This window comes from Microtus pennsylvanicus, chromosome 8 (assembly GCF_037038515.1).
Source record: "Microtus pennsylvanicus isolate mMicPen1 chromosome 8, mMicPen1.hap1, whole genome shotgun sequence".
NCBI lineage: Eukaryota > Metazoa > Chordata > Mammalia > Rodentia > Cricetidae > Microtus > Microtus pennsylvanicus.
This window is the reverse complement of record NC_134586.1, coordinates 74,832,025-74,904,113: the sequence shown is the minus strand read 5'-3', so window position 1 is coordinate 74,904,113 and position 72,089 is coordinate 74,832,025. Positions and strand designations below refer to the sequence as shown.

General features: G+C 46.1%; 1 pseudogene; it reads right to left on the bottom strand.

Annotated features, from left to right (window-relative positions):
* Positions 1 to 42,121: 42,121 nt before the first annotated feature.
* On the bottom strand, positions 42,122 to 42,264 carry LOC142856631 (U1 spliceosomal RNA; annotated as a pseudogene).
* Positions 42,265 to 72,089: the final 29,825 nt, after the last annotated feature.

Genomic DNA, 72,089 nt, shown 5'->3' with positions numbered 1-72,089 from the left:
TCAAGCTTGCTACGTAGCTGAAGCTGGCTTTGCACTTCTGATTTTCTTGCCTCTACTCCTTTTTTTTTTTTCAAGACAAGGTTTCTCTGTAGCTTTGGTACCTGTCCTAGAACTAGCTCTTGTAGACCAGGCTGGCCTCAAAGTCACAGAGATCTGCTTGTCTCTGCCTTCCGAGTGCTGGGATTAAAGGCATGCGCCACCACTGTCTAGCTAAGAAAATGTATTTCTAAAAGACTTTCATTTCCATTGAACTGACTGGTCACTTTGGTTGCAAATCAATTGACCACATATTGGTATAGGAGTTTTTTTTTTTTGTTTGTGTGTTGTTTTTATTGGTTGAATAAAGAGACTGCCTTGGCCTTTTGATAGGGCAGCCCTTAGGTGGGCAGAGTAGACAGAAAAGAATGCTGGGAAGAAGGGAAGTGTGGCAGATGCTATGATTATCCTGCCCGAGATGGACACTGATTAGATTCATGCCGGTAAGCCACAGTCAAGTGGTGATACTCATTAATGGAGATGGGTTAAACTAATACATGAGAGTTAGCCAATAAGAGGCTAGAGATAATGGGTCAGGCAGGGTTTAAATGAATACAATTTCTCTATGGTTATTTCGGGTGTAAGCTAGCGGGGCTGGCAGAACGCAGCCCGTTCCTCCTACAACAACATCAATTTCTGGGCTCTCCACTGTTTTGTTTGGAAAATAGCCACATTAACACCACTGAGGCTTCTTCTCATCTATGGATGTGATATAACAAAGGTTTTTAAGTTTTAATTACTTTTTCCTCTCTCAGATAGGGCTAGAGAGATGTCTCAACAGCTGAGAACACTTGCTGCTCTTGTTTGGTTTCCAGCACCCACACAGAAAACACAGTCACCTGTAATTCCATTTTCAGGGCTGAAATCTTGACCCTCAAAGGCACCACATCCCTGAGGTGCACATACAGACGTGCAGGCACACACACATAGACATAGAAACACATACACAGAAAAATGATTTAGAACATTTTTCTCTCAGACTTTATTTATTGTTTTTTTCCTTAAGACAAGGTTTTGCTCTGTGGCCTTGGATCATCTGCTGGAACTAGTGTAGCCCAGGCTGGCCTGGACTCATCCTTCTGCTTCTCCCTCCCAAGTGCTGTGACTTCAGGTGAGGTCACAATGTCTCCTGTTTATTCTTGGTTTCATTTTCATACTTAAGTCCCCCCCATCCCCCAAGACAGGATCTCTCTGTGTAACTTTGGAGCCTGTCCTGGAACTAGCTCTGTAGACCAGGCTGGCCTCGGAACTCACAGAGATCCACCTGCCTCTACCTCTCAAGTGCTAGGATTAAAGGTATGGGCCACTACCACTTGGCCCACTTCAGTTTTAAATAAAACTAAAACCAAATCACTCTGCCTTGTTCCCGGACTTAGTGGAAAGCCCTTCATACATTAGCCTTCTGCCTTTTTTTTTTTCTTTTTTGTTTTATTTGAAACAGGGTTTCTCTGTAGCTCTGTAGCTTTGGAGCCTATCCTGGAATTTGCTCTTGTAGATCAGGCTGGCCTTAAACTCAAAGAGATCCACCTGCCTCTGCCTCCTGAGTGCTGGGATTAAAGACGTGTGCTGCCAGGCTTGCCTTCTGCCTTTGTCACAGTCTTCAATCAGGCTAAGAAACTTCCCTCGTGAGAGCATGGGTGAGGAACGGGGGTTACATTTTGCCCAGTGCTTTGTTTCTTTTCCTGCCCTGAGTGTGCTGGGGACATCAGAGCCTTGTATGTAGGCAAGTGCTCTGTCTACATCTCCAGCTACCCAAGGTATTTCATACATTTATTGAGATTTTTAGCATCAGAGTTACATTAGACTTTAAAATAATAAAAGCCGGGTGGTGGTGGTGCACGCCTTTAATCCCAGCACTTGGGAGGCAGAGGCAGGAGGATTTCTGTGAGTTCGAGGCCAACCTGATCTACATAGAGCTAGTTCCAGGACAGGCTCCAAAGCTACAGAGAAACACTGTCTCGAAAAAATAAAAAAAAAATAATAATAAAAAGTTGCAAAGTGTTACTTTGTATCTGAGCTACCCTCCCTGGGCTCCTGTGCTAAAGGTTGGGTTCCCAGCTGTGGTTAGGTTCTTAGCAGCCTAAGCGAAAACTTAAGGAAGTACTAGAGCCTAGTGAGAATAATAAGAAAAAGGTCATGGTAGCCTTTGAAGGTGATATGGGAGGAACCCTCCCCAGCTGTGAGGTTAGCAGGTCCTCCCCACAGAGAAGTGCTGCCTTTCTATAGGTCCAGAGGCAGTAGGTGAGGTGGGGAGCGGACTCGTACCTGTAGCCCTACTTGGGAGGTAGAAGCAGGTGGAGTAAGCTCAGTTAAAGGCTAGTCTTAACTGAGTAGTGAGTGCTAGCCCTGTCTAGGCAAGAATGAGAACCTGTCACAGACACCAAAAGTACCTCAGTATTCTTGTCATGGGTAACAGAAAGTGCTGTCTTCTCGTTTGTTTTTCTGAAAGCGTTTGAAAAGTATGCCTCCACCTTCTCTTTCTGGATTTCATATGAAAACACGAATTCATATGAAAACATAAATGCTTTTTTTTTAATGTTTTTTTTTTTTTTCTAGACAAAGTTTCCCTATGTAGCTCTGGCTGTTCTAAAACTCACTCTATAGACCAGACTGGCCTTGAATTCACAGAGACCCACCTGCCTCTGCCTCCCCGAGTGCTGGGATTAAAGGCGTGCCCACTACCACCTGGCATTTAAAACGCTTTTAATTATAGCTTTAACATGTTTGATGATTTAGGGTTATTTAGATTTTTCTATTTTTCCTAGTATCAGTTTTATGCTACATTCTTTTTTTTTTTTTTAAACAAACTGTCTTTTTTAAATTTTACATACCAATCCCAGTTCCCACTCCCTCCCCTGGTCCCATTCCTCCATGTCCCCCCCACACTACCCCATCCACTCCTCAGAGAAGGTAAGGCACATTGCTTTGGGGAAGGTTCAAGGCCCTCACTACTATATCTAGGCTGAGCAAGGTATCCATCCAAAGAGAATAGGTTCTCAAAAAAGTCAGTACAAGTTGTAGGGATAAATCCTGGTGCCACTGCCAGTGGCCCCACAGTCTTCCCCGGCCACACAACTATCGCACACATTCAGAGGGACTAGTTTAGACCTATGCCATTTCCATCCCTGTCCAACTGGAGTTGGTGTATGCCTCATTCTTGAAGGAATAAATCTATTTATCTACCTTGTTGGATACATATAAAATTGCTCATAAGATATTTGTCAAAATATATAGGATCTGTAAATAAAAAACAACCCTTTTGCATTGCATGTAAATTGGTATAAAAAAATCTCTCAGAACTTTCTATTTGGAAATTTTATAGTGTACTGGCTAGTTTTATGTCAAGTTAACACTTGCCAGAGTCACTGGAGAGGAGGGAACCTCACGTATGAAAATGCCCCCGTAAGATCAGGCTGAAGAACTGGGCAGGGGTGGTGCAGGCCTTTAATCCCCACAGGTGGATCTCTGATTCTACTGAGCCAGCCTGATCTACAGAGCAAGTTCCAGGACAGCCAGAGCTACACAGAGAAACCCTGTCTCAAAAAACAAAACAAAGCAAAAATTAAATTAAAAGAAATTGCTGCTATGTTTGCTGACTCTCTGGCCATCCAAACATAATAACAGGAACCACTCAGGATCAGGAAGGTTTCTATGCTGCTGCGCTGCTACTATGTGGTGTGGGCACTCAGGATCAGATGCTCCCCTCAGCACTTCCCATTCCTACTCCTGATCCCCCTCCCCGCCCCCACACCGTGTTCTGCTCTGTTTCTTCTCCAAATTATCAGATTATCCAGTGGGCAAAAGGTATTTGGTCCCATCCAGTCCCTCTCAGTTTGTGGTAGGACTAATTTGTTAATGCTCCAGAGGAAAGGACGTCATGTTTCTTCTAATTGGATGTGACCGTGTGTTTCAGAAGGATTGCCGGCCAGCGCTCACTATCCTGAGGCTGGATAATAAGCTTCTGCCCCAACCCCTGGGTCTCCACCAGGACCATCTGCAGTAATGAACTTGGAAGGCTCATTGTAGACGAAGGTGGGGGAACCAGCAAGGAGAGAAAGCACAGCTCAGCCCTTGCTAGTGAGTTTAGGTATGGCCTCTCTCAGCCAGACAAAAGAACTAGAAAAGCTGGACACAGTGGTTGGGACTCAGGAGGCAAAGCCATGCTAATGTTCCTCCAGGACTAACTTTTCTAGGAGGGGCTCAGCCACCACAGTGATGGGCTGAGCTCTCAATGCCATGTGAAGCCCGCAGCTGGGGTCACCCTGACTGTGGAGTCATGGTTTGTCTCTGATCTGAGGGTATAAGCTTTTAAGGACAGGTTTTGTTTGATTTGGTAGGGTTTTGCTATATAGTCCAGGCTGGCCTTGCAATCACAGCAATCCTCCTGCCTCAGCCTCCCAAGTGTTGGGAAAGCAAGCATGAGGTTCTAGGTGTCTTATTCTTGATTCCAATCCTCATCACTTACCCTGGTAGATGAGCAGGGACCACTGTGCACTTAATAACCTCATTGCCACCATCGCTGAGTATTTGTTTTCTATAGTGAGATGTTAGGGTTCTAAATCTACTGCTAAAAGCCCTCCCAAAAATGTACTGTAAAAACCCTTTAAGGAATGCTGAAGAGATGGCTCAGTGGTTAAGAATGCTTGCTACACGTACATGGTACATAGATATGCAGACAAAACATCTCTACATATTGCCGGGCGGTGGTGGTGCACGCCTTTAATCCCAGCACTCGGGAGGCAGAGGCAGGTGGATCTCTGTGAGTTCGAGACCAGCCTGGTCTACAAGAACTAGTTCCAGGACAGGCTCGAAAAACCACAAAAAAAAAAAAAAGAATGCTTGCTACATGGGTTCGATTTTTAGTACCCACATGGTGCTTCACAACCTAGCTCCAGGGGGTCGGAAGCCCTTTTCTGACATCTGTGGGCACCAGGCAGGTACCGGTGCATGTATATACACGAAGGCAAAGAATCCATACATATAAAAACAAACAGACCTTTTTAGGGGCTGGGGAGATGGCTCAGGGGACCTGAGTTCAATCCCCAGCACAGGCAACTGTACTTCCAGTGCTGGGAGATGGAGAGGGTTGGGCCTCAGGGCTCAATGACCAGCCAGTCTAACTGAAAAGGAAAGCTTCAGGTTCAATGAAGAGATCCTTTCACAAAAGCTAAGGTAAAACCATATATGTACAGCACACATACACACATTCCAACCCTTCTTAAAATGGAGACTAAACCAGGGATGGTGCTACTTTAATTCCAGAACCTGGGAGACAGAGATAGGCAGATCTCTGAGAGCCAGGCCAGCCAGGGCTTTATAAAGAGACCTCATCCAAAACAAAACAAACAAACAAACTATGCATATCTGGGTGTAGTGGTATAGTAATATCACCCAACACTTAGAAGTCTGAGGCTAGATCATCTTGTGTTTGAAATTGCCTGGGCTTCATGAAGCAAGACCCTATAGAGCATAGTGAGACAGACCCCTGCTTTTGCCTATTTGAGCTTTGTATCATTGGGAATTAATACCAGATACACTGGCCTGGTTTCTTTTCTTATGTGATAATGCATGCAGACATGCAGCTAATTACATATGCCACAACTGAGCTACATGACATGTCTGATTGGTGGTTTTTTTAAGACAATCTTTTGTAGACTACAGACTATGCTGGCCTTGTGCTGGGACTAAGGGCTGGGACTACATGTGTGCACACCATGCCTGGCTCACCCGGTTTCTTTTTCAACATTGTGAGATGCACCAAAGTTGTTACACATGGCTGTAGTTGGTTTCTTCTTTGCCATAAAGTACTCTGTCATACAGAGACAGTGTGCACTTTCCATTCAACTGCTGACTTGTGTTGGTTTTCATATATTACTATTGTTGTTGTTACTGTTGATCTTAGTCAGTGTTTCTGTTGTTGTGATGAGACGCCATGACCATGGCAGCTCTTACAAAGGAAAAAATTTAATTGGGACTTGCTTACAGTTCAGAGGTTTAGTCCATTATCATGGTGAGGAGAAACAATGCTGGAGAAGTAGCTGAGAGTTCTACATCTTGATCCGCAGGCAGTAAGAAGAAAGAGAGACACTGGGATTGGCTTGGCTTTTGAAACCTCAAAGCCCACCCCCAGTGACACACTTCCTCCAACAAGGCCACACCTACTCCAACAAGGCCATATCTCCTAATTCTTCTCAAGTAGTGCTAAGAATTAAAATATATGAGCCTATGGGGGCCATTCTTATTCAAACCACCATGTTGTTATTGCTTTAAAATGAATGTTTTTTGAGTGTGTGGAGGAAGAAGCTGGGAGACACGTGCCACAGCATGTGTCTTAGGTTAGAGACTAAGTCTATGAAACTGATTCTCTCCTTCCAGCTTTTTCTGGAAATTGTACAAGGGATATTGGATATTTCTAGGAATCGTTCTTCTCAACAGAACATGTATCTCCAGGAAATTTGAGAGAAATTCACACTGATAAACATCTGTGCTGAGTAGTTTTCTGTCTATTTGACAATCAGCTAGAGTCATCTGAGAGGAGGGAGCCTCACTGAGAAAATGCCTCCGTAAGACTGGGCTGTAGGCAAGCCTATAGAGCACTTTCTTAATTAGTGATTGATGGGGGAGGGTTGCCCATTGTGGGCTGGTGTCCTGAGTTCTATAAAGAAGTAGGCTGAAGCCAGGCCTAGTGACACATGCTTTTGATCCCAGCACTCGGGAGGCAGAGGCAGGTAGATCTCTGTGGGTTTAAGGCCAGCCTGGTCTACAAAACGAGTTACATAACAGACACAGAGAAATCCTATCTCACAAAACCAAAAATAAATAAATAAATAAAAGAAGGCTGAGCAAGCCACAAGGAACAGCCCAATAAGCAGCACTCCTATGTGACCTCGGCATCAGTTCCTGCCCTGACTTCCCCCAGTGATGGCGTGTGAACCAAAAGCTATTAGACGAAATAAAGCTTTTCCCCCTTAAGGTGCTTTTTGTCATGATGTTTTATCACAGCAATAGAAACCCTAAGACAGACACTCTATGTGGCCAATGGAATACGATAAAACTGGTGACTGTGACTCCTGAAGTTGGAGTATAAAGAGCACTGTGGTTTCTACCCTGGACTCTCTTGCCACTCTTTGGGGGAAGTAAGCAGCCAGGACATGACAACGCCCAAGAAATCCTGTGGAGATGCCAAGGGTGTGGTCTCTAGCCAGTGATAATGAGCCATCTTAAAAGGATATAACCAGGGTAAGCCTGCAGGCGATTGTGGCCCTGGATGGCCTTATAGACAATAGCCTCACGACAGACTTTCATCCAGAATCGCCTAACCAAGCAGCCCCTGGGTTCGCAGCCCCTGGATTCATGGATTCACCAAACCTACCTGAGATGATAAATGGTCCATGTAAGCAGCCATGTTTGGGGATAACTTCATATGCAGCAAAGACATTTTGAGTTTTCTTGAATGGCTGAGGGAAGAGTGCAAAGCATTCTGAACATTGCATGCTTAGTAATAAGTCGTAGTGTATATTTATCCTCTCTTCTTAGGTGACTCCAAAATTAAAATAGTACTTATATCACCAGGTTGACTGTTCATTCTGGGTGTCTTCCTTACTCTCTATCTCTCAAATGCCTAAAATTCCAGAGGTAAAACCCTGAGGCTGCCCTGTGATTAGTAGATCTCTTGGCCTCATCAGAGAAGTTTCTCTTCAGTGAGCAGGGGGTTAATACAGAGACCCACCACTAGTCACAGCGCAAAGAGTAGGGGATTACGGAGTGTGCAGCCTTACATGAAGCATTTATATCGAGATTTTCCCCTCAAAGCTCACCATGGGATATCAAGGATCATCACAGAAAATGGGGCAGAAAGATTGTGAGAGCCAGGGAGGACTGCTGAGGAGTAGTGTCTTCTGGATATGACAGGGCGGTGGCTCTCAGGAACTCAGAATAGCTGTGGTTGCCTGTGTGAGATCAAGCTAGTCAGCACTCCATCAGGGACCAGGGAGGGACTCAATAGGTCCCACTTCTAGCTGAGTGTCGGTTCATGGCTGCTGGGAGAGAAGCAGTTGGTGCTCTTCAGGGGTCTGGCCTCTGGTGAGTTGCCCGTGCTCGGAAGACAGTCCTACACCCATGGGCACACAGGCTGTAGATTCAGCAGGTATCTTATCTTCCTATTGCTGTGAAGAAAGCACCATGACCAAGGCAACTTACAGAGGGAAGAGTTTATTTTAGAGACTTATATTTCCAAAATGTTAGGGTCTGCCTGATAATCAAATGGAGGCACGGTCGCAGGAACAGCTGAACGCTTGCATCTGGAACCATAAACAGGGAGCAAACAGAAGGCATTTGAAATGCTACAGACATTTCAACCCTCAAAGCCCACCTCCTAGTCTCCCCCACTCCCCTCTCGCAGTTCCTTCATCTTTCCTCTTCTCTCTTACTCATTCTCCCAATCCGTTTGTTCTCCCGTTTCTTCTTCCAACTCCCCTTATTTCTGTCTTATCTCCTCTCCTTAGCAAAACCGAGCATGGGCCCCTTTGCTGGAGTGAGCCTGAGAGAAGAATGAGTTACGTAAGTGACATGGTGGTGCACATCTAGAATCCAAGCACTTGGGAAGCAGAGGCAAGGGAACCAAGAGTTCAAGACAGGGTGGGTTCAAGGCCAGCATAGACCACTTGAGATGCTTTCTAAAAAAAAAAAAACAAAAAACAACGACAACCAAAACAGAGGAAAGTATGTATGCTGTTTTGTACTATTCTGAGCTAACCCAAACATGCCAAGGTTCAGTATGTTTTTGGTAAATGACCCAGAAGACACCACAAGGCACAAATCCTGTGGGGTATGTCTCCTAGTAGCTCAGACTTCTAAGCAGGCTGAGGGGTTTGGTAGCTTAGGTAGTCTTGAAGGGATTTGGGGAAGGGAGTGAGTATCAAAGCTGTGGAAGAGCCAGGAAAGAACACAGAAAGGTAAGAGAACTTAACAGTTGGTGGAATTTGATGAGAATGGCAACTCATACCCAGGATCATGGCGTTCAAAAAATCTGGGGCAGGAGGACCATTGTGAGTTCAAAACCAACCTAGGCTATAGAGTAAGATATAGAAGAAGAAGGAGGAGGAGGAAGAGAAAGAGGAGGAGAAGGAGAGGAAGATGAAAATAAAGAGGAAGAGGATGAGGAGGAGGAAAAAGAGGAAAAGAAGGAGAGGAAGAAGAAGAGGAAGAAGAAGAAGCCTCAGCCTCTTTAATCTTCTAAATCTTTTATAGTTTGAGACAAGGTCTTACTAAACTGCCCAACCTGATGTTGAACTCACTCCATAGGTCAGGAGGACACTGAGCTTGCTACTTCTTGAATCTGTTGAATCTGTCTCCTTTGGAAGTTTGCATGGCATCTTCTGGTACCATGAAAGCTAGTGATCAGGGAGGAGGCTTTCAGATCAGATCTATCTCAGGTCCTCTGGGCCTGTGTCAAAAGTGCATGGTCTTTAGTAATAGGGACTTACCTTCTACGTCTGAGTGTCAACAAAGGGCAATAGCAATGACCTAAAATGTTTGGGCAGTCTCTTGGGTAAGCCTATAACAAAAACGCAAAAGAGGGCTTCTCATGCTTGGTGTTGGGGTTTTTGTTAGCTAGTCTGTCACCCCTGGAGAGAGCATGACCAGGATTACAAGTCTTTACACCACTTAGCCTGTCTGTTTTGTTTTTGATTTTAATATTTTTATTTTAGCCAGGTGGTGGTAGCACATCTCAGCACTCGGAAGGCAGAGGTAGGTGGATGTCTGTGAGTTTGAAGCCAGCCTGGTCTACAAAAGCTAGTTCCAGGACAGGCTCCAAAGTTACAGAAAAATCCTGCCTCAAAAAACCAAACAAACAAGACAGAAAAAATAGTTTATCTGCCTATTTTTTTTTATATGTGTGTATACCTCAGTAGTACTATAATAGCTTTCAGGAGTCAGTTCTCTGCTTCTCCCACCTAGGTCCCAGGGAAAGAAACAAGATCATCAGACTTGGCAGTAAGCTCCTTTACTTGTTGAGCCATATCATTTCCCTGCTCAGATTGTCTTATTATATTATTCTGTAGTTAGACTTTTTTGTTAGGACTGATGGCTCCCCAGTAATGACACAGAGACTTATTATTAACTATAAAAGCTCAGCCAATAGCTTAGGCTTATTACTAACTAGCTCTTACAACTTAAATTAACCCATTTCTATTAATCTATATATTGCCGTGTAGCTCATGGCTTGACGTGTCCTTCAGCATGTCTTGTTCCTTCTGCATCTGCTGGCAACCCTACCTGTTTTCTTTCCAGCATCTGCTGTGTCTGGCTGCCCTGTCTATATCTCCTGCCTAGCTATGGCTGCTTAGCTTTTTATTAAAACTAATAAGAAGGCACTTTGACACAGACATATCTTCACATTGTACAAAAGATTATTCCACAACATTATTCTTTTGTATTCTGAATATCCTTACAATTTTCTAAAATAAAACAGTGTGTGTGTGTGTGTGTGTGTGTGTGTGAGAGAGAGAGAGAGAGAGAGAGAGAGAGAGAGAGAGAGAGAGAGAGAGGCAGGGAGAGAGAGAGAGAGAGAGAGAGAGAGAGAGAGAGAGAGAGAGAGCGCCACTAACACCGTAACACCATATAACACCATTCCACAATTTTGGGGGCCTCACCTTTATGATTTCCTCTAATCTTAATGGCCTCCTATAGAATACTGCTTCTTAATTCCATTAACACACAAATCTAGAGGTTGAGTCTCTAATCTGTGGGGCTTCAAATCATTACAAAGAACATAGCTCTTTCTTCATCCCAAGTGGGGAGGGAACAAGATAAGTATCTCTCTTTACCAGACCCTATCCTTAGAAACTTAAAGCCAGTGCAAAGCGAGTGTGGTAGCTGCTAGAGAATACCCATAGGCCTGGCTACCCAAGGGGCTGAGGCAGGACGATCCAGTAAGCTGGGAGTAGAGCTGGGGTTTGAGGCCAGCAAGGACAATACAGGGAGACCTGGTCTCCAAGAGGAGACTAACGGAGGGGAGACAAAGGGTGGGGAAAGGAAGGAAAGAGAAAAGGAGAAATGTGGGTAGAGTTTAGCTATGGGCTTTCTAAAAAGGCTCCCTGAGAGCAGGGCTGCCTGAGATGGGTCTTCAGGTAAAGGCGCCTGAGTTAGAGTCCTGGAACCTATGGTGGAAGGAGTGTAGCTCACTCCTGTCCTCTGGCTTTCGCGTGCGCACCATGGCACATGAGTATGTGAGGGAGTGCATGTGTGCGTATGCACACATACCAAACGCACACACAATACACAACACACACACAGAAAGGGAGAGAGAGAGAGAGAGAGAGAGAGAGAGAGAGAGAGAGAGAGAGAGAGAGAGAGGCAGGCTGAGGGGGGAGAACTCCCTGCTCCCCAGAGCCAAGGCCCAAATCATCTCTTCCCCATGGACCTCCTCCTTCTCCTTGCGTGGGATTTCTTCCAGTTCTCTCTTTCTTTAAGGTGTGGCCCTTGGCAGAGATCCAGCTTTGAGAAGGGGTCTCTAATCTTCCTCTTGGCTTTGAACTAAAGTCTTTGGATTCCAGGCTCAGGGTCTGTCCTCTAGCACCTGAGGCAAAGGATGTGAGCCTCAGCTGCAGCTTGGTCTCATCCAGTTTCACTCTTCCCTCACACTGCTCCCCCTCCCGGTTTTTTTTTTTTTTTTTTGGTTGTTTATGTTTTTTGTTTTTCTGGTCTTTGTCGCTCCTTTTGCCAGCTAACCCAGGCAGCTCCAGGTCAGGAGTTGGGAGGAGGCGGTATTTATAAATTGGGAAGAAGATTCCAGATAGATGAGTCTCTTGTGGCAAGACTGAAACTTCTGGATGAAGCAGCTTGGAGAGGCCTGCTCCAACCAGCTGAGAGAGGAGGCAGGGTTGGAACAAAGACCATCCTGCTGAATTTGAATCCTTGATCTTCCTGTTCATATATTCCCTCCCCTTACAGACAGGGCCTCCTCTATCCCAGGCTGGCCTAGAACTCCGAGGATAGCCGAGGATAACTCTGTCTTTGTGTTCTCCTGCTTCCACCGCCCAGTGTGGGCATGTACCTCTCCACCTTCCCCACCATGTCTTCCCCGCACCCTCGGCAAGATTACAGAGACACAAAGAGGGGCCAGTGCGATGGCTCACTGGGATAAGGCATTTGACCACCAAGCCTGACCGCCTGATTTCAATCTCCAGGACCAGTGCGATGGCTCAGTGGGATAAGGCATTTGACCACCAAGCCTGACTGCCTGATTTCAATCTCCAGGACCAGTGCGATGGCTCACTGGGATAAGGCATTTGACCACCAAGCCTGACTGCCTGATTTCAATCTCCAGGGCCAGTGCGATGGCTCACTGGGATAAGGCATTTGACCACCAAGCCTGACTGCCTGATTTCAATCTCCAGGGCCAGTGCGATGGCTCACTGGGATAAGGCATTTGACCACCAAGCCTGACTGCCTGATTTCAATCTCCAGGACCAGTGCGATGGCTCACTGGGATAAGGCATTTGACCACCAAGCCTGACTGCCTGATTTCAATCTCCAGGACCAGTGCGATGGCTCAGTGGGATAAGGCATTTGACCACCAAGCCTGACTGCCTGATTTCAATCTCCAGGACCAGTGTGATGGCTCACTGGGATAAGGCATTTGACCACCAAGCCTGACTGCCTGATTTCAATCTCCAGGGCCAGTGCGATGGCTCAGTGGGATAAGGCATTTGACCACCAAGCCTGACTGCCTGATTTCAATCTCCAGGGCCAGTGCGATGGCTCAGTGGGATAAGGCATTTGACCACCAAGCCTGACTGCCTGATTTCAATCTCCAGGGCCAGTGCGATGGCTCACTGGGATAAGGCATTTGACCACCAAGCCTGACTGCCTGATTTCAATCTCCAGGACCCAGGTGGGAGGAGGGAAACACCCCCAAGAGCTATTTATGTTTCCTCTGTCCTCCATCCTCCCTTGCTCCACCATGTTTGGCCCTTCCTCTAAGACACAGAATAGAATAAGCAAACACAAAGGCCCTTCTCCCTCAGCTGCCCATCCTTCTCTGCAAACTTGGATTCAAACCTTGTAAATGCAGTAAGAGTGAGCAAGCTGGCCAGTTGCTAACCCTTCCCCAAACCCTCTGTGCAGTCCCACCTTTTTTTTCTGGGGCTGTAGGGAAGGGGGGCATTTTCCTCTACAGTTAACTCCAGCTCCGAAGTAACAAGCAAGCTTGGGTGGCTTTCCCTTGGGGGGCAGCTGCCTGGGAAGCCAGCCAAGCTGCCTTTTGGTCTTCCGAGGGGGAAACCAGGGTACAAGTTGGGATGAGGGGCTGAAGAGGGAGGGCTCAGCGGTCCTCCAATGTCTGCCAATAGACTCGCTCACCTCTACTACCAAATGTCTTTTCATTAAAAAATACAACTTGGGAGCTGAGGATGTAGCTCAGTTGGTAGAGTGCTTGGCTAGTACTTGTGATGCCTTGGGTTCTGTCCCCAGCACCAATGAGCTGGGTAAGGATGTACACACCTGTTATCTCGGTGCTGCAGAGGATGGAGGCGGGAGGGGCAGACATGCAGAGTTATCTTCAGCTACACAGTGAATCTGAGGCCAGTCCTAGATACATGAGGCCCTGTCTAAAAACAAAACAACAAAATCGGGTTGAATAGCTAAGTGGGCAGTGTCTGACTGCAGCCCTATTACTTCTGAGGAAGCTAAGGCAGGTGGAACACTGAGGCCAGCCTTGGCAACAAAGTGTGACTGTCTCAAAATAAATAAGTAACTAAACACCTGATTTAAATGATTTCTTTAAATATCATATCCTTGGAGACTGGACAGATGGTCCAGTCATTAAGAGCACTTGTTGCTCTTTCAGAGGACTGGGGTTCAGTTCCCAACATCCACAGGGAGGTTCATAACCAACTATTACTTCAGTTCCAGGGGACCTGATGCCCTCTTCTGGCCTCTTCAACTACTACACGCACGACACACAGACATGCATGCAGACAAAACAGCTATACACATAAAATAATGCTAAATATAATGATAATGGGGCTGGAGACATGGTTCAGTGATTAAGAGCACTTAGTGCTCTTACAGAGGACCCTGATTTGATTCCCAGCACTCACAGGGCAGCTTACAGTGCCAATTCCAGGGGGTCCGACCTCCAACATTCCTGTTTGCATATGGTACACACACACACACATATTTATATATATATACACACATACATACATACACACACATACAATAAATATTCCTTTTTAAAGAAGGATTTATTTGTTTTATGGATATGAGTGCTCTATCTGCATGTGCACCTTTATGGCAGAAGAGGACCTCAGATCCCACTATAGATGGCTGTGAGTGACCATGTGGCTGCTGGGAATCAAATTCAGGACCTCTGGAAGAGCAGCCAGTGCTCTTAACCACTGAGCCATCTCTCCAGCCCTAAAACAAATATTCTTAAGAATCATATCCATGTTGGTTAGAAAACTTAGGAAGACTACTCAAATGATGCCTGACCAGGATTTCTCCCTCTGTAGAGTTTCCTACTGATCCCTGAACAAAGACCGCAAACTTAAGTGGCTAAAGAAGGGAAATTTTAGCAAGGTGGTGGCAGCACACACCTTGAATCCCAGCACTTGGGAGGCAGAGGCAGGTGGAACTCTGTGAGTTCAAGGTCAGTCTGTCTGTCTACGTAGGAAGTTTTGGGCTAGCCAGGGCTACGTAGTGAGAACTTGTCTCAGTAACTCCCAACCCTTCAACAAAACAAAACGAAAACAAAAAACACTGGAAATTTCCTCAAGGTATTCTGAAGATTAGAAATCCAGAAATGAAGATGCTAGCAGAGGGTATTGCCCTGACTTCAGGATTTGTCCTTAGCTTCTGGTGTCACCAGAAATCCTTAGGCTCCTGGCCTTCTAGCTACACTACCCTGCCACTGTTCACATGAATATAAGCAGTGTGTGTGTGTGTGTGTGTGTGAGTGTGTGAGTGTGTGTGTGTGAGGGTGTGTGTGTGTGTGTGAGTGTGTGAGTGTGTGTGTGTGAGGGTGTGTGTGTGTGTGTGTGAGCGCTCACGAGGGTCTCTTCTTTTGTTTCTTTGTTTTTCAAGACAGGGTTTCTCCTCCCAACAGTCCTGGCTGTCCTGGAACTTGCTGTGTAGACCAGGCTGGCCTTGAACTCACAGAAATCCTTCAGCCTCTGCCTCCCAAGTGCTGGGACCAAAGGTGTGTACCACCAACACCTGGTGAAAGAATTTTTAAGTAAATTATTCATTTTAAAAATTACAGTTAAGCCAGGAGGTGGTGGTACACGCCTTTAATCCCAGCACTTGAGAGACAGAGACAGGCGGATTTCTTTGAGTTCAAAGTCAACCTGAGTTCCAGGACACTCAGGACTGTCATATAGAGAAACCCTATCTCTAAAAGCCAAAATAAATCAATAAATAAATAAAAATAAAAATTACAATTGTAAGTCAGGCAGTGGTGTCTCAAAAAACAAACCAACTAAACAAAAAATTACAGCTACAAGGGAGACTAAAGGAAAAATGAAATTTTTTTGTAATTTGGAGTATTTGACATGATAGCAACATTATTTTGTAATTATCCCAGTCATTCTGTTTTCTCTTGACTGTTCTGTTCTATATTACATGTGGTGCATTTACATAGTAAAGTTGATGTATATTTGTGTCTTTCTAGAATGTTCTTTTGATATTTTTTCTTGTTTTTCAGAAAGTGCTTAAATTTTCTTCATCTGTATCCTACACATTTACTATTATCCTTATTTCTTGCTTTTTATTTTTATTTATTTTTACCTTTTATCACACAGACACACAGGATGTTGTTTCATTTATTCAGGAGGTTTCAGCATTCATACACTTAAATCTTGCATGATTTCATGGAGTCAAAGTTGCAAAATGTATGTTAGATGAATTGCAACTTTAAAAAACTTTCTTTTGAGATTTAATTTGTTTTATTTTCTGCTGTTTGCTTTTGAGACAGGGTTTCTACGTAAAACGGTCCTGGAACTTACTTTGTAGACCATGCTGGCCTTGAACTCCCAAGTGCCGGGGGATTAAAGGAACGGCGAGATTATAATACATTTGCATTTTTCCCTTCCCTTTCTTCCCTCCAAACCCTTCCATGGTCTCTTTCAAATTCATGATCTCTTTTTTTTTCATTAACTGTTGTTACATGCATATAAGCACACACACACACACACACACACACACACACACACACACACACACACCTAAATACACCTGCTTAGTCTGCAGGTTACTTATGTGTATGCTTTCAGGGCTGGCCATTTGGTATTGCACAACCAATTAGTATACTCTTTCCTCAAAAAGACTATTTTCTCCTGCTCTCAGCATTCCTCAGGTGCCTACATTCCTTGAACGCCCAATCCTTCTGCCTCCACCTCCTGAGTTCAGGCTTGAACCCCATGCACCACCGCTTGAGATTTCTGCAGCCCAGGGGATTGAACTCAGGGTTTTGTGCATGTTCAGTAAGCACACCACCCAAGGAGGGACATCATCAGCCCTCTCGGGTATATTTTGCAATCTGTTCTAATTAGCTCTAATGTTGTGATGTTTCAGGTGAGTCCTGATGTCAGTGTGGACACTCACACTCCTGGAAACAGTGATATTCTGCAAATAAAGTCTATGCTTTCCAGCCTGGAGGTCTACATTTCCCCTGTTGATAATTTATTAGCATGTTTCAAAAGCCTGCTCCTTCATTGGGACCCAATATCTTCGTTAAACTTTACTGAACTTTCCTGGAAGATTTATTTTCCTCTCTCTGAGCGTTAGCAAAACTTAGTACTGGGGCCGGGCGATGGTGGCGCATGCCTTTAATCCCAGCACTCGGGAGGCAGAGGCAGGCAGATCTCTGTGAGTTCGAGACCAGCCTGGTCTATAGAGCTAGTTCCAGGACAGGCTCCAAAGCCACAGAGAAACCCTGTCTCGAAAAACCAAAAACCAAAAAAAAAAAAAACCAAAAACAAAAACCCAAAAAAACCCAAAAAACAAAAAAACCTTAGTACTGGGGTTGTAACCACAGAACACTTATGTTTTCATTCTTTGGTTATAAAGTTTCTTTCCCAGACCGGCGGTGGTGACATGTGCCTTTAATTCCAGCACCTGGGAGACAGAGGCAAGCGGATCTCCTAGTTTGAGGCAGTCCCAGTTCCACTGAGCGAGTTCCAGGACTCAGTATATATATATAATAATAATAATAACAAAAAATAAAATAAATTCTTCCCTAGGCTGAAGTCAAGTTAGAGAAGTGTATTTGGAGGAGGGAAGGATGACGCTTTCCTATGCATCTACGAATTTCCCTATTCTGCCGTTTTATAGAAGACCGAGGAAGGAAGGGAAAAGAGAAGGGACGGAGGGAAAGTGAAGAAGAGAGCGCCCTAAGAATTTAATGACCAGAAAGAGTGCCTGCTAGCATTAGCAAAAACCGGAACCCTGATTTGGGACCATGGCTTTCCCGCCCCATTGCGATGCCTTCCGTAGATGTTAAGCCCGAAACTCATGTGAGAACTTGATCAATTTGGAAATGAACTAAAATATTTTGCGTCTTCCAGTCTTTTTTTTTTTTTTTCGGATCATTCTCAATACTGGTTTATTTTTATGATAATGTTGAAAACAAAACCCCAAACCAGTATTACTTTTGATACTGGAAGGAATTTTCTTCATGGGAAGAGGCTATGAAAAAACATTATTTCTGAAGCATTGTTGAGAATAGTAGTTGTAATTTTATTTTATTTTATTTATTTTTAGTTGTCGCAAAAAAAAAATTCCTATTTCCCTCCCCCTCCTCGCACATCGCCGGGTCTTCGCGAAGAATCCTGTCACCTAGAGGCTGGGTGGGGAACTCCTCTTCCTAAGGATGGTCCAAGCCTGAGACTTCGCTGGCTGAGGGTGCCCGCGTTTTGAGCAGACTTAGTGTTGGGATCTGCCCTGATCTGGGGAAAGAGGCTGAGGTCTCTCCCTCGCTGCCTCTTACAGGTTTATCCCTGCTCAGCCGAAGCAACGGGATGCGATAGGCTTGGAGCCACAGAGACCTGGCCAGCTTGAGCTCCGGAGGAAAGCGGGCAAGGAGCCCGGGTTGGCAACTGCGCAAAACAAGGCTGCTTTCTTTAGCAGAACGCCTTCGGACAAACGGCCGGGAGAGGTGGAGGGGAGGCGGCTGTCAGGCCCGGAATGCACACACCTGTACCCGACAAGGCTCCTTTGAATTCTTTCTGCTCAGTAGTCTCCCGGGGGCTTGGCCCGAGGCACGGGGAGGAGAGTCTGGCAGCCAGTGCCCTGGGGAGGAGCACTCCACCCAGACCTCCAGGAGGAGCGGCCACCGGGGGAGATTCGGCGCCAGCACGTAGATGAAGTTCCCCTAAAGCTTCCTCCTGTCTCCCCGACTCCACCACCCCCACCCCCGCACCTGCAGCTCCCGCCTCTGCCCCGCCCCTGAGCCCACGGCAAACAAAGCTTTCTAGAAACAGGAGTTTCGGAAGGGATTCCAGACGGTGGGTGGACCACGGCGCGGGCGAGGCAAACCTCTTTTGCCCTCGCTGTCTGATCCTTGCTCACATCCCGTTTTCCTGCTTCCTAGTTCGTCGTATTTTGGATGAAGAAAGTGAAGTTCACAAAATGAACGATATTTGCATTTTTTTCTATTTATTGGGTTGCAGAGCAGTGTAGTATATATCTTTGATTTTGTTTTCTGAGACAGTGTCTTCAGTAACCCAGGCTGGTCTCAAACTCACTCTGTAGCTGAGGAATAGCCCCGAACAACACCTTCAGTTTTGACTTGTGTGTGTGCACGCGTGGGTACGTGTTCCTGCATGTGTGGAGGCAAGAGACAGGTATCACACAGGCATCTTCCTCACTCATTCGCTCTTTGATTTTTTGAGACAGGAGCTTTTCTGAACATGGAGCTCGCTGATTTGGTGAGACTGGCTCCTCTTTGAGCTCCAAGGATCTGCCTGTTTGGATCAGGAAGCACTGAGATTCTAGAAGCAAATCACCACACCTCGCTTTTTATAAGGATGCTGGGGAAACTCACTGATGGTAGCGAGCACAAGGCTCACTTTACCTCATCAACTATTTCCCTAGTCCCTAACCTTCCTCCTACCCCCAACCCCACACACCTCCCTAGATCTGGCCTAGGTTTATGGTGCTGGAGATGGAACTCAGGGCTTGGTAATCTGTTTTTTTTTTAAATATTTATTTATTTATTATGTATACAATATTCTGTCCGTGTGTATGTCTGCAGGCCAGAAGAGGGCACCAGACCTCATTACAGATGGTTGTGAGCCACCATGTGGTTGCTGGGAATTGAACTCAAGACCTTTGGAAGAGCAGGCAATGCTCTTAGCCACTGAGCCATCTCTCCAGCCCAGGGCTTGGTAATCTGATACAAACACTCTACTGAGTGACATCCCCAGTCTTATTTAAGTTCTTTCCCACCTTAGAGTCTCACTTTGTAGCCATGATTAGCCTGGAACTTGCTATGTAGACTAAGATGCCCTCAGATTCACAGAAATCCACCTGCCTTTGCCTCCGAGTGCTGGGATTAAAGACATGAACCACCACACATCCAACCAATTATATATATATAATCAAAAGAGGAGGCTGACCAGTGGTGGCGCACACCTTTAATCCCAGCACTCGGGAGGCAGAGGCAGGCGGATATCTGTGAGTTCGAGGCCAGCCTGGTCTACAAGAGCTAGTCCCAGGACAGGCTCCAAAGCTACAGTAGAGAAACCCTGAATTAAAAAAAAAAATCAAAAGAGGAAAGACAGAAAGAGGAGAAAAAGAAAGAGGAAATAGAGATAGAAGAACAGGAACAGGGCTGATGATATCAGCCAGACTTAAGTCGATTGTAATCACAGCTGCCCCTGATAAGCATGGGTCACTTGTGTAGTTATTCCTAGTTAATTCCCAGTATTTTTTTTTAGATTGATTTGTTTATTATGTATTCATGGTTCTGCCTGTAAGTCTGTTGCAGGCCAGAAGAGGTCACCAGATTTCATTACAGTTGGTTGTGAGCCACCATGTGGTTGCCGGGAATTGAACTCAGGAACTCTGGAAGACCTCTTAGCATCTGAGCCATTTCTCCAACCCATTATTCCTAATTAAAAGAGTAGTTCCCTGGTAATGGATAGACATTCTTAATAACTCTTAAACCACCAAAGTGGACTACTGCCTGACCCATAGAATAAAGACCAGCATGATAAGGAGGACCCAATGGAAGGCAATGAATTTACCCTCTCTGCCAGCATACCACACCCCTGGAGAATGAGCACTGAGGGCCACTTCAATAGCCATACACACCTCTAATCCCAACACCCAGGAGCCAGAGGCAGGAGTTTGAAGACAAACTGCAAGAAACCCCACTTCATTTTGCATTTGCCCACGAAGAAGACAGACAAATATAGGGAAACGACTGTACACTTCCATAACATTTATCAAGTTTTGACTCCAGTTGCATTGCGGTTCTGCAGTTAATACAGTGGGCCTCTTGTAACAGCTTCTCCATTTGTGGATTCCACCAACCACAGATCAAAAATGTAGTTACTGGCCATCAAAGTGTCTCGGGGAGAAAGACACAAGCCCAAGGGCCTGAGTTCAATGCCCAGGATCCATATAATGGAAGGAGAGAACCAGCTTCTTCAGGATGTTCTCTGACTTCCTGACTTCTACGCAATGCCATGGCATGTGCCTGTGCCCTCCTTACATGTAAATAAAAAAATCATATAGGTAGGTCTAGACTGTTTGCACTGTTCTGAACATGCATAGCCTTTTTCGTCTCATTTTCACCCCATAATCAACACAGCATAAAAACTATCTATACAGCACTTACTAGAAGTAACATAAAGATGACCTAAAGTAGAGGGGAGGTGGTGTGTACGTTATGTGCACAAGGAACTTGAGTATCCATGATCTTGATATCCACGTGGGGTCCTGGAACCAATCCCTGTGAGTACAAAGGCGTGATTGTGGAGTTCCTAACATCCAGTATGTAGCTACTGACGCAGCAAACATTTCCTCCTCCACTTACAAGAACCAGAAGCAGCAGTTTGCCTGCACCTGACAAGGTTAACAGCACACCTTCATGACCCTGCCTCGGTGATCCAGCAGGTCTAATGTCTGCCGTAATAGACAGAAGGGATCGGAGTCCCCTTGATTTCCTGACACTGGCCTGCGATAGTTACGATATGCTGATCATCACTCGTTTAGATGCACTAGTAATATCCAAATCGGGAGACTAGGAAACAAAGCTCACGAAAGTCAAGGACTGGCACCAAATTCAGCGGCACACACGGGTGCTATTCCAAGTTCTGCTCCCCAAAAGACGCCAGTGCTCTGTGGGCCTTTTCTTACTTTACAGATAATATCGACTACATTTGAATATGCTATTTGGACTTGCTAGCCAAGTAGTAGATAAATATTTTTTTTTTTTGAGACAGTCTTTCAACTTGTAGTCTAGGTTGGCCTCAAACTCAAGAGCTTCTTGCTTCTCCTTTCCAAATACTGGGATTCCAGGCAGGCTCCACCATACCCAGATGAGGCTAAAAATTTAAAGACTAATGAAAGAAAAAGCTTATATGGGAAAGTCAGTCTTCTATGCAAATTGTTTTTTAAAAAAGATTTATCTTTTTTATGTTTATGTATATGAGTGTTTTGCCTGCATGTATGCCTGTGTACCACATTCATGTAGTACCCTTAGAGGCCAGAAGAGGGCGTGGACTGTTGGGAACTGGAGTTGCAGACAACTGTCTCGTTTACTATGAGGCAAATAGGTCTTATGTGTGTGTGCTGAGAATCAAGCCTTGGTCCTCTGGAAAAGTAGGCAGTGCTTTTAACTCGTGAGCTACCACTGAAAACTGCCTTTGAGGCAATTTCCAGCATCAAATTCTGTCACATTGCTTCGTTTTTAAATTTTTTATAAATTTATTTGCTTATGGTGGTTTTGTGGTAGCAGAAAAGGAGGGAACTTGCGGGAGTCAGTTCTCACCTACTAAGTGAGTCCTGGGAATGGAATTCAGGGGGTTCCACTTGATGGCTAAGCCATTTGGCCAGCTGCCTATTCTTCGCTTTTTGAGGAATATAATACAGGAGGAGACAGGTCTCAGAAACAGTCTCAGCCTGAGGATTCGTGGAGGCTGGATTGCCCATTTCAGTGGCTGGCCATTTTGCTTTTCTGATCTTCAGCTTGAACCCCAATATCTGTTTCTAGGTTTTTATTATTCATGCTACATATATATGTATCAGATGTGGCGGTACTCACCTTTCATCTCAACACACAGGAGGCAGGGGCATGGGCAGAGGCAGAGACAGGTAGAGTTCAAGGCCAGCCTAGTCTGCAAAGCAATTTCAAACCTAGCCAGGGTGAGGCTCTATCTAAAAGAAAAAAAGAAACAAAAAAACAACCCAACCAACCAACCAACCAACCAACCAACCAAGCTATCAACCAACCAAACAGAAACCCACTTCTGCCGTGGCAGATAAACTAAATTCTCTGTGTTCGAATGCAGACTGTCTTTGGCACTGGCTGTGGCAACTTGAAACCTCCCCCGCGTTCCAGGAGCAGATCATGTTTAGAAGGGCAGCCCCTGGGTTTCTTTCTGCTGTCAGAGTTTATCCTCTAAGGTGATTGCGGTTGTTCGGGTGAACTTAATAATGAGATAATAACTAGATCCATCCATTTTGCTTTGTATTGGCAATACAAGCCGGGAGATCTATGTCAGTGAGGCTGCCAATCAATCAAGAATCATCAGGGGCGTTAAATGAAAATAAGATACAAATAGCTAAGCTCTGTCTCAAAAATTATAAGATCAGATTTTTTTAGACTAGAAAGATATTTATGTGAAATTAAAATTTTAAATTTATTTTGGTAATTGCACTGTGCGTCCTGGGTAACAATGTATGCTTTAGGCCGGCATGAAGGGGTGGGTAAAAGAGCTTCTTGTTAAGCCTGACGGCTTGAGCTCGATCCTCCAAACTCAGAGTGGATGGAGAAAACTAACCCCAAAAGTAACCCTCTGGAAGCTACATGTGCACGTGCAAGTGCAAATATGCTCACACACACACATACACACACATACACACACATACACATACATACACACATACACACACATACACACACATACACACACACATACACACACATACACACAAATACACACACATACACACACATACACACATACACACACATACACACACATACACACACATACACACATACACACACATACACACACATACACACACACTCACACACACATACACACACACTCACACACACACATACACACACATACATACACACACATACACACACATACATACATACACACATACACACACATACACACACATACACACATGCATACACACACATACACACATACATACACATACATACATACACACATACACATACACACATACACATACACACATGCACACACATACACACATACACACACATACACATACATACACACACATACACACATGCATACACACACATACACACACATACACACGCACATACACACACATACACACACATAAAAACACACACACACACATACACATACACACACATACACACACATACATACACACACATACACACACATACATACACACACATACACACACATACATACACACACATGCACACATACACACATACATACACACATACACACACATACACACACATACACACACATACAAACACACATACACACACACATACACACACACACATATACACTTTTTCTCAACAGTAATAATAGTAAATAAATAAAATACTTTTTAAGAAGGATGGATGCTTTAAATCAATGTACTTGTCTTTAAAGGAACGGCAATCAGACTTACCATCAACTCCCTCCATAACTTTTCATTAGAAAACTTTTCTTCCCAATCCTACAAAGAAGAATTACATAGCTAACCTTGAACTTCCCATTCCTCTGCCTCTACCCCTTTAGTGCTAGGATTACAGGTCTGTGCCCTCAGACTGGGTTTGTGTGGCACTGGGGTTTAAACCCAGGGTCCATGACCTGCTAGGCAAGCAGTCTACCCACCGAGCAACATCCCAGCCTTGCATGTCTGCTCTTCCTTTCCCTCACTTCCCTAGTGCCTGGTTTATAGGCATTTGCCTCTGTGACTAGGTTTATGTCAGGCTAGGGACTGAACTTCAGGTCTCAAGCATGCAAAGTAAGTGCTCTACCAACTGAGCCATACCCCTACACTCTGTATAGTTTTTAAAGATGAGGGAATGCAGACAGGTACTCCCCCGCCCCCGCCCCCAGACACACAAACAAGACTTGCCACCTCTACCCCTATGGTGGATTCCCCCACAGAGCGAATGTACCTGGCAGGTTTGCAAGAAGAACGGTAGCATAGCATCTGGAAAAGGATAAACATGGAAGGCATTATTGGACTTTCTGAGGCTGCTCACTTGAAAGGAAAGCATAAATCATTCTTTTGCCCAAAGCCCTTATCGGTTCTTATCCCTTTGACTGTGGGTGTGAAGCAGCTGGGGGGACGGAGAAGGGGTTGGCAAGGGCATTTCTCCTGACTGGAAATCCCCTCCTGGTCCTGCATTCACTGGGGGGTGCTGGAGATAGTCTTTGTAAGAGGAAGTGTCTCCAGATGATAAGCTGATACACGAACAAGGCGGGAGGACAGTCAAAGGGATGCAGGCTGCTGCAATGAGATACAGTCAAAGGGATGCAGGCTCAGCAGTGACAGAAGAAATGACAAAACCAGAGGGGAAAGGGAACAAGAAATAATTATTATGTACCCTAGTAAGGTCTTGAATGAGTTACTGCAATTGTCTTTTTGTTTCAGTATATAGCCACAATTCCCTCCAGGACTAGGGACTGGGTATAGGGTCTCACCAGGCCTCTTCCCCTCCAGGACTAGGGACTGGATGTAGGGTCTCACCAGGCCTCTTCCCCTCCAGGACTAGGGACTGGGTGTAGGGTCTCACCAGGCCTCTTCCCCTCCAGGACTAGGGACTGGGTGTAGGGTCTCACCAGGCCTCTTCCCCTCCAGGACTAGGGACTGGATGTAGGGTCTCACCAGGCCTCTTCCCCTCCAGGACTAGGGACTGGATGTAGGGTCTCACCAGCCCTCTTCCCCTCCAGGACTAGGGACTGGATGTAGTGTCTCACCCATGACCAGCCACATCAGCAGCCCTCTTCTTAGGTTTTGTTTTGACACAGTGTCTCAGTTGCCTATGTAGGCCTTGAACTCACTTAGTAGCTCAGGCAGACCTTGAGCGCTCAATCCCCCTGCCTCAGCCTCCTTTGTTGTTGTGATACAAACCTTTGCCTCCAGACCTGGCCTGGAATCACTCTGATCCCTCAGTGTCTGGCAGGTGTTGGCACCACTTCCCAATCTGGGCACAATCATTCTGATGTTTTCAGAGAATTTTCTCCCAGGCTTTGGGTCAACAATGTGTAGGGGTATCAGGGAGACGGCACACTGGGCAAAGGCACCTACTGCCCCAAACTGCTGCTGGCCTGAGATCAACCGCTAGCACTCGCAAAAAGGTAGAAGGAGAGAACTGACCGACTCCACAAAGCTACCGGCACGGCGGCATTTAAAGCTGTTTTCTCTAGCACATGCGCACATTAACAACACATAGAATAACAGAAAGGCTTTGTAAGGAGATGGACCAGAAGAGCCGGGAGGCCAGCAGTCAGCCTTCCGACCGGTCTGTACCTGGCAAAGGCCTCCCTCTGCCCTACCCTTCTCACAGGCCTGGAACCCGGCATTCCTGCTAAGCTTTACCTTCCAGTCCCTCCCCCAGAGCCTTCTGGGCTGTGGAGATTTTCTTTTAAACGTGCTGCTCCTCTTAGTCAGCACAAAGGCCTCCATTCTGTTCAACTGACACCCTCTCCTCTCCCTACAGTCAACATTTCTTTAGCCTTAATCCTTTAAAACCCCCTTAAACAACCCAAAAGCAATAAAGAGATAGTTCTTGGTTACATTGCTCCTCTTCGCTTTGTTCTTCCTAAACCCGTTCTCAGATTGCAGGCCAGAAGGTCTTTGTGGGCCTGTTGACTCATCCCCTTCACCTAATGAGATCACCGACACCGTCCACAGGGCGGTTGGCTGCTCTGGGCCGGGTATTGGGTAACAGAGCTGTCTCACTGAGGGCTGAGTTTCCTGGGGAGAAGGGGAGGGGAAGAGAGGGAGAAGGGCCTCCTGGGCCTGGGACTTTGCAACGTCAGTGACCCCCAGGGGCTCAAAAGCAGGATCTTTGGATGCTTCAGGAAGGCTTATCCCAAGTGACCCGATCTCTTCCGTTCTTCCCCGACATCCTCCCCACAAACACCGACACCTGTGATGGGGTCTCCCATCCCACTCCCTGGGGGTTCGCATTACAGCCCCCTGAGAAAAAAGCATACTCATTAAATTGTTAACTTTGATTCTATCTCTTAGCACAAAGGTGTTTGGCCAATATTAACCAGAACAGATACATTTTGGTGAGAAAATAAAGTTTTGGACTATAGCTGAGGGGGGCCGAGGCTTAGTTGGAAGCAGGAATAGAAAAACGCAGATGCAGCTAGTTGGAACCTGGGACAAGGCACCCGCAATGAGTAAAGGATTTGGTTAACGTCCCCAGACTCTCTGAATCTTGGAGTCTCTGCTCTAAAGTGAAGAGGGTAGAATATCATTAGACTGGGTGTCCCTGCTAAGAACAGACAACTATCACAAAAATGACGCTGTTGGATGCATTGGCTGTGAGGTCAGTTAACGAGGCAGTCTGTGATGTAACCACGCATGCATGCGTGCTGTGTAGTTACCTAACCGGAAGTGCAGAGATCAGCAGCCTGGGTCCACTTTCTGTCTACTTGCTTCCTGACTGTTGCTGCACTGTGACTTGCTGCTCCTTGCTGCTGCCGCCACCAAGCCTTCCCCTCCCTTTTAAACGGTGAGCCACAATAAACCCTTCCTTTTAAAAATTACATTTTTATTTGTTTGTTTTGTGTGAGCCCTTGTTCTGTGCCTGCACAGAGGTCAGAGGGTAAGTCTAGGGACTAGGTCTTCCTTCCACTGTGTAGGAACCCAGGAAGACTCAGTCATCTGAGTTACCAACAGGACGTCTCAGTTATCTGCTGAACCATCTCGTTGGTCCTATTCCTCCCTTCATTTTTTAAAATTCCTTTCATTTTACATGTATGTATGAATGCTTGCATTTACCACGTACATACCCGCTGCTTTCAGAGGCCAGAAGAAGGTGTCAGATTCCCTGGAAGTGAAGTTACAGTTGGGAGTTGTCATGTGAGTACCGAGAACCAAACCTAGGTCCTCTGCAAGAACAGCAAGTGCTTTTAACCACTGAGCCATTTCTCCAGTCCACTGAAATTAGACTGTCTGAGAGTCAGCCCTTCCTGGCTCCTTTCTTGACTGACTTCACTGTCTCAATGACACCTGTCGCTGCCCTCTCCAACAAAGTACACAGTGGGTCTTGGATCTTGTTCTTAGGGTACACTTCTAGGGGTACATAGACTAAGACAGAAGCAAAGAACACTGCCTGTAATCCTTGGTACGGAAAGTGTAGTGTACAGCCCAGCAGGATCACACAGCACCTGGGAGATCAATCAGTAAGCTGAGTCCCAGGCTCCATCACAAACCCACTGATCTATAATTCCCATTTTACAGCATCTCTGAGTTACTGGGGCCCCTTAGGTGAAGAAGCAGCTGTCTGCAATATGCCCACTCCTCTGCATTTGCTGGACTTGCTGCATGGCCACCTATAGGTAGATGTTATGTTTATGATGAAAAAGAATGTATATTCTCTAATAGTTAATATAGATTTCTGTATACTGCTTTTAGTTCAAACTTGTTACTTACATAGTTCACAACCTTTGGATTTTTGTTTTTTTGACCTACTATTACCAAGAGTTATCTGCTGAAACTTTTCAAAATGACAGTGAAACCTTTATGTCTTCCTAGAATTCTATCAGTTTTCATTATATTTATAGGTAACAAATGTATATGCTCGCACACACACACACACACACACACACACACAGAGAGAGAGAGAGAGAGAGAGAGAGAGAGAGAGAGCACGCTGGAGAGATGGCTCAGCAGTTAAGAGCACTTGCTGCTCTTCTCTGGATCCAAGTCCAGTTCTCAGCCTTCACCAGGGTAGTTCATAACCACCTGTAATTCCAGCTCCTGGGGATACAACACCCCCTTCAGGCTTCCTCAAGCATCTAAACGGAAGTGGCACATATATACACATGAATAAAAATAAATCTTTAAACATTTATACACACATATAATTTAGATTTCTTTCTTTTTTTTTATTTTTCAATACTGGGAATGGAACCAAGGCTTTGGATATGCTTGACAATTTTCTATTACTGAGCAACAGTCTTAGCTCCTACTCTCTCTCTCTCTCTCTCTCTCTATATATATATATATATATATATATATATATATATATATATATGCTATATTATTAAGTGATTAAGTGTTCATTATTATACTATATGCTAGGGTTTGCCTGCCTCTTTTCCCTTTTACTTTCAATTTGGGTTGGTTTGTTTTAATGTTTTTTTAAGATTTATTCTTGTTTTATGTGCATTGGTGTCTCACGTGCATGTGTGTCTGTGTGAGGGTGTTGAATCCCCTGTGACTGGAGTTACAAACATTTGGGAACTGCCATGTGGGTGCTAGGAATTGATTCAAGGTCCTCTGGAAGAGCAGCCAGTGCTCTTAATTGCTGAGCCATCTCTCCAGTCCTGTTCATTTGTTTTTGAAACAGGGTCTCACTACGTAGCTCTGGCTATCCTAGAACTCACTGTGTAGAGCAGGCTAACCACAAGACCTGTCTGTCCTTGCCTCCCAAGTGTTGGGACTGAAGGTATGCTCCTCCTCATCCAGGCTCACTTGCTAAAGCTGGATATTGAACCACAGTGTGTCACTCTTTGTTGCTATGACAGAAGCTGAAACTCCGCCTGCTCTACACCCCAGCTGGTCGGCTTATTCATTCCTTTTCTTCCTCTTCCCTTTCTCAACCTTCTTATCTAACCAGAATACATTCTTTACACTCTTTTCCACCTCCTCAAAGGTAAGAAAGATGGGGGAAATTCCCATGATTGTCTCTGGTTTTATACACGTGAAACCTGCCTGAGATTTCCCAATCACAATCCTTGATAAATTAGATTTTCAGGAAAAAAGAGGCCAGCTAAGCTGTGTGTTTGCCATTGTCAGAGTTCATGAAAACTGAATTTTATATTAATAACTATATATTTATTTTAATTATGTGTGTGATATAAATGGGAGGTGCCCAGAAGAGGGCATCAGATCCTCTGAAGGCTGGAGTTACAGGAAGTTTCGAGCTGCCCAGTGTGGGTGCCAGGAATTCAACTCAAATCCTCTGCAAGAGCAGCAGGCTATCATAACCACTGAATCATCTCTCCGGTCCAATAGCCATACATTTTTTCTTTCCTTTTTTTTTTTATTTAATCAAATAACTACAAATTTTATAAGCTAACCTTTCTGTTAAAGACTACAGCTTTATAGCTAGAATTTAAACTGGGAGAAAAGAAATGTGCTCCCAAAAGAAAGAGAGAGAGAGAAAGAGAGAGAAAGAGAGAGAGAGAGAGAGAGAGAGAGAGAGAGAGAGAGAGAAACCCAAACCACAGAAGTATTGCAGAAAGACTTCAAGAGAGAAATATGGAAGTCTGTTAAAAGTCTCAGGCTACAACAAATGACTTACAACAGGTCACGGGGACTTCATGGCTGTGAAGGTGATCTTGATGGGATTAAGAATCACCATGGGGGGGGGGGTTGGAGAGATGGCTCAGAGGTTAAGAGCACTGACTGCTCTTCCAGAGGTCCTGAGTTCAATTCCCTGCAACCACATGGTGGCTCACAACCATCTATAATGAGATCTGGTGCCCTCTTCTGGTATGCAGGCATATATGCCGGAAGAACACTGTATACATAATAAATCAATCTTAAAAAATAATAATCATCATGGAGCTGAGCTGGGTAGTCGGGATGCAGAGGCAGGAGGATCTCTGAGTTCAAGGCTAATCTGGACTACAAAGCGAGTTTCAGGACTGCTGGGGCTACACAGAGAAACCCTGTATCAAGATATCAACAACAAATCACCATGGAAACACAACTCTGGTTGTGTCTATGAGGGATATTCCAGAGACGTTTAGCAGAGTAGAGAAGGCCCATCCCGACTGCGGTGATGCCATCCTGTGAGCTGAGGTTTGGATAAGAAGACAGGCAGCCGAGTAGAACATTTGTGTCCCCCCCCCCTCCGCTCCCTGACTGTGGATGCACCTGCTCCCTGACTGTGGATGCACCCGCTCCCTGACTGACTGTGGATGCAATGTGGCAGGCCACCTTGAGTTCTTGCAGGCGCTGCTTTCCTTCCACGACTGACTGTACCCTGGAACTGTGAGCCAAAGGAAACCCTTCTTTCCCTACATTTCTTGTCGGCATCCTATCACAGCGATGGGGAAACTAACTCTTCAGTGGCCTGAGGCCTGATTTCCCTTATGGATCCCCTTGAAAGGCAAGGGATCCATGTAGCTCTTCCATGTGGCACCAGACATTTATTTTTAGACAACTTCCACTGGAATCTTCAGTGTTATTATCAGTTATATTATCTTAATGGTCAAGAAAGACTCCTTCCTTTTCTTGGTCTGGGGAAAGAACCTGTGTGTGCACCTGGAGAAAGCAGGAGAGACTACGGTCTCACTCACGTGAGAGAGGGAGGGGAAGCCGCAGCCTGTCACAAGCATCTTCTCCTCTTACTGTAAAGTAAGAAAAACAAATAGCATCCTACCAGCTCGGCCTGGAAGTGGGGCTGCTGTTTACAGCTAAACAGAGACCTGCTGCCTCTTAGATCTGAGTAGCTGGATTCAGTCAGAAGACTGCAAACACAATTGTGTTTACAGAAATGCCAATGTCGTGTTGGCTGCTGAAGGCCAAGGTCATGTTTACAGCAAGCAGGGATGCCTGGAGCTGCCACACGAACTGCTGGGGAGGGATTACCAAAGCATGATGGCTCGGGTACCACTGTGCGCTATGTGAAGGGCTTTACAGCACCGTGGGGCTGAGATGGGACACTTGGTCCTGTGACATGTTTTTTTTTTGTTGTTGTTGTTTTATTTTTTTCTTTCTTTCTATTTTTGAGACAGAGTTTCTCTGTGTAGCCCTGGCTGTCCTGGAACTCACTGTGTTGACCAGGCTAGCCTCAAACTCAGAGATCCACCTGCCTCTGCCTCCCAAGTGCTGGGATTAAAGGCCTGCACCACCATCATTGGCTCTGATTTTTGAACCCCAAAAGTTTTGCCTTGGGCCAAAGAGGAAGATGCTCCTCTAAAAATGAGAAGATAATAGCAGAAGGTTGCAGAATTCCGAAGTGTCTGCCTTATAGTGTGCATTCCTGCAACTACTGGAAGATATTCACAGGTCTGGCACCGCCCACCTGGCAGTCCAGTCTCCCTAGGAAGCAGCATGGTGTGGCGGTTACAAGTGCCCACTATGGCTAGAGGCCTGAGACATCCTGACTCACCCACAGCAATCAGTGAAGCTCATCTAGCTCGAGTTTCATCATTTACAAAATAAGAGTAAAATCGCTCTTTTCGGGGTGGGGAGATGGCTCGGTTTGTAAAGTGCTTGCCACACAGGCGCCAGGATCTGGTTTGGATCGCCGGGCCCCAGGTGAAAGCCCTGTCTCCAGTGCTAGGGAGTCAGGACAGAGGATCCCCTGGGCTTGCTGGCCAGGCAGCCTAGCAACCTCAGTGAGCTCTGGGTTCATTAAGAGACCCTATCTCAAACAATAAGGTGGAGTGCAGGCTGGTGAGCTGGCTCAGAGGGGAAGGTGCTTGTCACCAAGCCTGATGACCAAGTTAGAGCCCCAGGACCTCCCTGTTAGGAAGGGGCCCACTCCCATAAGTTGCCCTGCAGTCTCTACACACACCATAGCATGTGTGTGTCCACACTAAACTAATTAATTAATTAAAAATTAGTCGTTAAAAAAATAATAAGGCGGGAGGTGATTGAGAAAGATACTAATGCCTGCTTCTGGCTTCTGCATACACACTCATGTGTATCTCATACATACAAGCATATGCACACACAGAAATATCTACATATCCAAATAAAACACTAAATTCATTTAAAAAATTCTTCAGAGCCGGGCGGTGGTGGCGCACGCCTTTAATCCCAGCACTGGGAGAGGCAGGCGGATCTCTGTGAGTTCGAGACCAGCCTGGTCTACAAGAGCTAGTTCCAGGACAGACTCCAAAGCTACAGAGAAACCCTGTCTCGAAAAACCAAAAAAAAAAAAAAAATTCTTCAGTTCTTAGAATTAGCAGAAAAATTCATAGGAGGAGGAAGGAGAAGGAAAAAAGGAAGAAGAAACATTTTCCACAGTTCCTGGTGGACATGTGTTAGACACTCCGTATGTGGTAGCTGTTGTTATTACAGAGAGGTTTTGGGGGAAGGGCTGGCTTTCAGGAAAATTAGTAGCCTCGTGTGATGGCACGCATCTTTAATTCTAGTACTCGGGAGGCAGAGACAGATGGATCCCCAAATTCAGAGCTAGCATGATCTATATACAGTGGGAGTTCTGGGACAGTCGGGGCGATACAGAGAAACCTTGTCTTAAAACCCCACCCACACCCTAATAAAGAACATAGTGACTTATTGGACATTAGACCGTCTCAGGAAAGCAGGCAATGGAGGGCCACCCAATCCTGCTGCATGGAGAAGGTAGGGAAGTAGGGTGTTCTCTATTCCTGACTCACTAAGGATCCTTCCAATTTTAACACTGGTCCCATACCCTGGGGAACCCCTCATTCCTAGGCATAGCCACAAGACTGGTCACTCTAGAGGCCAAACAGAAATTGATTTGGGAGTAATTACCAGTGAGGAGCCTTCTAGAGTTTTACAACCCAGACTTCAGGCAGAAGAGGCCTAACAAGGCCAATTGTCTCCTGTTTGTCCTCATTAGTGACTTTATTTAAATCCAGGGTTCTCTGGCAGGACTTCTTCTACCCAGCATGCCAGGCAAATCCCTTCCCCACTGGGCCCAGTCATCAAGCAGATTTGTGTGGGTGGCAGGGACAGGGCTTTCCAGGCGTCTGCGGAATGCCCAAGTGGTGCCGCTCAGACTTTCTACAAGTGCTGAGGGGCCCTCGGGGACAGGTGGCTAGCATTCAGCTGAGTCTTTCCTGCCCTTGATCCACCCGAATAGCTGCCAGGGGCTGAAGCCCACTGTAGGACTTGCGTCTGGACCCAGTCCTAATTTAATAAACTAGTCTTGTGTATCCAGGTCAAGGAAGCAGCCTATCCTCTTGTGTTATTGCTAGCCCTTCAGAGTCCCAATCTGGAGGAGCTACGGGTCAACATCCTTGGGACCCTCGTAACCTTCCCAATGACCTCCACTGAATTCCAGGCAGGAAAGAGGTATGCCGATCAATGTCGGTGTATGTATGTATTGTTTTCTTTGTTTTATCTTATCTATGACCAAATATTTGAGAGAACAATTTAAATAGATTCTGATTCTGGCTCAGGGTTTCAGGGGGTTCAGTAGATGGCTGTTTGGCCCCATGAGCTTGGGAGCCTGTGGCAGAGACTTTCTTCTCCTGTGGAGGACAGGAAGGAGACTGTAGCACAAGATGAACCTAGGGGCAAGAGGTCCCCACAGACCCATTTTCTCCAACTGGGTCCCACTTCCTGCAGGTCCCATAACCTCCCAAAATAGAGCCAGTAGCTAGGGGCCATGTTTAACACATGGGCCTATGGGGACATTTCATATTTAAGCCATCCTACAAAGATTAATTAAAAAACGTGGTTTCAAAATGGCCACACTCCTGATACAGTGAGATGGTCCAGCAGATAAAGGTGCTGGCCCTTAAAATTTTTTTGAAATTAGATTTAATTTAAGCACACATGAGTGTTTGTGCACACACACATGCCTTATGCCCACGGAGGTCAGACAATGGTATTGGAGCCCCTGGAACCCGAGTTACGGGCAGTTGAACTGCCGTGTGGTGCTGGAATGGAACCTGCATCCTCTGCAGAACAAGTGTTCTTAGCTGCGGAACCATCTCCTTAGCCCTGGCCTTGAAGTCTAATGATCATAGTTCAACCTCTGGGTCCCACAAAGTGAAAAGGCAAAAACCAACTCTGCCCATAAAATGTCCACATACAAGCTTTGGTAGGACTGTGTGGACACACACATACTCAAGTAAATACAGAAGTCGTATCACTGGGGCTCAGATGTGGTTCAGATGGCAGAGTATTTATGAGGCATTCATTTGATCTCCATATACATAAACCAGGCAGAGGAAGCTGTGATCCCAGCATATGGGAAGGTGGAGGCAGGAGGATCACTGTAAGTCTGAGGCCAATTGGATCTACACAGGGAGTTCCATTCCTTCCACCCCGCCAGCATACACAGACTGTCTGAGCAAACAAACCGAAGGAAATTGTAACCCTTCATTTCGGCTTAGTGACTCCTAAGAGTGAGTTCTATGTTTCCTACAATTCAGTCCTCGTCACGGAGACACTGAGAGTAAATAAAGAAGGAACAGGAACTGGAGAGATGGCTCAGGGTTTGAAGATTTTACTACTCCTGCCCAGGGCCCGGGTTTGGCTCTGAGCACACAACACAGGTGGCTCACAACTGTCAGTAACTTCAGTTTTAGGGACCAGACACGCTCTGACCTCCCCAGGTCACACATGTTTTGCAGGTATGCGCGTGAGTGCTCGCGCGTGCACACACACACACATGCATGCACGCACGCATGCACGGAGATTGAATAACGCAACACCTGCTCTCAGCCCCCCACCTGACCCTTTAAACATATCCAGCCTTTCTGCAAAACATTCGTTTTTGTTTTTGGCCTTGGTTTTTATTTCTGTGTTTGAGATATGGTCGTGCTATGTAGCCCAGGATGGCCTGGCTCACTATGTACACGACTGTCACCTCACATTTGGTGAGATTGTCTTGCCTCTGCCTCACTTGGGTGGCTTCTTGTTTTGGTTTTGGTGGGAAAGTCTCATCTAGTCAGGGCAGGCCTTCAACATGTGTTCCTCTGGCTTCTACCGTCAGTGTTGTGTCTATAGGCCTGCATCACATTGCCCAGCACGAGTCTCAGATCTGTCTGAAGAGAAAAAAAGGAGACTGTATAATAATTATTTTTTGAGAGTGGTTGTAGTGACTAAATGAGGTAACAGGTGAAGTTACTGGCGCATAGGAAAGTTCAATACTGGGAACAGAGCCATGTGGATTCAGCGTTTGAGGCCAACGTAGTCTACATAGTGAGACCCCGTCTCCAAGAAGCTAAACGAGTGAATAAGTGAATAACACAAAATAAATGTTAAGGAATATGGACGAACCTTACCTTACCCAGCTTTATCTCGGCAGCGAGTGCGGGAACCAGCATGCGCACGGAGGGCTTTCAGGACTACTGCTTTTTCAAGATCTGCCAACAGAGGGCGGCATTATAAATCAGGCAGCCCCGAGTGCTGATTTTACCTCTGCTGCCTGTGAAGCTGTGCAACTTTACGACCGTTATTTCGTATCTCTGAGCCTCAGTATCTCTTCTGTAAACTATTGTAGACTAAAACAAAGTACTTAAAAGAAGAGGTTTACCCTGGCCCCTCTCAGATATTTGGTCAGGAGTTCCAGGCTCTTCCCCACCCTGGCCTGACTCCTCTGTTATGTAACCCGGGAAAGCACACTGGCCTCTTTAGGTTCTTCTCTGGAAGTCTTTGTCTAGACTGACATTTAGAACTACCAGGGACAGAGAGGGGCAGCCTTTAAAATCTCCATATAAAGTGTAGAGAGTATCTGTGAATAGTGAATGTCAAAGTCAAGCTAGCAAATGACAGGAGGGGGGTGAAATTCAGTTGGCAGTGGGCTTCCCAGCTTGTGAAGCCCTGGGTTCAATGGGTGTGCTGACACACAGCTATAATCTCAGCACTAGGGAGGTAGCAGCAGGAGGATCGGAAGTTTGAGGTCATCCTTGGCTAGTGAGTTCAAGACCAGCATGGGCAACATGAGACCCTGTCTCAACAGCAGCAGCAGCAGCAGCAACAGGACAGCAAATGCATCTGGAGAAGAGAAGTCAGGAGGACCAAGCATTCAAGGCCAGGCTGAGCTGCACAATGAATCTCTGTCTTAAAACTTTTAGCAGACATTTGGACTTAAGTCCAAATTCAAATTCAAAGTCAACTTACAAAAAATAGAATCAGGGGGCTGGAGAGATGTCTCAGTGGTTAAGAGCATTGCCTGCTCTTCCAGAGGTCCTGAGTTCAATTCCCAGCAACCACATGATGGCTCAGAACCATCTGTAATGAGGTCTGGTGCCCTCTTCTGGCTGGCGGGCATACAGACAGAACATTGTATACATAATAAATAAATAAATATTAAAAAAAAATAGAATCAACATTGCCTCTCTACAGCAGCAATAGCTAACCAGGAAAATAGTAAACAGTAAAATAAGATCTGCAACAGCAGCAGAGGAGTTACAGGAGGTCGTCCTACTCTGCTTCCCATGGTTGTGACAGGGACCATGACTGGGATGGCTATTCTTTTTTTTTTTTTTTTTTTTTTTGGTTTTTCGAGACAGGGTTTCTCTGTGGCTTTGGAGCCTGTCCTGGAACTAGCTCTTGTAGACCAGGCTGGTCTCGAGCTCACAGAGATCCGCCTGCCTCTGCCTCCCGAGTGCTGGGATTAAAGGCATGCGCCACCATCGCCCGGCCTGGGATGGCTATTCTTGTTGTCAGCTTAGCTACGTCTGGAATTAACTTAAACCCAAAGTCTGGGCACACATGTGAGGGACTTTTTTTCTTAATTAAATCATTAAAAGTGGGAAGAGCCACTTCTAATCCAGATCTTTGAAGTGTGGGGAGGTCCATCTCTTAGCTGGGCCACACCTTATGGGGGCCGTCTATACAAAGCACATGGAAGAAGGAAATCCCTTCTCTTTGCCTGCTTGCCCTCACTCTTCCTGACAACTTCATTCTTGCACTGAGATTCTCCTTCTTTGGGATTTCTGCATACACTGAAGACCAGTTGAGACATCGAGCTTTGTGGAGTGAACAACTACTGGATTCTTGAACCTTCTGTCGGTAGACAGCCATTGTTGGACTAGTTGTACCACAGCCTGTAAGCCATTCTAATAAGTCCCATATATATTCCTGTAAGTTTTGTTTCTCTGGAGAACCCTGAATAATACTAGGACCAGAAGCAACCTAGGGAGGAGAAGGATTATTTAGCTTACAGGTCCCAATCACAATCCATCATTGAGGGAATCCAAGGTAGGAACTCAAACAGAGCAGGAACTGGAAAGCAGGAACTGAAGCAGTGATCATGGAGGAACACTACTTTACTGATTGGCTCTCGTTTTGTTTTGTTTTGTTTAAATATAGCCTAGTACCACTTGTTCAGGGTGGTACTGCTCAACAGTGGGCTAGGCCTTCCTACATCAATCAAGAAAATGTTCCAAAGATGTGTCCATAGACCAATCTGATGGAGGCATTTTCTCAGTTGAGATTTCTTCTTTCAGATGACCTGAGCTTGTATCAAGTTGACAAATAAATAAATAAATAAAAACCCTAATGAACACAGATATGGAAAATGATTTTGCCTTGATGATTGTTAGTAAAGGACAGAGGGAAACAATCCTGATTATGGAAAAACATGTCATGCTCTCAGAGTAGTTGACTCAACACTGTAATGATGCCAGCACCCCACAGTTCACCTACATATTCAATGCAATACCAGCCAAATACAAGCTAAGAAAATACTAGGTGAATAGCAGACAGGTTCAATTTGAAGACTATTAAGCAGGGCATGGTGATACACATCTTTAATCCTGTCACTTGGGAGGTAGAGGTAGGCAGACCTCTTGTGAGTTTGAGGCTGGCCAGGGCAGCATGGTGAGACTCTGTCTTAATTAAAAAGAAAAAAAAAACTAGGGTCCTTGTACTTCTCAATATTAAAGTATTCTACACAGTTTAGTAGTAAAACAGCATTAGTGTGCTGGCTTGTTTTATGTCAACTTGACACAAGCTAGAGTCAGTTACATGAAAGGAGAAAACCCCACTGAGAGAATGCCTCCATGGAATCAGGCTGCAGACAAGCCTGTAGTGTAAACAGATGTTTCCCTGTCTCAACTGCCCAGTCCCAAAAAAATCACTCAGAAGCTTGTATTAATTATAAATGCTAGGCCAATAGTTCAGGCTTATTACTAACTAGCTCTTACATTTAAAGTTAACCCATATTCCTTATTTATGCTCTGTTGCCTTTATTAGAAAGGCACATTCATTTCCTGCTATCTCTGCATCTGGTTGGAGACTCTCTCTCTCTTCCCTTCTCCTTCCCATCATCCTTAGTCTGGTTGCCCCGCCTATACTTCCTGCCTGGCAACTGGCCAATCAGCATTTTATTAAACCAGTTCAAGTGACAAATTTTTACAGTGTACAAGAGGATTATTCCACAGAATCTCCCACATTTTGTCTAGTTAAAAGGAAGGTTTTAACTCTAACATAGTAAAATTATATACAACAAAACAGTATCAAGTAAGAATAATAGTTACGATACCCAATCTATTTGTATATGATAGAATTAGAGAAAATACTCTACTATCTATCTAATCTTTGTGAGTCCAAAGTTTTGTACCTAATTTATCTTTTGTTATAACTAAAGAAAACTATAACTATAACTATCTAGTTTTCAACTCCATCAAGGACCCAAAAAGGGTGAAATGTTACCTAATGGCAGGGACATATTGCTGCCTGGACAATCACCCAAAGTTCTTCTGTAACATTGGGGCATCCACCTTTGGTCTACAGGTCTAGTATATCTGACAGACTTTCCTGTGAAGCAGAGAATTTTTTTTTCAGACAGAGTTTCCCTGTCTTTGGATAATTTTAGAGCCTGTCCTCGAACTCACTCTGCAGACCAGACTAGCTTTGAACTCACAGAGATCTGCCTGCCTCTGACTCCCAAGTGCCAGGGTTAAAGGCATGCACCATTACCACCCAACATGAAGCAGAGAATTTTGAAGGACTGTCTTACCTTGTCTTGGCAAAGTTCAGCAGTTGCCCTGTTTTGTGTCGTGCTTATTTGAATAATAACTGTCAGCAATTAAGAACATCCCTGTGCTGCTGGTCTTGGATTCTATAAGAAATCAGGCTGAGAAAATCATGGGGAGCAAGCCAGTAAGCAACACCTATCTATGGCCGCTGCATCAGTTCCTGCCTCCAGGCTCCTGTCCTGTTTGAGTTCCTGTCCTCACTGCTTTTGATGATGAACTATTTTATGAAAGTGCAAGTAAAATAAATCCTTTCCTCCCCAAGTTGCTTTTGGATCATGGTGCTTTATCACAGCAATATTAAATCTAAGGCAGTTGGGGAAAGGAACAGAGTGGACAGAAAGTCTCTAGGGACAATCCTAGGCAAACAACCTAAGTTTATATAGAGACTTAGTAAATGAGAAAGTGAGATTACTCAGAAGATTTAAAATGGTTTAATTTAAGAAAAGAATAGAATAAAATCCAGAATTCAGATATAAAACATTACTCCAAATAGACTGAATATTGGAATGTGGATGGTAAGAATGTTTATAACAGAAAATTAAGGATAGACTTTGAAGCATGATTAATAAAACTCAGAGAGAGAAATTGGGGTTCAACCTAAAGACCAGGAAAGCAAAGCAGCCAGCCACTGCCTCTTCCCTTGACCTCAGTCTGAAATGGCCATACTGCCACCAGGAATCTCAAAATGAGACTGAGACTGAGAGTTGTCTCCTCCCACTTTATAATCCTCTCTAGGACTGGGATTAAAGGCATGCACCATCCAGTTTCTATGGCAACTAGTGTGGCTACTGAGATTAAAAATGTGTGTTACCACTGCCTGGTCTGTAAGGCTGACTAGTAGGGCTGTTTCACTTTCTTGTCTTCAGGCAAGCTTTATTTATTAAAATACAAATAAAATGCCACTACATTGCCAGTATTTGGCTGCTTTTCTTTCCTGGTCTTTAGGTTGAACCCTAATTTCTCTCTCTGAGTTTTATTAATCATGCTTGATTTGGTGCCCAACTTCTGGGATACAAGTTTATGGAAAAGCTGTTTGTCTGAGACCTTTTACCTACAGGTACAGGCCAGAGCTGGACCAAAACCTAGCCATCTGGATTTGGGACAAAAATTAGCATGTCCAACTCCCATCTGCCCCCATTTAGCTTCCACATAAAGATGGAAAATACACAGAGAATGTGGATACTGTATCTTATTGTGTTGTCTTTGAGTTGTTTGACTGCTGAGGAAGGAGCAACAGCTGCTAAAAGAGTTTGATTATAATTGCTGCTAGATTAATCTAACCTATATATTTTGAAAATGCCTTGACTTTAAAATCTAAGTCAAAAGACGTGTTGCTTTGGAGAAGAGGTTTTTGCTTTTGTTTCTATAGGAAATGAGATTCTGTGGATTCATTCTTGGTTAATAAAAATAAGGTTTGACCAAGGAAGACCCCCTGAAAAATCTCTAATGGGAGTAGATGGCCCAGATGTTTGGTTGGAAGTGAGACCCCAGCCCCCTGACACCCCTACATCCAAGGAGTATGGGATGTTTGGTCAGAAGCATCACCCCAGCCCCTGGCATCCATTTCAAGCCCCTCCCCTGGGAGTTGCCTTAGTCCGGACTCTGCCTTTGGGAAAGCCTGCCAAGTCGTGACCATTCTCCAGGGAGGGTCAGGAAAGCCCACCAACCAGTGACCCCTCCCCAGGGAGGGTCAGGACCACTCCCATAGGCTATTTAAACTGCCCCCCAGAGAAAGAATATATGGTCTCCAGGTTTCACATGGTCTCCCCTTTCCTCTCTTCCCTCGCCATGCTTTCCTGGGGCCACCCAGGAGCATTGCATTAAACATAGGTATCTTTTATTTGGTCTATTTGGTCTGATTGGAATTATTTGTGTCAGTGGAGAGGCTCATCTAAGAAATACGTCTAACAATGACAGCATCAGGAAAAACAACTAAGATAACCCCAAAAAACCCTCCAATAAATCTGCTTATATGAAAATTGAGAGCTTTGTGTTTGGCAAAGAGAATAAGGGACATAGTGACTGCTATAATCTGGTGACCTGGTCTGTTACCTGGGTACCCTGTTTCTTTAAGAGTCAAGCCCTGCCCACTCCCACCCTCCTCCTCTTCAGCCTGCTCTTTCTCTTCCCATCCCTCGTCTGAAGAGGTAACTACTGCCTCTTTCTTTTTTTCTTCCCCATTTCCTTTCCCCTCCATAACCCACTAAATAAACTCTATACCCAAACTCTCTCAAATATGCATGGCATATTTGTCTGTCTCTCACCCACCATGGTCTCCCACCCTCCAAGGGGACCTGCCGCTACCCCTCATGTGATGGCCACCCCTCGTGGGACCGGCCTCGGGTCACTCATATGTCTTTATAAATGATAACAGTGACAAATATCAGGTTGCACAAATGTATTTTCAAATATTTAAGTAGTAAGAAATCACCGTCTAAAGTACATAAGGAGCTCTGTAAATCAACATAAAAATAGAGGAACTGTCAGGCAGTGACGGCTCACACCTTTAATCCCAGCATTTGGGAGGCAGAGACAGGAGGGTTTCTGAATTCAAGGCCAGTCTGGTCAGAGTGAGTTCCAGGACAGTCAGGGCTACACAGAAAAACCCTGCCCCCCCCAAAAGACTAAACAGGAAAGAAAGAAAGACAGGAACTGTAGTAGAAATGCATGTAATGGCCGCGAACAGGTGGGAAGACATGGTAGAGGGCACAAAGGTAAATAAAGTAATGACAACCATAGAAATACAAACTAAAAGGATGACAGAAAGCATCTTTTAATATTATAAGTGTGTTTGTGTTATGAGAATACCATAGTATATAATAGAAAGAGTAGAAATCAAACAATATGCAGGAATTAGTTCTTGCCTTCCGCCATGTGGGTCCTGGTGTTTAAACCCAGGTTGTTAGGTTTAGCAGTAAGTACTTTTAGCTGCTGAACCATCTTGTATTTACCCCGCCCCCACTCCAAGGGAGAGCATGAAGGAAGTCTTGCACTACTACAAATTATGCAGTTGAGTTTCCTGCATTTGGGGAAATCACATCCAGAGTGCAAGGGATACACTTCGCCCTGGGAAAACCACTTTGTGATTATGGTGTATCCCCTGCCAGGAAAGTTTTGTATTTGCCTCTTCGTGAGATTTTCATATAACCCTGAAAATATTTATCGAGTCCAATTTATACAAGACAGCATTTTAGACACCTGAGATGAAGCAACGGACACAAAAAAGATCTCCACCCTCAAGACACTTGTTTTCAAAAGATCAACAGTAGATATAATTGGCATGTCAACTGTACAGTATCCCAGGTCATAGCTATTCAGAAAAGAAAAGTCAAACAAGGCAAGGGGGTTCAGAAAGCTGTGCGGTGATACTTTATTTTATATTACGTGGAGATGGAACTGTGGGCTTCCCTGAGAAGGCAGTTTACAGGAAGGAAGCTAAGAACATAGTTTCCAGAAAGAAGAACGAGCAAAGGCAATGGCCCTGTGGCAGAAGCATGCTAGGAAGGCAGCGAGACGGGCATCATGTGAAAACACGGAAGTGGGAGGTACGGGTGGAGCTGAAGAAGAGGGGTCATGGCTGGGCACAGACCACGTGGGAACTTGGGGCCATTTATCTGGCCTTAAGGTTTTTCTCTGAGTGAAAAGGGTTTGGAGTTTTGTCTGTTTTGGGGACAGGATCTCATGTAGCCAAGGCTGGCTTTAAGCTTGCTGTGTAGTTAAGGATAAACGTGAACGTTGAGTCTTCCTGCCTCCTGAGTGCTAGGATCACAGACATGGACTGGCATGCTCAGTACATTCAACATGCATGGTTTACGTGGTCCTGGGGCTTCATGCACGCCAGACAAGCACGCTGCTAACCAAGCTACCTCCCCAGTCCCAGAACCAGGAAAGAGAGTGTCTTCAGGTGAGGCAGCAGAGGCCATGATCCTGATGTCTGTGGTAACGAGCCTATTGAGGGAGTCTCTGAACCTTTTCCTGACTGCCCAGGCTCCGTAGCTGGAAAATGGAAATCACCGAGTTCTGCAGGGATTGGGGTGGGGGGACTGTAGCTGGTCTTCTAGGCAGTGGGAAGCTAGACAGAGGAGGGAAGAACAGTACAACAGCCAGGGACCCACTTCAAGTTTAATTATCTAGCAGCAGAAAGTATTATTCCATGGCCCCGTGTGGCAGTAGTTAGGAGGTGGAGGATTGACTTCCAGCCTAGGCGCTATGATGAGCCTGTCTCAGGGAAACAGCACTGAGAACAGACCTGTAAAGTGGAGCCTTTCCTGCTAGCTGATTCCCACGCCACACTTGTCTGGCAGAGGCTGTAAGTCCTTGGTCTTGGACTCTTAGCAACCTTCTAGCCTCTGGGCTCTGTTGCTACCTGCCTCCCTGGAGCTAGTCTGATGAATGAATATCCCGTTCTGTTCAGGCCTAGATGAAATGAATTCTTCTGTCTCCAGCTGCACCACACCCTAGCACTGCCTCCCACTGCGTTCTGGCTTCTGGTCTAGACAAGACAGTTTTTGTGCTCATTTGCATAGCAGAGATTATTGATATCAATCAGATCCCCAGTGAACAAATGCTCAAACCCGTCTCAGCCCAGGTTCTCAGCTTCAGTCCCAGCCCAGCTTCAGTCTCTTTTCGTAGGCGGTGTCGTCCCTTTCTATGGAGGAGTTGCATCCAGCCAACGTCCCCATGAATACCACTGGTGACTTGAATCCCATGGAGATGACTCAGTTATCATCCACATCCTGAGCAGCAGGGGGAAATGAACCTATGTGCCCTCACTACACAAGTATGTGCACCTGAGCGCGCACACACACATACACACACAGCACATAGATAGACAAATGTAAACAATTTCTTCAAAAAGAACCTATTAACCTGGGCAGGAGAGATGGCTCAGTGATCAAGAGTACTTGCTGCTCTTCCAGAGAATTTGAGTTTGTTCCCAGCACCCACAATAGGTGGCTTACAACTACCTGTAACCGCAGATCCTGGGTATCTGATGCCTTCTCTGACTTCTGTGGGCAACTGCACACATGTGGAACATATACACACATACATATAAAAATAAGTAAGACCTTTATATGTATATATATATATATATACAGGTACCTTTATATATATACATATGCACATATACCTGCATATATACATGTTTACATATATATGCATTGTGTATATATATACCAAAATTTAACTCATACACTGCTCCCAGCAGTCCCATTTATCACTGATTTGCTTTGGAGAGTTTGCTTTTCTGAGATTTCATATAAGTAAAATCACACAGTAGACATGTTTTTGTTATGTGACAATTTTTTTCAGCCTCACATTTTTGGCTCATCATTTCACTGTATGCACCTACCTATAAGTCTCTTCCTTTTTATTAATGAGATTCCATTTTACAGATACAGGGAAGTTTGCTATGAAAATACCTCCTTGAGTTATTTTTGGGTTTTGGCATATTATGAATTATATTATCCAAGGTTCTCTATTAAAAAGAACTGACAGAATGAATATTATATATTATGAATATATATATATATATATGTATGTACGTTTGTATGGGATTTATTAGATTAGCTTACAGGATGCGGTCTGGGTAGGTAGTTCAACTGTGGCAGACTGAAGTTCAATGGAAAGGTTAGGAGTCCATTAGTTGTTCAGTCCATGAAACTGGATCTTTCTGTAGTCCCAATCTGATGGTGAAGGCCTAGAGGATTCCTGGAGAGCTGCTGGTCTTCAGTTCATGTTGGAATCGCAGAGAATTTGTGTTGGAATGCCGCAGCATCCAGACAGCAAGGGTGACTACAAGCTCCAAAAAATAAGCTTTCTTTCTTCCATGTCCTTTCATCTAGGCTGCCACCAGGAGTGCTACCCTCATTTAGTAGAGGTCTTATGGCTTCAAATAATTTGGCCAAGAAAACCCTTCACAGGTGGGCCCATCAGCTTGGGTTTTAGTTGATTCCAGGTATAGTCAAGCTGACAACCAAGATTTGTCGTGACATTGAATAAAACAATTAAGAACATTGGTGTACAAGTCTGTGAGTAGGTGCTTTCTTGTGTTTCTCTTATGATAATATATACGAATAAACTACTGCCTTAAGCATATATACATGTTTAACTTCATAAATAATTGATAGTTCTCTATAGGAGACATTGAGAATTCTACCTTCTTCTTCTTTTTGTGTGTGCGTGTTTTAGGAATGGGGGATAGGGTTTTTCTGTGTAGCCCTGGCTGTTCTGGAACTCACTCTGTAGACCAGGCTGACTTCAAACTCACAGAGACTGCCGGTCTTTGCCTCACAAGTATGAACCACCACTGCCTGACGACAATCCTACTCTATAAGTACAAGAATCTCACTTGCTTTACAGCCTGACAAAATTTGGTGTTGTGAGTTTATTTTGGCTTTTTTATTGAGTAGAATTTCATTGATTCTTAAAAATCTTTCTCTTTTCCTTTTTATTTTTGAGAAGCTGGTCTTGAACCTGTAACAATTCCCCTGTCTCAGCCACCCAAGTGCAAGGATTATAAGAATTTTGCTATTTTATTTTAGTTTTTATTTTTATTCATTTGGTTTTTTTTTTTAAGACATGGTTTCTTTTGTTTTATTTTGTTTTGTTTTGTAACTGCCTTAGCTATCCTGGAACTCACTCTGTAGATCAGGATGGCTTCAAACTCACAGAGATCTGAGATCTTCCTACCACTGCCTTCTGGGGGTTGGGATTAAAAGCGTGTGCCCCAATTCCCAGCACAGTATTAGAACTTCTAAAGACTTAAGAACGTTAAAGGTTAGACTGTGTTTTGTGTTATGAGATGCGGGGGACAAGAGGAGAGAGGCTATGGTTTAAAAGGCAATGTGTGGCGTGTTGGAGTCTTTGCAGAACGGCCCTGGAAGCCAGTGGTGAAGCTGTTACGGTGAAGCCTAAGTTGCAGTGGAGACTGTATGTGTTGGAGATGCTGGGACTATGAGACATCTGCCAAGAAGGGGCCTGTGCAGAATGGAGACGGCCTAAGAGGAGAAGCTATGTGCGTTCAAGAAGCACAGCTGGAGGTGTGCAGCTGCCCAGGCCTTTGGAGCCCAGTTAATTACATTATAAACCCCAGATGAAAGGTGGTGGTGCACACCTTTAATCCCAGCATTTGGGAGGCAGAGGCAGGCAGATCTCTGAGTTCAAGGCCAGCCTGGTCTACAGAGTGAATTCCAGGACAGCCTCTAAAGCGACACAGAGAAACTGTCTTGAAAAACAAGCAAGCAAACAGACAAAAAACCCAGATGATATACATGAAGTTGAGGGATCTGATATTTGCTCTGGTGGATTTAAACATTTTTTAAAATTTATTTTTTGTGTATGGGTCTTTTGTCTGTCTGTGTACCACATGTGTGCTGAGTGCCCAGAGAGGGCCGAAGAGGGCATCAGATGCCCTAAAACTGGAGTTAAAAACTGTTGTGCTGTCATGTGGGTACTGGGAACAAAAAACTGGTCCTCTAGAAGAACAGCAAGTGCTGTTAACCACTGAGCCACAGAGTATTCCCTGCCCCTTTCATAGAGAGAGTTTCACTATATAGCCCTGGACCACCTAGAACTGTGTAAACCAGGTTTACCTTGGACCCATAGAAATCCACCCACCTCTGCCTCCCAAGTCTTGGGAATAAAGGCATATACCACACCTAGTCTGAGAGTACCTTTGATACTAGAAATGATCATTTATGTCAAAAAATGGGGCACAAAGACCAACAGGTATCCTGTGGGCTGGAGATATGAAGAGTAGAGGGGCAATATATAGGCTCAGTCAGCAATTGTTAAAGATATTCCATGACTAATGAACACACGAAAGATAAATAGTTCGCAGTTAAGACAGGCCTGAGAATTTTAGATTATTTGGGCATTAAATGCACCCTTGACTAAAAAAGAGGAAGAAAAAAAATCTTATTATTGTATGCGTGTCTAATGAAACTCATCCAGATGTCTACCCCTCCCCTGCTTCCCAAGGAGAGTCTGATTCTTTTCCAACCCTTTCCACCCAATGGTTTTGGGTTTTGGTTATTCGAGACAGGGTTTTTCTGTGTAACATCCTTGATTATCCTGGAGCTCACTTTGAAGACAAGGCTGGCCTCGAATTCACAGAAATCCAACTGCCTCTGTCTTCCAAGTGCTGGATTCTAAGCCACTATGCCCGGCAGTTTCATTTTTATAATGACAAATCGTTTTCAAATGTATTTCATTGTTGTTGTTGTTGTTGTTGTTGTTTAAGTACAAAGCTAACTCACAAACAGGTATCACCAAGACATCATGTCTTGTGTTTATTCCTGTGAGCTCATCTTTCACATGCTGACCACTGGCCAAGCTGAGGGGGGGGGGGATAGGATGTAGTATCTTAAGGCTGGGATCAAGGGAAAAACAGGTCACATGAGACCAATGTGGGCGGGAGCCCCCACGTCTTGGCTCCTAAGCTTCAGGGTAGCCCTGAGAAGGATTCTCCCCTCTCCGCACACACAAGAAGAAGCTGCTGTGGCAAGTGAGGGGCCTGGGCCATCTGATCCAGACTTGCCCATTTTCCCCTTCTATTGGCCGACCCGGAACGAACAAGAATGGAGGGCATAAGGATCCGGCAAACCACAAGAACACACGGGGCTCAGGATACACCCCGTCCCATTGGTGGTGACTGTAGAAGCCAAGCAAGAAGGTGACAAGTCCCTAGTAACAGCACCCATCTCCTCTCCCTCCCAGAAAGGAAGTTGTAGCTTGGCCCGCTTGTCAGAGTTCCCTAGGGGCTTCCCCCTGACCCAGACACCCCAAGGCGCTCCTGAAACACCTGGGGGACAGAGATTCTGCAAGCCAGGTTGGGGCTCTCCCAGGTGCAAACCCGGTAATCGGGCGGGCCCGGGGGTAGGGGGCAGGCAGCAGCTGCGGATCGCAGGCAGGCCGGCAGGGTGCGAGCAGCTGGATCCCGGGGAAACTTGGCGGGCGCTGCGGGCCTCGCGGGGGGGGTGGGGTGGGGAGGGTGACATCAAAGGCCCCGGCTCGCTAGAGCGCGGAGGGGGGAGGGGGCACGCAGACCCCCGTGTTTCTGAATCTCCCTATGATTTAAAAAAAAAAAAGGGGGAAGAAGAAAGCTCTCCTGAGGACCTTGGTCGCCTTGTACCTTCCCGCAGCTTCTGCTGCTCTGGGGAGGCTGCGGGGAGTCTATGGCTACAGGCGCCGATGGCCCCAAGCACACCTCGGCACCTGGCGACAATAGGTGTTCAAGAGGGCTAAACAAGGACCGCGACTAGGTAGACTGATTATTTAGATGCAAATATCCGCAAAGACGTTGGTACCCAGGGCTTCCATGATGAAGTGCTGAAACCTCATTCTCACTTGGCAAGTTCTGGAACTTCTCTCTCCCCACCCCACCGTGGCTACCTCAAATGGTGTAGGTGGCTGCTTTCGGTGGACAGGGCAATGTGCTTCTGGGCATGTCCCTGCTTCCGCCTAGGGTAGCCTGAGAGGCTGGCCCTTGGAGAGGGGAAACAGTGGGGAGAGGGATGGATACCGGGTTGGGGTTGTAGCGGTTCCTGCGGTAAATAAGCAAGTGAGAAAAGTGAGGGGGGGGGAGGGGGAATGAAATAAAGTGCCTGGCCCGATGGCCCACTTCTGTAACCCCAGCTCTTGAGAGGGTGAGTCAGGAAGATGGTGAACTCCAGGCCAGCCTGGGCTACACCGTGAGACCCTATTCCAAAAAAACTGAAAAAAAAAAAAAGAAAAAGAAAGAGGGAGGGGAGGCAAGAGGAGAAGATAGAAGAGGAGAGGAGGGAGAGGGATAGGGGGGAGGAGGAGTAGGGAGGAGAAAGAGGAGAGGCCAAAAGGACTCTGGCAACTCAGGGCACTATCAATAGGAGCAAAGTCCATTGCCCATTGCTGGGTAAGCACCAGGATGACTTCTCAAACTGCAAAGGGTTTAAAGCAAAACAATAGATCTCAGAGTGCTCCTCTGAGCCAGCCCCAGCTCCTTCCCTGAGAACTCCTTAGAAAGGCCACCTACAGAACCAGAAACTGGAGTGGGCCCAACCACAGGCAATTCTGCGGCCAGGCCGGCTTCAGTTTGAGAACTTCTAGTGTAAACGAAGGGCCCAGGGGAGGGTGAACTGGATCCTTCCATTTTTCCCATCAGTGACAGGAAGGGTGGGACTAGGTCTGTGGGCACACTGCTGTGGGGACCAGGCGAGGCAGCATCATAGTTGCAGGTTAGCCCCTGGGCCAGCCCTGCTTGCCTGGCCTGGATTTCCTTATCTCGATCGTCTGACACCAAGAGAGGCTGAAATCTTAGAAGTCTGCTGTGGCAGCAACTAGTTCAACATAAGCATCGCCTACATCCTCAGGGCAGCCTGGATTTACCTTGTGTCCTCATTATTAGTTCCTAAGTTCCAAGATGTTTTTTTTTTCTTTATTTATTCTGGACTAGTGTGGAGTCCATGCGCACAGCATAATAGTCTGGCCTCCCAGGAAATACTATTCGCAGAGAAAGCTGTGTTGAACCCCTCACAGCCACACACAAATATTATTGTTCCTTTTGCTCCTTCTCTGTTGCTTGCTCATCTTCCTAATAAGGGAGCCCCATTGTTCTCGTTATAATTTAGACCTAAAAAATGCTGACCCACAGACACATTAAGTAACCCGCTCAAAGCCATCTTCCTAACCACAACTTCCTTGTCAAAGCCCACTCTAAAACACAGCTAGTGTTTATCAGGCTTCCCCTACACGGCAGGCATTGTTCTCGGGGCTGTACCTGCATTAACCCTTTACAACCTGCCATCCATACGGTGGCTTCCCTGATCATCTTGCTTTTACAAATGATGAAACTGAGAGCCCAGAGGAGTTAAAAAAAAAGTTCCCAAGGTCAGCCAGTGCGCTTTCGGTAAGTGGCAGAGCCTGGCACTTCACCCCACCCCTCCACTCGGTGGTAGGTCTCATCGTATTCCACTCAGATGGACAGAAAGGGTCCTGGGCTAATGTCTCCAAGCTGAGCTGGTCCTAGGCACAGGAAGTTGTGACTCAGCCAGGTCAGCATCGCCACCCCCCTCCCCCCTCCCCAACGTCCTCACTAATGTAGCCAGTCAAGCTTAAGGTGTCACGGAGTTTGACAGCTTTAACAAAGGAGGTGTCATCCGGAGAAGATGAAAGAGCAAAGCTGTTTATTTGAAGATTAGGGACTTAAGAAATGTGTGTAGTTCTGCAGGCAGCACTTCTGCGCCTTCTCCTCCATGTTCCCGACAGTGTTCTCAGGGCTTTAAAGGGAAGAATGCCCCATAATCCAGTTTAATGTTACAAGGCTTTTCAGGGAGCAAAGATGCCCCCTCCTCCTCCCAGCACTGTTGGGAAGTGCTCCCCTTGGACAAAGCACACATCACAGGAGTCTGGAGACCTGGGTCTTGGGCCCACGCTGAGAAGAGAGATGATAATTCTACATTTCCAGATTCAATGTGTTTTCTCTTCCTGAGGTCCGGGAGAGACTTGTCACATCCTAAAGTGCTGGATACTTAATTCTCAGTGTGTGTGTTTTTCCAATCGAAATATTTTATTTTATACTTTCCCCCATGGGTTCTTTTCTAAACTTTGCTTTATTGTTATCATTCACTGTTCTTATTTATTATCCCATGTGAGAGAGCTGTGTGTGAGCGCGCAGGTACCACTGCACATTTAAGGAGATTGGAGAACAACTTTGCAGAGTCCATTTTCTCCTTCCACCTTTACATAATGGATTCTGGGGACTGAACTTAAGTTACCAGGCTCAATCGACAAGAACTAGCTTGCCCTCCCCAACCCCGTTTTAAGATTTATTTTATTTTGTCAGGCAGTGGTGGTGCATGCCTTTAATCCCAGCATTCAGGTTTACAGAGGGAGTTCCAGGACAGCCAGAGTGGTTACACAGAGAAACCCTGTCTCAAAAAATCAAAAGCAAGCAAACAAAAAAGATTCATTATTATTTTAAATTATTTCTGTGTGTGCCTAGATGTGGGTATGTGCACATGAGTGCAGGTGTCTACAGGGGCCAGAAGAGGGTATCGGATCCCCTGGAACTGGAGGTCCCTGCAGGTATAAGCCACCCAATGTGTGTGGTGGGAACTGAACTGGGGTCTTCTGCAAGAGCAGTACATACTGAGCTCTCCTTCCAGCTTTACTGGGTCCTCCTAAGTTTTCATAAATTGTATGTTGAGCATATTCTCCCCTCTCCACTCTTCCCTGCCCTTTATCCTCTTGTTATCATCCCTTTGTCTCGCTACACAGTTCTGCTTCTATTTGCATGCTATATAAAAAAATGTTTCTATGTATCTATGTGAAATCTAGGAATCACAAAAGTGAGAAAACACAATATTCATCTTTCTGAATCTGCTGAATTTGGCTTAATTCACTTATAATTATTTCCAGTTGCATGCATTTTCTTATCAAAAACATGACTTCCTCATTCTTCTCTATCTCCCTCCACCCCCGAGACAGGGTTTCTCTGTGTAGCCCTGGCTGTCTTGGATTCCCTCTGTAGAGCAGGCTGGCCTCCGACTCAGAGAGCCGCCTACCTCTGCCTCCCTAGTGGTAGGATTACAGGTGAGCACCGTCACTGCCTGGGTGACTTCATTCTTGTTTATGAAAAAAAGAAAAAAAAAAGAAAAAATCCATTGTTTATGTTAACATTTTTCTTTATCCACTGATCCTGGTTAGTTTTTATTGTTATTGTTGTTTTTGATGTTGTTAATTTGGCTCAAGCTTTGGGTCATCTGAGAAGAAAGAACCTCTGTTGAGAAAAGCCCTCCATAAGACTGGTCTGTGGGCAAGTCTTTGGGGTATGTCTTGATTGATGATTGCTACGGGAAGGCCCAGCCAACATATTGTGGGTGTTGCCACTCCTGGGCAGGTGGTCTGGAGTGTATAAGGAAGCAGGATGGGGCAAGCTATGAGAAGCAAACCAGTAAGCAGCGTTCTTCCGCAGCTCCCACTTCCTGACTCCAGACTCCCTGCTCTGACTTTCTTTGATGATGGGCCGTGATGTGAAACTGAAATAAACCCTTCCTCTCCGAGTTGCTTTTGGTCCTGGTGTCTTCTAGCAGTAGAAACAGAACTCAGTCAGCCTTCCTCTGTTGACGGACACCTGCATCGCTTCTGCCCCTGACTCAGTGTGCATACAGCTGCTATGAACAAGTCTCTTGCTATGAGCAAGTCTCTGGTATGTTGACCTGAAATCCTCCTGGTTAACACCCACGAGAAGTCCAGCGATGTCACTGCCCACTGTCGGCCCGACATTGGTGGCAATGGTTGATCCCTAGCAGAACCCGGTGATACAAAGCTACTCAGAGCCTGGGTGGGTCAAGAGGAACAACTTGAGCCACCTATCAGAATTTGTGACCCAGTTTTCCATCCTGGGAATCTCACTGGCCCATAGAGGAAGGGAACACCAGGCCCTCCGATAATAAAATTATTGCTAGTTCAAGAAGTCTGTCTTCCCCTAGAACAATGGTTCTCAACCTGTGGGTCTCAACGGCCCTTTCACAGGGGTTTTCTAACATGATCAGAAAACACAGAGCTTCACAATGTGATTTATAACAGTAGCAAAATTACAGTTATGAAGTAACAACGAAAATAAATTTTTTGGTTGGGGTCACCATTCCATGGGGGACTGTATTAAAGGGTCTCAGCACTAGGAAGGTTGAAAAGCAAAGCCACAGAGCATGTTGTGATCAAAACCTCAGAGGAGCAGCGAACGAGCCAGGATCCTAACCACGGAGTGGATTCTCATTTATTCTCACGGCAGTGGTAGGAAGCTGACACTATCATTTTTCCTGCTTTACAGAGGAGCATTTACAGAATGTGCAAGGCTCAGCAGTGCCCAGTGCAAGCAAGAGCTGGCATTCGGACCGCCAGCTAGAGCACAGCACCGGATCTGACTGTGTATTCTGTACTTGTCTGAGTTACAGCAGCAGCCCCAGCTGAGGTGCCAGGCTCAGCATTCTGGCTCCAGAGCTGGTGCTCCTGTGTCACTTGCTGTGTCTTACTGACTTCCGAGTCGTAAGGACCATTTCCTTGGAAGCCTGCAGCTTCTTTCTCCAGGACTCCCTCCGTGTCCTCATGTCCAGACACGTGATTGTTCAACCAAAGCATCAGGAATCTGAGAGTACGGTCGGCCTGTGATGGCAGCACTCAGGAAGAGGAGCAAGCAGATCTCAAAATGAAGGTCAGCCTGAGCTACACCCTGCTTCCAAAAAGTAGGGAGAAAACTCCCCAAACACAGTACAAACAAACTGATAACAGAGACGCATGGACATCTGTTTTCTATACTAAAGTGTAAGGCCGTCTGCATTCCAGACACGTAGGTTCTACTGGTCCCAGAATTCCACCCTCATGCAGAGGAAGCTTCGACAATGGACTCGAAAGTCAGGTTGAGGCCTGAGACTGCTTGGGGCTTATTTCATTTCACTCATTTATTTATTGAGACAGAATCTTATGTAGCCAAGGCTGTCCTCAAACTCTATTTAGGCCAGCCTTGAACTCCCGATTCTCCTGCCTGTACCTCCCAAGTGCTGCTATTACAGGTGTGGATCAGCAGAGAGAGATGGAAGGGGCTTGTGTTTTGAAACAATTTCATGAGCTCACTTCAGATTTGTTGGATTCTTATCCTCAGGTGTGAGGCTTGGGACATCTACTTTTTGTTTGGCTAGCTAGTTAACATGTATTTGGTTGTTTACTTTTGTTGTTGTTGGAGACAGGGTCTATATATTCCTGACTGGCCTGTAGCTCACAATCCTCCTGCTCTGCCTTCCAAGTGCTGGGATTATAGATTTGTGCCAGCACACGTGACTTTGTCTAAGTTTTAAATTAGCCTTCCAGAGCCACCCACCTGATCATAGGCTCTTTTCTTTCCTCCTGTGGGCCAAATCTATAGCATATTCTAATGCCTACTACCTGCCTGCTAACTGAAATCCCTTCTAGTTCCTTATTCCTTTGGTACTTCCTCTGTTCATCTTTCATCTCGTTCTCCCTGCTCCAGGGCTGATCCTCCCACATTCTGACTCTTGTACAGTTAACTGTCTAAAGTATCACTAGATTAATATTTTCACAGCGCATTCTTGTCTCGCCTCCCCCAGTAGACCCTTAGTAAGTTAGATTTGTGTATCTCAGAGAAAACACATTCAGTTGAAGAGAGGAGAAAGGGGATTCATGAAGGAAACACCTCAAAGGGGTGAGGACAAACAAACAAACAATACCAAAATAAAATTTTAAATGTGAGCTAAGGAAGTCTCGTCTTTCAAACTTTTTGTTGGTTTTTCTTTCCTACTGGTTCTAACTATGTAGCCTTGTCTGGCATGGAACCTAATTATATAGACCAGATTAGCCTTGAACTTCCAGCCATCATCCTGCTTCTGCCTCCCAAGTGTAAGGATTACAAGTGTGTACCCCATACCTGGCTGTCAACTTTTCAATTGACTTAATGTCCTAGGGTCTCTACCAGCAAGCAGTCTGCGAACGGTTGCTGTTGTTGCCGAGGCTGCTGCTGAGGCTACTAGAGCCTTAAGAGAGAAGAACTGGAAAGAGAGCACTGGGGTGGAGACAAAGTTTAGTGGTAGAGATCTTGCTTAGGCTACATGGGGGCCTGGATTGCACCCAGAGGTGTGGGTCATGGGAGGGTAGTGGGGGGGGGGAAGTAGAATAGCCCTAGGTCTAGAGAGCAGGATCTCTATGTCCTACATCACCTTAGGAACAACTTTTAATAAAAAGGGTTCTGGAGGATGGGATGTAGCTCAGTTGGTAGAGTCTCAAGGAAATGAACGAGTTTGCTTTTCCTGTGTGTCCTCAAGTGCTATGCTTATTGTCTTAGAGTTTCTACTGCTGTGATGAGACAACAGGACCAAAAAGTGAGTTGAGGAGGAAAAGGTTTATTTGGCTTATGCCTCCACAATACTGTTCATCACTGAAGGAAGTCAGGACAGGAACTCAAACAGGGCAGGATCCTGGAGACAGGAGCTGAAGCAGAGACCATGGAGGGGTGCTGCTTACTGGCTTACTCTTCCTGGCTGCCTCAGCCTGCTTTCTGATAGATGCTAAGTCACCAGCCCAGGGATAGCACCACCCACTTTGGTCTGGGCCCTCCCCCATCAGTTACGAATTAAGGAAATGCCTTGCAGCTGGATCTTCTGGAGGCCTTTCCCTTCAGATAACTTTAGCTTGTGTTAAATTGGCTTAGACTAGTCAATGCAAGCTGGATGGTGGTGGTACAAGCCTTAAATCCCAGCACTTGGAAGACAAAGACAAGTGACTTTCTGAGTTCAAGGCCAGCCTGGTCTACATAGTGAGTTCCAAGACAGCCAGTGCTACACAGAGAAATCCTGTGTTGGAAGAAAAAAAAAAAAAGCCTGGTCGACGCTTTATCTTTTAATAGTTGAAGGACACTGGGAATTTAATTTTTTTTTTTTTGAGACAATGCCTCATGTATCTCATGTTGGCCTCAAATTCACTATGTAGCAAGGGGTTGTCTCTACCTTGTTAATGCTGGCACGCACCACTATGTCTAGTACGGTGCTGGGGACTGAACTCAGGGCCTTGTGCATGCTGGCAAACACTAACTGAACTGCCAATCTCTAGACTATAATACTGTTTCTTAGCGGCTGAAATAAAATATGGTTATATCTATTTTGCTACATTATCAGGCGATATGATTATCTTAGTTGTATCAAATTAAACTGCCTTAGTGAAGGGCCTGGCTTTTGAGCATACTGTTAAAAGGGTCATTCAGTCATCTAGACAATTCTATCACAGACTTTAAAACAGAAAAGAAAAAGGTCCTGCTGCCTCTTTAGAATGAAATGGTGTCAACACTGGGCAATGTTGGACACAGTTCCGTGTGGCATTTTGACGAAGCATGGCAAAGCCAGAAGAGGGGGAAAGAGAGAGGCAGAGAAGTGGTGGGAGGGTGCAGTGGCAGAGAGGAGGAGGGACCCAGTCAGGCGCTGGAAGGGGGCTGGGCTATGCTCCATGTTTGCTTTGACAGGCGGTCCGGAGCCCACACAAAGGGAAGCAAGGTGGAGCAGATAATTATTTAGATAGCATCTGCTTAATCAGACCCAAACGGTACTCAATTACCAGAGAATTAGAAATTCTTAATTATTGGTGTGGAATTTCAAAAGGAGAGCCCAGGAAATATGCAAATGCTCCCAAGGGTGCCCAGGTGGGACGCAGGCTTGCCAGGTTGCTGCCATCCACTCACCTGGGGAGGTTTAGAATGCAGTCAGGGACGATTATGGGTGTGTGGGGAGCAGCTGGAGACCCAAGAGACACAAGGGCAGGCTAAGCTGCGCCCGGAGCCATAACTGAGTAGCTGTGTTTTACCTGTGGCAAGGCAGACAGACAGATAGGTGTGTGTGTGTGTGTGTGTAATGAGGTAAATTAGTTAAAGCTTCTCCTGTAATTCATTTGCTTAGTATAAATCGTGGTGGGGGAGGGTTAGGAGAGGAAGAAGGGAAGGGAAGGGGAAATCACAATCTTTTGCTGAATAAATGAATGGAAGGGGACACTTTTACTAATTTACCTCATCCTCCTCCCTTTCCATTTTATGAAACAGATAAAATAAGGTGGAGGTAGAAAAGGAGATACCAGTTACAATGTAGAAATTTGGTGTTATTTAGGTCCTAGTCAGATGTGGTGCAATTTTTCTTGGTAGCGGCTCCATGGGACAGAGAGGCTTACTTGAGGTTACATGCTCAAGACCATACTGAGTTGAGCTGAGTGCTGTCCAGCAGGCTGGCTCTGCAATCCGTGTTATTCCTCTTCCTTTTCCTTCTCCTCCTCTTCTTCCTTTTAGATTGGTTTTATATTTTAGTGTGTGTGTGCATGTGTGCATGCGTGTACATGCTCACGGGTGGATATGTGTACATGATTCCAGGTACCTTTGGAGTTTAGAAGCAAGCTTTGGAACTCCTGGCTGGAGTTACAGTTGAGAGCTACCCAACACGGGGTTCTGGGATCCGAACTCAGGTCCTTTGGAAGACCAGTCTGTACTCTTTGCTGCCTAGATGTCCCTGGATTTCTAACCACTGTGCAGCACCTCCTTCAGGTCAGTGTCTGTCTGTCCACTACAGCACTGTTGCTCCAGCAGGGCAGCGTGGAAGGAGATGTAGCATTCCAGTGGGGCAGCTCAAATGTGCAGTACATGCGCATAGGGCCACCTGTGGTGGTGTCTGTCCCTGGCAGCTGGCTGTGGTATAGCTTTTCGGCTTGTCTGCCCCATCCCAGCCTCCCTTTGACCTGTCCTCTAGAGTCTGCTCTGTACCATCCTCTACTCTCTTAAAGGAGTAGGAGTCTACACATAACTTTAAAGAAGGGTGTGTGTGTGTGTGTGTGTGTGTGTGTGTGTGTGTGTGTGTGTGACAGAGAGAGAGAGAGAGAGAGAGAGAGAGAGAGAGAGAGAGAGAGAGAGAGAGAGAGAGAGAGATTAACTGGGTCTTGCTATGTTAGCCCAGGTTGTCCTCAGACTCCTCATCCTCCTGCCTCTGTCTCCCCAGTGCTAGATTACAAGGGTGAGCCATCATGTCCAGCTCAGTGTAACTTCTTTAGAGAGTCATAGACTACAACACAGCCATTTCAGGTGACATCTTCCTAGTGAGTCAAATTCCTCTTCATGACACCCTCCCTAATTTTCAGGGTGATTCCACACCAGGGCCATAATGGTCCCTTCATAACTCAGAGATCCAAGCAATTTCTCTGTGGTCACTCAAAAACTATGCCAATGGGTTACACCTTAAATGACCAAATGGAACCTTAAGTAACAACTGCAGACTCTTCTGAGATGTAATGTTAAGGACAGATTGCCAGAAACAAGTGTTTCCCATGGATTGGCCCTGCAGTGAACAAGGGCGGAGTAACAGGAGGTTCTGAAGTGTTTTTTGCATTCCTTAGTCCGCTCTTCCCACCTGGCTTCAAGAATTACCAGTCATGGAGATAGAGACAGAGACCCAGGCTGGAGCACCAGACTGAGCTCCCAATGTCCCAATGAGGAGCAGAAGGAGGGAGAACATGAGCAAAGAAGTCAGGACCACAAGGGGTGCACCTACCCACGGAGACAGAGGGGCTGATCTATTGGGAGCTCGCCAAGGCCAGCTGGACTGTGACTGAAAAAGCATGGGATAAAACCGGACTCTCTGAATATGGCGGACAATGAGGGCTGCTGAGAAGCCATGGACAATGGCACTGGGTTTTGATCCTACTTCATGTTCTGGCTTTGTGGGAGCCTAGCCAGTTTGGATGTTCACCTTCCTAGACCAGGATGGAGGGGGGAGGACTTTGGACTTTCCACAGGGCAGGGAACCCTGACTGCTCTTTGAACTGGAGAGGGAGGGGGAGAGGAGTGGGGGGGAGGGGGAGAGGAGTGGGAGGAGGGGGAGAGGAGTGGGAGGCTGGGAGGAGGCGGAAATTTTTTTTTCAATAAAAAAAATAAAAAATTAAAAAAAAAAGAATTACCAGTCAAAGGCTGGAGCAATGGCTCAGTGGTTAGGAGCTCTTGCTGCTCTTGCAGAGGACCCTGGTTTGGTTCCCAGCACCCACATGGTGCCCCACAGCTGCCTGGAACTGCAGTTCCATGGGATCCAGCACCTTCCTCTGTCTCACTGGCTCCTGTATGCATGTGCATAAACTCAGGCACGCACACATACATGTAAAGCAGTTCTCGACCTTCGTAAAGCTGCAACCCTTTAAGCTAGTTCCTCGTGTTGTGGTGACCCCCAAGCCAGAAAATGATTTTCATTGGTTCTTCATACCTGTAATTTTGCTATTGTTATGAATTGTAATGTAAATATATCTGTGTTTTATGATGGTCTCAGATGACCCCTGTGAGAAACACTGATGAAAAGTAAATAAATAAACATTAAAAAATAATTACTAGGCAGGCGGTAAAGGTGCATGCCTTTAATCCCAGGGCTCAGGAGGCAGAGGCAGGCAGATCTCTAGTCTGGTCTACAGAGTGAGTTACAGGACAACCAGGGTTATGCAGAGAAAGCCTGTGTTGGGGAAAGAGAGAGAGAGAGAGAGAGAGAGAGAGAGAGAGAGAGAGAGAGAGAGAGAGAGAGAGAGTGAGTTACCTGACAGGTAGCTCTATGTGGTTTGCACAGCCAGGAGACCAGAGAGTTTCTGCCATCAGTCATTGTTGGACTTCGGGTCCGTCAGCTCTCTGTGAGCTTCTTTATCATGGCTTGCAAAACGCGGGAACTAGAGATTTATTTTGTTTATGATTGAGTTTTTTGTTTTTTTGTTGTTTGATACAGGGCCTCAGTATGTAGCTCTGGCTGTCCTGGAACTCGCTACATACAACAAACAGGCTGGCCTCAAAACTCACAGAGATCCACCTGCTTCTGCCTCCTGAGTGCTGGGATTAAAGGTGTGTGCCATCATGGCTAGCGAAGATGTTTAACCTGGTACATAATTTAGGATCTCCTGCAGGGAATGTGGGCCTGGAGGACTACCTCCTTAGTGGCCTTTGAAGATCGTCTCCTCTCAGACCCTAAGTGACTCCCTTCTTACCCCAGTTGCCACCCTGAGAATCACTTCTGCCTCTCTGTTGATATTTCAACACTTCTTTTCCCTCCTCACCCCGCCTTGTTCTGGGGGCCAAAGCCACAAGCAAGGTGAGCATGTCCAGACCTCGCTTCTCCCAGCAGCCAGGCTGGCTGTTCTCAGAGGAAAACCTATCCTGACCCAGACTTCTAGCCGGGTGCTTATCTTCAGACAGCTTTGTCCCCTTAGGCCCAACACGAGACTCAGTTTCAACACAGCCAGCAGATTGCAGTCTCGGTGGCCTGCCCCGGGTGTTGCCTCCAGCACCTTGCTCACCCCTCTGAGACTTGGCTCTTTGTCTCCAGGGACCTGCTTCCCTCCTCAGCTTCCTGGTCCCTGGCAGGGACTGTGGCAGCAGCATCTGTGAGGGATTGCACAAGCGTCCCTTGGCAGACCAGTGACAGCATCTATTTATTATTTTCCTGCTGATGCATCGGCTGGTAGAGCCCAGCTTGTGGTGAGAAAGCCCTGGGAGCTACTGACTCTGGTACCCTCGGCACCCCAGAGAGCAGCAGACACACGGAAGGTCATGGGGGCTTCAGAGATCGTCCCAGAGTCTGCGGTTTAGTTGAGTGCTTGCCTAGCATGCACAAAGCCCTAAATTCAACTCCCCACCGGTGCATAAGCCAGGTGTGGTGTTGCCCACCTGTAATCCTAGTAGTCAGGAGGTAGAGGCAGGAGAATCAGAAGATGAAGGTCATCTTGGCTACACAGTTAATTCAAGGCCTTCCCGCTGTATTAGGGTGGGTGCAAGCTGTGGAATCTCCCACGCTGTATATGTCAATTCCAACCCTCAGCATTCAGGTCCTCTTTGGGGGTTGGGGGAGGACTCTTCTCGTGTCTTCAGAAAGAAAATCTTAATTGAGGGATGTGAGAGAGAATACCACAAGCAAGTCTCCTCACTGTCATGGGTTGAAGAACTATGTCAAAGTATCTAGACACGGTAGAGAGTTCACATCCTGCTAACCAACTCTCATGGACAGTCCCGTCTCTAGATACAGGTCTAGGAAAAGGGGGTGTCAGTTAAAATAAAGGGTCGCTTTTCATGCCTGCCATTATTTTAGGTATTTGTAATCCTCCATAGCTCTCCATGATGTCCCCACCTTGGAGGTGTTATTGCTCCCAACTGAGAAACACGACCTTAAGGAAAGCTGAAATAAACATGACAGTAGCAAGCAAGCCAATGTAGCTGTCTGAGCCTGGCATCCAGTGCCTTAGGCCTCTGTGAGTTTCGGGCTCAGTTCTTGCTGTTCATCTGTCTAAGCTGTTGCCTAGATCTTTGGTTTTGTTTTGAGATGTATTTATTTTATTTCACATGTATGAGTGTTTTGCCTGAATGTGTGTATGTGTAGCACAGGGGTGTCTGGTGCCCATGGAGGTCAGAAGAGGGCATTGGATCCCCTGGAACTGGAGCTGAGGATGTTTGAGCCACCACGTGAGTATTGGGACCTGAACTCTGGTCCTCTATGTGAACAGTACATGCTCTTGAGTGCTGAGTCATCTCTTCAGCCCCTTGCTTTGTTTTTGAGACAGCCGCTCAGGTAACCCAAGCTAGCCTCCAACTCTGCTGTGGCCAAGGATGACCTTGACGCCTGCATTGACAGGCTTGATCCACCAATTGTCCTTAGACTTTCTTCAAATCCAAGTCCTGCATCCGCATCCCTGGTCCCCTTTTGATGTCCAACCCAGGCCCTACTTCTTGCCTGCAAGGGCTGCCTGCCCACTTCACCTGCCCTCAGCCTGCCCACCTCACCTGCGCTCAGTCTGCCCACCTCACTTGCCCTCAGCCTGCCCACCTCACCTGCGCTCAGTCTGCCCACCTCACTTGCCCTCAGTCTGCCCACCTCACCTGCCCTCAGCCTGCCCACCTCACCTGCCCTCAGCCTGCCCACCTCCCCTGCCCTCAGTCTGCCCACCTCACCTGCCCTCAGCCTGCCCACCTCCCCTGCCCTCAGCCTGCCCACCTCCCCTGCCCTCAGCCTGCCCACCTCCCCTGCCCTCAGTCTGCCCACCTCACCTGCCCTCAGTCTGCCCACCTCCCCTGCCCACCTCCCCTGCCCACCTCCCCTGCCCTCAGCCTGCCCACCTCCCCTGCCCTCAGCCTGCCCACCTCCCCTGCCCACCTCCCCTGCCCTCAGCCTGCCCACCTCCCCTGCCCTCAGCCTGCCCACCTCCCCTGCCCTCAGTCTGCCCACCTCACCTGCCCTCAGTCTGCCCACCTCCCCTGCCCACCTCCCCTGCCCTCAGCCTGCCCACCTCCCCTGCCCTCAGCCTGCCCACCTCCCCTGCCCTCAGCCTGCCCACCTCACCTGCCCTCAGTCTGCCCACCTCCCCTGCCCACCTCCCCTGCCCTCAGCCTGCCCACCTCACCTGCCCTCAGTCTGCCCACCTCACCTGCCCTCAGTCTGCCCACCTCCCCTGCCCACCTCCCCTGCCCTCAGCCTGCCCACCTCCCCTGCCCTCAGCCTGCCCACCTCCCCTGCCCTCAGCCTGCCCACCTCCCCTGCCCTCAGCCTGCCCACCTCACCTGCCCTCAGCCTGCCCACCTCACCTGCCCTCAGTCTGCCCACCTCACCTGCCCTCAGTCTGCCCACCTCACCTGCCCTCAGTCTGCCCACCTCCCCTGCCCTCAGCCTGCCCACCTCACCTGCCCACCTCCCCTGCCCTCAGCCTGCCTACCTCCCCTGCCCTCAGTCTGCCCACCTCCCCTGCCCACCTCCCCTGCCCTCAGTCTGCCCACCTCACCTGCCCTCAGTCTGCCCACCTCCCCTGCCCACCTCCCCTGCCCTCAGTCTGCCCACCTCACCTGCCCTCAGTCTGCCCACCTCCCCTGCCCACCTCCCCTGCCCTCAGTCTGCCCACCTCACCTGCCCTCAGTCTGCCCACCTCCCCTGCCCACCTCCCCTGCCCTCAGCCTGCCTACCTCCCCTGCCCTCAGTCTGCCCACCTCCCCTGCCCACCTCCCCTGCCCTCAGTCTGCCCACCTCCCCTGCCCACCTCCCCTGCCCTCAGTCTGCCCACCTCCCCTGCCCACCTCCCCTGCCCTCAGCCTGCCCACCTCCCCTGCCCACCTCCCCTGCCCTCAGTCTGCCCACCTCCCCTGCCCTCAGCCTGCCCACCTCCCCTGCCCACCTCCCCTGCCCTCAGCCTGCCCACCTCCCCTGCCCTCAGCCATGCCATATTGTCTGCTGTTTCATAACGTCTTATCGCTGCACCTTATCTCCCTGAAGAATCAACCCAACCAGGAATCCTCTCCTTTATTTCTTTTGGAGCCTGTCTGGCACTAATTCCTGGCACGGAGCTGATCACAAAGTTGGACTTAATAAATGCATGCCAGATGAAGGAAGATAATCTATTGTCAACAGATGAAAAGAAACGGGGGATAAGGCACGATTGTTTCAATCCCGCAGAGTCTGACTTGCTCACAGTAGTGGCCCTGCTCCCTTCCATCCCCGCTCTCCCGCCTGGAGCCCATGAGCTCAGTTCTAATCATACCCCCTCTCTCCTCTGAGGGTCTGAGTGAGAATGTCCCCCATATGCTTAGATGTTTCAGTACTTGGTCCCCAGCTGGTGGTGCTATTGGGTAGATTTAGGAGGTGTGTAACACACATTCCAATTGTTCTTCATAATATAAACCCAGAGGCATATGTTGGAGGGGGAAAGCTGAGAGATCAGAGAAACAGTGTAGCCAGTCACTAGAAAAAACTTTATCCTCAGACTGAAGGGGTGATCCTGTCTCTATGAATCCTCACACTGCATCTGTGCCCCCCCACACACACACTTGTATTCCTCTCTCCACCTGGTCATATCACTTCTATCTCCACCTCCCTAGTTCTGGGATTAAAGGCCTGCGATCCCAAATGCTGGGATTAAAGGTGTGAGCCACCACCTCCTGGCTCTGATTCTCTTTTAGACTGGATGGATGCATCTTGTGTAGCCTACGGTGGCTTTGAACTCACGGAGATTCGTCTGTCTTTGTCTCCTGAGTCCTGGGATTTAAGGTGTGTGCCACCACTGCCTGGCCTCTATGGCTAACTAGCGGCTTAGCGCTGCACTCTGATCTACAGACAGGCTTTTTTTTATTAGATTACAAACTATCGCTAGAGGGATGTGGTCTTGCTGGGTAAGTGCATCACTGGGGTTGGCTTCTGGTTTCCAACTCAGGTGACTCTCAGCTTGTTTTCTCTGTCTCTCGCTTGTGGTTTAAGATGTGAGCTCTCAGTTTGCTGCTCCAGCTACCATGCCTGCCTGCTGCCATGTTTCTCTTCCGTCATGGTGGTGGTGCCTCTGCACCCGTGAGCCAAAACAAACCCTTGCTTTTCTAAACTGCCTTGGCCATGTGTTCTATCACAACAACAGAAAGACCTAGTGTACCCCGAGAGACTTCAAACCACTGTGAGTTTTCCCAAGCTCTTCTCGGTCTTTTGTTTCTCCCCCTGCTGGTGAGACTGGGTAACTACATTATGTCCTCGTCAGTCCCAGGCCTCCAACAAAGCCTTAGAAAGCAGTGCCCACTGGGAAAGCCATGGGTATTGTCAGAAATAAACTTTGATATATATGTCTTTAATCCCAGCATTCTGGAGACAGAGGCAGGCAGATCTCTTTGAGTTCAAGGCCAGCCCGATCTACAAGAGCTAGTTCCAGGATAGGCTCCATCCAAAAGCTACAGAGAAACCCTGTCTCAAAAACAAAACAAAACAAAACAAAACAAAACAAAAAAACCAAAAAAAAACCTTTGATGTGCATATTAGTTTGCTGGGGCTTTGATAACAGAATACCACAGATTGGGTGCCATAAATAATTTCCACCGCTCTGGAGGGTAGAAATTCAAGATCAAGATGCGTGTGTGTGTGTGTGTGTGTGTGTGTGTGTGTGTGTGTGTGTGTGTGTGATGTTTTTGGAAGCCTCTCTCCCAGTCTTGTTATGTTGTTTCAGTGTCTCTAATATCCTGTTAGCCTATTAATGACACTAGTCAGACTAGGCATGCTGGCACATGCTTGCTATTCCCACATTTGGAAAGTAGGGGCAGGAAGATCAAGAGTTCAAAACCACCCTCAACTATAGTGATTTGGAGGCAAGCCTTGACTGCATGAGATTCTATCTCAGAGCAAAACAGAAAAAACAAAAACAGGAGACAAAAACAAACAAACAAACAAACCAAAACAAAAAACCCACCAACAAAAAACACTCCAGAAGTTGGGGAGATGTCTCCTTTGTAAAGAGTTCTGTCTACGATGCACAAATAAACATCTGGTCATGGTGATGTGTGTTTGTGATCCCAATGCTAGAGCACTGATGGGGGAGTGTCATATATCAATCTGTTGATTTCCTTGGTTAAGCAATAAAGAAACTGCTAGGCCCATTGGATAGGCCCACCCTTAGGTGGGTGGAGTAAACAGAACAGAATGCCGGGAGGAAGAGGAAGTGAGGTCAGACTCCACAGCTCTCCTCTCCAGAGCAGACGCAGGAGAGACGCCATGCTACCTGCTCCAGGGAAGACGCACGCTATGAAGCTCCTACCCAGGATGGACTTAGGCTAGAATCTTCCCGGTAAGCGCACCTAGGGGCGCTACACAGATGATTAGAAATGGGCTAAATTAATATGTGACAATTAGCCAGTAAGGGCTAGAGCTAAGGGCCAAGCAGTGTTTAAAAGAATACAGTGTCTGTGTAATTATTTCGGGCATTGGCTAAGCCGAGCCGGGCAGGCGGCTGGGGTGTTTGGGGACGCAGCCCCGCCGCCCATATTACTACAGATGGCGCCCCACGTGATGGACTAAACCCACTTAAAAAACCTGAGAAGGCTTAAAAATAATGGAGAGAGAGTTTAACACAGATTTTTGCTGTTTGTTGGTGGCGTGCTGTAGAGAGATTTCCTGATTCGGCAACAGCAGCAGAAAAAACGCTGTGTCATTTCAAAGCGTGGCTTCCTGGGGCTGTGCCACCAGTGCAAACTCTGGCTTTATGTTTGTATTCCCGCTTGGGATCGGAAGGAGAGTGCTCTGAGACCTTGACGATGACTCAGAGCTCCCCGCCTGCTCCTGGGCAAAAGGCAGAATCAGGCTTAGGCAGGCGGAAGAGCATGGCGGATTCCTGCCGCCATACAGGGACGTGTTTTCAGACTACGCAGTGCTCTGCGTGTCAGATTTGGATGTTACTTGGATGAAAAGAATTTCTGTGCTGCACGCTCAGTCTCAGAATTAAAGTGCTGAGTGCCGCTCCTACCTGGTAGCCCCAAGAGGCTTCCTGACTCAGCTTTAGCTGCAAAACCCTGCGGCTCATTAAGAGGTCCTGCCACAAAACACTTAAACAGTGTTGATGAAAAGCTGAACACATGCTTTTTGGTTTTCAGCCGTAGCAGGAAAAAAGCTGTGCCGTTTAAAAATGCCGGCTTTCTGGGCCATCCTGCCAGGGCAAACTCTGACTGTTTGAGGCAGGAGGGCCGGCTACAGAGAGAGGACTTGAGTGTTGTCTGTTGTAGTTCGCTGGCTGGCAGGGACCTTGAAATGCTATAAACATGGCTACAGCCAGTACCTCAGCCATGAGGCTGAAAAGCTAAGGAATGGGCTACATCTAGCTGTCAAAGCCACGCCTTTAGTCCTACTGAGTGAGATTGCTTGGTAAACTAAAGACTCATGTGGTCAAAAAACAGAGAGATATACAGTAAAGAGAGATTCAGAGACAAAGAAAATTTCTAAATGGTTTACTGTGTGTTAAAAATATATGCAAGCTAAAAGTTGAAGTTCTTAAAAAAAAAAAAGGAAGAGAGTTGTTGTGTGTCCTAGTACACACCTTTAATCCCAACACTTGGGAGACAGAGGGAGATAGACCTCTGTGACTTCAAGGTATGGTAGCACACGCCTTTAATCCCAGTGCCTAGAAGGCAGAGACAAACAGATCTCTGTGAGTTCAAGGTGTAGTAGCAAACACCTTTAATCCCAATGCCTGGGAGGCAGAGACAGGCGGATCTCTGAGAGTTCAAAGACAGCCTGGTCCACAGATATACGCTCAAAAAGAAAAAAAGTTAACTTAGGAATGTCTCAGCTTAGATTCTTAAGCGCCTAATGATTTAAAGGCGCAAATCAAAAGTGCTCCTGGATAGTAAAAAATTGCAGATTCACAATAGGACAGATTCAGACCACTGAATGAGTCACACTGTTGGATGAATGTACGTAGGCTTGGGACAGAGAAGAAAAAGAATATAGAGAATAAATGGCTCAGAGGTTAAGAGCATTGTCTGCTCTTCCAAAGGTCCTGAGTTCAATTCCCAGCAACCACATGATGGCTCACAACCATCTGTAATGGGGTCTGGTGCCTTCTTCTGGCCTGCAGGCATGCACACAGACAGAATATTGTATACATAATAAATAAATAAATATTTAAAAAAAATGGTAAAGTTTTTAAAGAGACAGAATAAAGTAAAGTGATAGAGTAAAAATAAGCCGCGTAAAGATGGAAAATTCACAGAGAGTCTGGATTATGTACATTGTGTTTTCTTTAAAACTTTTGACTGTGAAGGAGCTAAGTACAGAGAGACATTTCATTACATGGGCTGCCAAGCTAAACCAGAATGGATATAAGGGTATTACGATTTCAGAATTTGGATCTAAGGATATGATACTTTGGAAAAGAGATTCTGCTTTTGTTTTCACAGAGGATCAGACCTTGTGGATTGCATTTATCCCGATTTGGTATGATGGACCACGTCCTCCTGAAGGGTTGCTGTGAACATCTTCAGAAAATTGCTTTGCTCAACTGCCAACTGAGATGAAACTAGCACACAGGTTATACCATGAAAGACCTAATTAACGACGCCCCCATTCAGCAGGAAGCAGTTTGGAGAGAAAACACTGCGCCCATGTTCCCAAATATGGTTTATAAACATTCTTTTACATTTAAAGGGGGAAATGATATAGGTATGAATAATTTGCATTGGTATGGATTTTAAGGTCAATTTTATTATATGTATATGTATTTCCGATATTTATTAAGGTATTGTGATTGTGTAGTTCATTTAAATATGTACTGCATAATTAAGAAATATAGGTTGTTAATGGATAATCATCGATAATAGTAAAGCTTGCAGTCATGTTAGTTAGATTTTCTAGATATATATAGAGATATATTTTAGATAGATATTCTTCATGTCTTTCAAAGATTACAGAATAGGACATTTAATGTTTTAATAACTGAGGACTTTTCCTGACAATGAGACACTCTGCTCCTGGCAGCACCAATCTCCTTCAAGAGGAAGATGGGCATCGAAGAGGTACCTTATGGAGTTTGATAGCCATTTGGGCAAGAAACTGCTCTTGCCTGGACTATTGCATAAACTGGACACAGAGAACCCACAGAGAGAGGACTACTGAACTTGCCTAAGGTGAGATGATCTTTCGGGGTTCCTGATTCATGAAAGAGTCTGCAAGACATTCTGCAGGACACAACAGATAGTGACTGAACTGACTTTGAATTTTCCTGCTTTATGGAAATGTCTGCTGGATACCATGGGCCTGTAGGCTGAAGATGGATGCCCCAACGGTACAGAGGAACTTTGGGTGACTGTCCAGGCAGCGAGATGTCTCTGTCATTTCTAGAGTTTTCTTATTTCTTGTTTACTTAGGTAGTATTATATCCTTCTGGAGTCTTTGCTGGAGTTGAAGAATGAATAGATAGTTATAGTTTTCCTTAGTTATGATAAAAGATAAAATAGATATAAATATTGTAACTGTAATTCTTGCTTGATAACTGTTTTGCTATATGTAATTTTACTATGTTAAAGTTAAAGCCTTTCTTTTTTGTTTAAACAGAAAAAGGGGAAGTGATGGGGGAGTGTCATATATCAATCTGTTGATTTCCTTGGTTAAGCAATAAAGAAACTGCTAGGCCCATTGGATAGGCCCACCCTTAGGTGGGTGGAGTAAACAGAACAGAATGCCGGGAGGAAGAGGAAGTGAGGTCAGACTCCACAGCTCTCCTCTCCAGAGCAGACGCAGGAGAGACGCCATGCTACCTGCTCCAGGGAAGACGCACGCTATGAAGCTCCTACCCAGGATGGACTTAGGCTAGAATCTTCCCGGTAAGCGCACCTAGGGGCGCTACACAGATGATTAGAAATGGGCTAAATTAATATGTGACAATTAGCCAGTAAGGGCTAGAGCTAAGGGCCAAGCAGTGTTTAAAAGAATACAGTGTCTGTGTAATTATTTCGGGCATTGGCTAAGCCGAGCCGGGCAGGCGGCTGGGGTGTTTGGGGACGCAGCCCCGCCGCCCATATTACTACAGAGCACTAGAGAAAGGGGCATACCTGGGGTTCAAGGCCAGGTGACCTAATGGGTGAATTCTAAGCCAGTGAGAGAGCCTCAAAGAAGGTAACAACATCCCAGAGATGACACCAGAGGTCCTATTCTGACCTCAACATTCATACATACATACATACACACACACACACACACACACACACACACACACACATGTTAAGGTAATTAGAGGTCACTCTCTAACATCCTTGCTTACCTCACTAAAGGCCCCCTCTGCAACACAGTCACATTTTCTGGGGTTAGAACTTCAACACAAGAATTTTGTCATTCTCCTCAAAATGTACTCCTTGAGATGAAGGAGTGTGTTTATTGCAGGAGAGTCTAACATCACCAATACAATCTTATTCACGCACATTAACATAAGACAATAATACGTGTGTGTATGAATACAGTCACACATATATGTACTTGTATGTATATATGAATGAAGCAGCCGGCAAGATGACTCAGTGGGTAGACTCCAAATATTATGAATTAAAAAAAATAGAAATACAAAGAATTTGTAGATTGGAAAGGAAGTACAGATGACAAAAGAGAAATCATCTTGATCTAGTTTAGACCCGAAGAGAGCATCTCATTGGCTTGTTCTCCAAGTGTCGCCCAGGTGCCATGCCTTAGAAATCAACCAAGTTACTGGAGAGCTGGTTCAGCAGTTAAGAGCGCTCACTAATCTTCCAGAGGACCCAGCTTCAGTTCCCAGCACTCACAGGGTGGCTCACAATTATGATGACTCCAGTTTCAGGGGGATCCGATGCCCACTTCTGGCCATCTTTGACACTGCATAAATGTGGTTCACAGACAAGCAAAACACCCAAACACAAATAATTTAAAAATTGGAAATTGTGCCAGGTAGTGGTGGCACACGATTTAATCCCAGCACTTGGGAGGCAGAGGCAGGTGGATCTCTGTGAGTTCGAGGCCAGCCTGGTCTATAAAGTGAGTTCCAGGATAGCCTGGGCTGTTATATAGAGAAACCCAGTCTCAAAACAAAACAAGCAAACAATTAGAGCTTGCCTGAGATGGTTAAACATGCCCCTGGACATCTTTTCTTTTCTAACACTCCCAGATAGCTGTGGAGCCCTGTTATATTTGGAAAACTCAGATTCTACCTACTTTAAATAAGGTGTCTCAGAACAGTGGCTCAGAGCCTGGCTGAATCAGGGAGACTCTTTAGACGTACAGACTCTCTGCCTTACTCTTCTATTCTGTTTTTATTTGTTTGTTGTTTGTTTTTGTTGTTGTTGTTTTATTTTTTGAATAAGGGTCTCACTTTATTGGCCTGGAACTCAGTATGTAGATCAGGCTGGGCTTGAACCCATACAGATCTGCCTGTCTCTGCATCCTGAGTGCTGAGATTAAAGGCGTGTATCATCAAGTTCAGCTTATCTATTCTAATTTTTAAATTATATTTATTTAGTGTGTGTGTGCATGTGTGTGTATTTATAAATGTGTGTGTGTTAATAGGTTATAAAAAAGTAGAAAGGGGATCATGAGAGAGGAGGAAGAGATCCTAAGTGGGAGAGAGAAATGAAACACATAGCATGAAGACATCCTCCCTCCCTCCCTCCTTCTCTCCCTCTGGAGTGAACTCAAGGCTGGACAAGCACTCTGCCACCAAGCTGCACCCCCAACCTACTCACTGTCACCTTTAAAGGCACAGTTAAAGAATTGTGTGCACTTCACTCTGGGGCAGGGGCCTCGAGGAGCTTGACTGCTTGGATCATGAGGCATTATTGTCCAACTGGTGGTCATTTTCTCTAGCTGAAGACAGAGTACCTGAGAGGCACTCAACGGACTTTAGATCGCTACTTTATACACCCAGACTTTCAGAGGCGTGAGAAGCAGAGGGAGCCTTTTGAGTGTATAAAGGAAATTAAGATGAAAACTATGGACTCCCCTGGTAAAGAGAAACCATCAGGAGTTAGCCCTGGTAGAACTCAGTTTCCTGAAAAGTGAACGAGTCCACCAATTATGAATATGCCTGAGTTTGTAATGACATCAGGAAATTTCAACTCTTGAATTTGTTGGAAAAAGGGATTTTGTTGGTTGGTTTTAGATTCATAGCTCTACTTATAGACTTTCCAGAGGTCTCTTATGAAATGCCTTATTATAAACTTTACTTTAAATTCCAGGGATTTTGTTATAAAACCATGTTCCCCAGAAATTTGTGTGTGAGAAGGAGGGGGCAGCTATGCAGAAGAGCAGGCGCCTTCTCTTCTCTGGGGGAAGCAATCGGTTTAACATGTAAATCAACAGAATAGGCGCAAAAGCCAGGGAAGCCAACTGATTTCTTCTTTCCTGTAGCGGTCGGCAGCGAACAATCTAGAAGCTGCTGCAAACCTCCTGTGCATTATTGGCTTGGGATCTTGCACAGAACCACATCCAGGGCCACGGATTTACCCGAACAAATAGTCAGAGGCTTTCCAAAGCTGCAGTCTAAGTGCTGTTGACACTGTAAATAAGCGAGATACAAACAGCTCTCAGAAGAGCTACCGTCGCTTGCATCTGGGCTGCTGCGTGGGAACAGTCAAGTTGGGAGGCTTGGCAGGCAGGGAGTGCTAAGATCTGCCCTGCTGATAAGACTGGGAGATGCAACAGATAAGCGATCTGGAAATGAGCATTTTCTATGCTCTCTGCAAACAACACAGGCTACTGTACTCACCTGTTATTTCTCTAAAGGCTGGCCAGGTGGGCAGGGAAAGCAAGACTCAAACTGCATCCTCTAGGCTCACTCTGGCAGGAATGCCATCACTTCCTGTGCCGTTGGTCTGCCATGCTCCAGATATGAGCACTCGGTTGGGAATGGTACGTCCACGTGTTCTATACACATGCGACTATGTGGGTGTGTGCACCGGAATGTGGGAGCCAACGGTTGACTTTGCGCGTCTTCCTTGATCACTCTCCACCTTAGTGTTGAGATAGATTCTGTCACTGAACCTGGAGCTTGCTAATTGGCTAGACTGGTTGGCCAAGCAAGCCCCAGGATTTTCCTGTCTCCACGTCCCCAACACTGGGGTTACAGGTGAACAACACCATAGAACCTGACTTCAAGTTCACAAGCACG